Source organism: Podarcis erhardii (genome assembly GCF_964252035.2).
Source record: "Podarcis erhardii genome assembly, chromosome: 8".
Classification (NCBI taxonomy): Eukaryota; Metazoa; Chordata; class Lepidosauria; order Squamata; family Lacertidae; genus Podarcis; species Podarcis erhardii.
Window position 1 is genome coordinate 6613037 of NC_138499.1, and position 72089 is coordinate 6685125.

The following is a 72089-nucleotide window of genomic DNA, read 5'->3' on the forward strand; positions in this document are numbered from 1 at the left end:
TCCCTATGGGCTTGCTTCGCAAGACGAAAACGTCTTGCGAGTCTTGCAATTTTTTTTGCTCCCCCCCCTTTTCTAAGCCGCTAAGCCGCTAATAGCCTCTTAGCCGCTAAGCCTTTAATAGCCGCTAAGCCGCTAAGCTGCTAATAGCGCTAATCCGCTAAGCCGCTAATAGGGTTGCTTCGCAAGACGAAAAAACCGCTAGACGAAGAGACTCGTGGAACGGATTCTTTTCGTCTTGCGAGGCACCACTGTATAGTCTTAAGGGCAATAGTCATCATTCACCCTTCTAAGCTTAACGGATTAATTACACTGCAACGGTTTGTCATTCAGGAAGCACAGAACCCAATTACGCTGTCTGAACAAGGTACCACTGATCCTACAACGCAGGAAATAATAAACTTCAGGTGGAATCTACAATTTGATATTAAAGACTCATTCAATGATTTCCTAGTGCATTTTCAAGTTTCTTACTCAGTGTATTCATGGTCATAATATAAATTTACTTCTGCTATTCTAGAACAGAAATTCTAGAACAATTACCCTGAAAAGTGATCTGATAAGTTAAAACATTGAAGGAAGAACAAGATACATACAAGACTGAAGCCAACGGACTCTCTGTGCCCAGCCTTAAAAACTGAATTAAACAAAACTGAAACACTGAACTTTATTCAACCTTCCAGATTGCTATCTTCCCTTCTTCCTTTCCAGAGCCGCTAAGAACGTATCTGTCCTCTGCTGAGCAAAGAGCTTTCACCGTGTCGATGTGCCCAACCAATTCTTTCTCCACCGTTTTCTTTTCCACATCAACCACATAGATCTTTCCTTTGGTTTTGCCTTGAGAAAGACCTCTGCCGCCAACCCATATCTGAAAGGCAAACACGTCCTTTTAAAACAAAATACTGTATTTCCATTGTGCATGTAAATATGCATTATTTTAATCATTTATTCCAGCAGTAACAGGAGCAGCTGCAAGAAAGTAGGGGGGGGGGGAGACCTCAAACTGGTGACTAATAGCTAATTTATTAATGTAAATACTAATGCCCAACTTATTTTGGCATATGTGATCACCTTCAGGAGACACAAATATATAGCTCATCTTTAATGCCTCAGCATACATTTCTGAGGTGTTTTGTTGAAACAGGAAAACAGAGAACTGCATAGTAATATGGATCAACTCAACATGTTAGCTGCATAGCCAAGTGAATTTTAACATTTAGTAACCATGTAAGCTAGCATCACCATCTGCTTATATTACCGTACTTTTCCATGTATAAGACACCCCCTATTTTGGGGGACTCTAATTTAAGAAAATGGGGGAGATGGCACAGAGTTGTTGAGCTTGGGGGATTACCCAGGGTTGTTGACCTTTTTGGGGGGAGCTGCCAAAAATCGCTCAACACGCATCACAAAATCTACCTCTTGACTGTCCTCTCACCGGCAGAAGCTGCCAATCACCCACCCTATTACCACAGCGTCAGCCAAACAACGCCATTGAGGCAAAAACCATAAAACGCCCAAAAGCCGCTGACAGCCGTGGCAGCAACCAATCAAATGTTCACCCTATGCACTATCCATGTATAAGATGACCCCAACTTTTAAACATACATTTTACAGAAAAAAACCTGGTCTTATACACAGAGTAGTACGGTAATTGGTATTTAAATTAAAATAAGGTATTTGAGACTGCCCACTTCATTGTAAGTAAATTATAAATAGTTGGTAGTTATAACTAGGAAGGGGAGAGTATGGTTATCCACAGGCTGTCAGATACAAGCAAACTGATAAATGACAGAACACACCATTTTACCTTCACTAATTCTGGATGCGTCATGAAAAAGCTACGCAATGCCATTCTGGAGTCCTTGAAGGAAAAATGCAAAAAAATACTTTCCAAGTGTGGGCTGGTTCATTAAACAACGAGAGGATTATAGCTAAAGAACCCTGAAACCAAATCCATGAGCCAAACAGAACTTTAGATTTGTGATGTGGCAAATCTGAGAGGAGCTTCAAAAGCAGCTTGTAATTATAGAGAGGGGAGAAGTTAATTCAATGAACCACAATTCAATGGAGTTAGCAAGCAGCTCTTGCATAAACCTAGGCGGACTTCTGTATTATAGCTAAGACCACTGAATAAGCCACAAGCAAACAGAGTTCCTTTGCATCCGATTTACCTGGTTTTTAACTTTCATCATACAAGTGATCTCTGAGCAGTCATGCAAGCTGATCTTTTGAGAGGGTGTCGAGAGATCAGTCATGTTCCAGAAATACAACTCAGTGCTCGTTGAACATGATGCCAACACTTGCTCACTCTAAGGCAATAGCAAAGAGAAAGGCAGGAGAATACTCTTATTAATGCAAACGACTGTCTAACATTTCAATCTCCCAGGACAGTAGGGGAATGTTCCAGTAGGGGAACATTTCAATCTCCCAGGACATTCTATACAAGATCTCAAAGTAGCTGTTTTACTACAAAGGAATTTCAGAAATAGACTGGAAAGAGAAGCTGCTGAATTACAACTTATCACCAAACTCAAAACAGTGGAGAAACCTGGTCTGAACAAAGACCTTGGATTCTTATCTCATTATACATGACAAAGCCATCTTTCACCTTTTCACCCCTTGCTTTTTCCTGTAAGACCTATTGCAGTCGTTAAGAGTCGTCAACAGGCTCATCACAGCTATCTGCCAATCACCCATTCCCACCACCCTTCTGAGTAATACCCCTCCCCACCTTCTCACTATATAGAAGGGTCTGGAAACTTCTGTTTCAGTGTATCTGAAGAAGTGTGCATGCACACGAAAGCTCATACCAAGAACTGACTTAGTTGGTCTTTAAGGTGCTACTGGAAGGAATTTGTTTTGTTTTGACTATGGCAGACCAACACGGCTACCTATCTGTAACTGGGACTGTCTAACATGTTTAGGTTAAGGTGCTAGTAAGAAATCGACGGCCGCAATCTACTGTTACATACCTCGGGGAACAACTGGAAACAGAGGAAGGGCATAGCTCTCACGTTGTCGTCCATTTGTACCCTTTGCTGAATAATGCCATTTGTTGAGAGGACCAGAATACAGGTCCCTATACCTTAAAACAAACATTCATAAAGCGCTTAGTGACAAAGATATTATTGTCTCATTAAAGCAGAAGTGAAGGTGGTGGTGCATGGATCCTTTACACTAAATGATACAAGGCATGACCGAAAAGTAGGGTGAATCACCCCTGTATGTGATAATAGGAACTGATGGATTCACAGAGACATGTGGGAGGTGTCTGTCCATATCTCAGCTAACATATGCCCAGGTGTCTCAGCATTTGTTGACAGCCTACGTTCATGTCGCAGCTGTTTTGTTGTTGTTTAGTCATCTTAGTCGTGTTCAACTCTCCGTGACCCCATGAACCAGAGCATGCCTTGGAAACTCTCACTTTCTTCTCAAAGCTTCTCCTTTTTTATGTCCTTGGAGTTTTCTTGGCAAAATACTGGAGTGGTTCGCCAGTTCCTTCTCCAGGTGGATCACATTTAGTCTAAACTCTTGGCCATGACCTGTCCATCTTGGGGCTGTTTAGTAGTAGTAATAATAATAATAATAATAATAATAATACCTTTATTGTCATTGTACAACCTGTGTACAATGAAATTAAACGAGCCTCCCTCCCCCACCCCCAAAACACTCAATCTCTTATCGAACAACACACCACCTCGCAAGTCAATTTCGCTACGTTATTTTCCGTTCAACAGCCTAACATCCCACGGATAGAAGCTATTTTTTAGCCTGTTGGTACGGCTGATTATACTTCTATATCTCCTGCCTGGTGGTAGAAGATTAAAGGGGTGATGGCCGGGGTGTGAGTCATCCCGGAGAATTTTCTCACTCTCCTAAGGCAACGATCCCTTGCGATGTTAATAGTGCAGTGCGTTGTGATTGAAAATGGAGCAGAGAGTCAATATGAAATTCTGTTTCAAATGGGGTAAATCGACATCGGAAACCCACGAAATGCTCACAATTGTGTTCGGAAATGAAGCTATAACCCGAAAGACAGCGTATGAGTGGTTTAAGCATTTCCATGAAGGACAGTGCCAGGACACTGCCATCAGCTCAGTGGCGAGAGGTGGAAAGGCAGCTGGATTACAGAGAGCCCCCAAAGATCGTGGGAAGCAGCACTTCCTCAGCGGAGGAGGAAGTCCCGCCTCAAGTGGGGAAAAGCTGCAGGGCTTGGAGGATGAAAGGAAGAGCCAAGGCACCGTACCTGAGCAAAGCGGGGAGGAGGGAGGTCCCCCTTTACCCAAGCCTTCCCTGTGCAGTAGGTTTTCATGCAGAGAAGGGAGGAGTCGGCTAGAGTCAAGAAACTACTCTGCTGGGGAAAGTTTAAGGACGGCCCACTCTCAGATTCTGCTAGTGACTGAGGAAGACATGGAGTTTAGGCGTTCTGCACTGTAAATGCTTTGCACCAATAATAAAGCTTTTGAAAAGACCAGTGAGGGATCTTGCCTGTTCGCTCTCGAGCAACCACCCAATAGGCATAACAGGTGGCAAACCATTGAAGATGACCCTCAGTCTGGCAGACCGTCAACAAGCAGAACGGCGGCAAATGGTGACAGAGTTCAAGAGTTATTGATGGGGGATCAGCGTTTGCCCGTCCGAAGGATGGCAAAAGGATTTCATATTCCAAGTGAAATCGTTCCTGAGGTTACTGAGTTGTCCCACCCTCCATATTCTCCCGATCCAGCCCCACCGAATTTCTTTCTTTTTCCAAAACTGAAATCTGCACTGAAAGGGCACAGATTTCCCAACACAGTGGTGCCCCGCAAGACGAATGCCTCTCAAGACAAAAAACCCGCTAGATGAAAGGGTTTTCCGTTTTTCGAGGCGCTTCGCAAGACGAATTTCCCTATGGGCTTGCTTCGCAAGACGAAAACGTCTTGCGAGTCTTGCGAGTCTTTTCCCTCCCCCCCCTTTTCCTAAGCCGCTAAGCCACTAATAGCCGCTTAGCCGCTAAGCCGCTAATAGCGCTAATGTGCTAATCCGCTAATAGGGGTGCTTCGCAAGACGAAAAAACCACTAGACGAAGAGACTCACGGAACGGATTAATTTCGTCTTGCGAGGCACCACTGCATTTCACATGTCCAAGCTGCTGTGACGAGGGAACTGAAAGCAGTATGAAAAGAGGACTTCTCCAGAAGTTTCCAAAAGTTCTACGAGCATTGTCAATGGTGCGTTGTATCAGATTTCTGTCCGATTTCTGTGACCATTCACCCAACTTTCCGGTCACACCTTGTATTTTTTTTTCTAACCTTAACACTAATATTCTTAACTATGGAATAGTTTAGCAAAAGGATATACAGTGGCGCCTCGAGTTACAAATGCCTCAGGTTACAAACGCTTCAGGTTACAAACTCCGCTAAGCTGGAAGAGTTACACTTTTGAGTTGAGAACTTTGTCCCTGGATGAGAACGGAAATCGTATGCCGGCAGCGCAGCGGAAGCAAGAGGCCCCAATAGTGAAAGCACACCTCTAGTTAAGAACAGTTTCAGGTTAAGAACGGACCTCCGGAACAAATTAAGTTCGTAACTAGAGGTACCACTGTAAATGGTTCACAGGAAAGAAAAGAGAACGTGTTTGGGACCCTAATCTGGTTCACTGCACCTTTTGGGGGCTCCCCCTATTTTCTGGTGCTGCCTTCTTCTTATTAAGCATTGAAGGGAAATACCAATGCTGTTAGGAAAACTTCTGTTTCTGATAGGAGTTTGTCAGGTTCATGAGCACCAGGTGAGCTCTCTTCCTAATGCAGATAAATGCTTCTGACAAAGCATTGAAACAACACGCCTACATTTGCAGCAAGGAAGAGTCTTCCCAGAAATGAAATTTAAATTAATCAGTCCCACGGTTTCAGCTGTAGTCCGCTAAAGTTATTATAAGCATTTGGGTGACGGTCTCCAAGAAAGAGCAGGGGAAGGCTGACGGTGGCCGATTTCTTATGAATCAAAGTCAGATATGGCTTCCCCACCCTCTTCCTTTTAAATTACATTCTTTTCAGCTAGATGAAGACACAGGAAACTTACAGCACCAAAGCCTGTTACTGTGGAATTTGATAGCAGTCAGAGTTTCACAGGGCAGCTGGAATCTGTGGTTGACTTTCAAGGTGCTGATGTCCCACATAATCACTGTTCCGTCCATGCTGCAAGAACAGGCCTCACTGCGCATGTGCAAGGAAAGTACGTGATGTTAGGACATGTGTTACAAAATTTTTTTAAAAGTCGACATAAAAAGTAATACAGTGGTATCTGGGTTTTCGAACATAATCCATTCCGGAAGACCACTCGAGTTCCAAAACGTCTGAAAACCGAAGCATTTACTTACGCAAGACTCAATACGGAAGCCGTGTGGCACATTCAACTTCCGAAAAGCATTCAAAAACTGAAGCATTTTCTGCTCTTTTGTTTTGTTTTGTTTTGTTTTTCTGTACTCCGTTCTTTGTCTGTTCCTGGCTCGGTATTTTACTTGTATGTATGTAGGTCTTATTTTAATGTCTTTTTAAAGCATGTTTAATAAAGTTATGTAAAAAAAAACAAAAAAACTGAAGCATTTACTTTCAGGTTTTTGATGTTCAAAAACCGAAACGTTCGACTTCCGAGACGTTCAAAAAACGAGGTACCACTGTACTGTGGTTGAGGTAACAACGTGTAATTCTATTCATGAGTCACTATTTGCCCGAGAAGTCTGTGTGTGTGTGTGTGTGTGTGTGTGTGTGTGTGTGTGGTGTGTATTGTTCAATCTTCAAACATTACCTTTACCCCCTCCTGCTTTTAAGCTAAAAAAAATCGCATTCCAAGTTTTGTGATATCTAGATTCTAGCCTCCCTTCAATGCAATCTTTTAGCTCATACTTTCCAGACAAATGAGTAGTAACCACAGTGGGAGTGAACTAAAACTTGTCCAATAACATTTCTCCTGCTTTAGGGCTGCGCTACTGTTTATATCCGTAAAATAGCCTACTATATCCGATCTCATGAATTAGATATTGAGAGAGACACACACACTACTGAGGAACCAGATTTTGGACCTAAGACCTCAGCTCAAACCTGGTGTCATCCAAACTGGTCTGCTCTTATTTCAAATATGCTCATACCTCCCCAACATCCACCTGGACAAAAGGCGAAAATGTGACTGGAAGACAAATTACGTACATTTTCTAGTTTCTAAGCTCATCTCTTCGCAAGGAGTTTTCTTGCTATTTTGACGCATCTCATGGATTAGAAAGTTCTGCCGGCAACAGGAGAGAATCAGCCACTACCTCGCGGCAAGGGAACCTTTGAACCTCCAGAAATTATTGGACTTCACCTCCCAATCAGCCACAACCAGCTTGACCAGGAGTCAGAGATTTTGTAGTGCAGGATGACAAGAGGACTGCAGGTTCCCCATCTCTGTTTTTCACTTAAAATTTATAGGTGAAATATTTCAAGTGGATACCCAGACATGCACAAGAGAACAGAAATGTTTTACAAACTGGTGCATCATCCAGCTTCTCTTGCAAAGACCATGAATGGTTGTAGTTCCCACAGCTCTCGTGTGCAACCCTTTTACTGTGCTTCCTTTTCCTTCCCCATGAAATTCCTCATACTTGGACATTTGGCTTCATTGGGTTTAAAAAACTTCTCACTAAACTTTCCCCCACATGCTAAGACTGCACAGTTGCAAAGCTACCCCCTTGTTCAAATATATAAAAGGATGTCACATAGAGGAGGGAGAAAGGTTGTTTTCTGCTGCTCCAGAGAAGCAGGCACGGAGCAATGGTTCCAAACTACAAGAAAAAAGATTCCACTTAAACATTAGGAAGAACTTCCTGACAGTGAGAGCTGTTCGACAGTGGAATTTGCTGCCAAGGAGTGTGGTGGAGTCTCCTTCTTTGGAGGTCTTTAAGCAGAGGCTTGACAACCATATGTCAGGAGTGCTCTGATGGTGTTTCCTGCTTGGCAGGGGGTTGGACTCGATGGCCCTTGTGGTCTCTTCCAACTCTATGATTCTATGATTCTATGTATTCCAACAATAGTTTCCACTAAGCATTGTTAATAAGTTCTGTGTCCTCTAGGTTTGGGGAGAAATAAATTCAAAGCTTCTCTCCATTTTTCACCTAGAGGTGGGCTGAAAGGAAGAGGTCCTAAGAAACAGGGGCTCAGAAATTCCTCAAGCAGCTGCCTATGAGGAGGTTCACAGTCTGGTTTTTGGCAGTACATCATAGTTCCATTTTGAGGGAAACGCTTTGAGGAAAAAGGGGGTCCACCAATAGAAGTCTGTCTCTCTCTGTCTCTGTCTGTCTCTGTCTGTGTCTGTGTCTGTGTCTCTGTCTCTGTCTGTCTCTGTCTGTCTGTCTGTCTGTCTGTCTGTCTGTCTCTCTCTCTCTCCCCTGGTCCCTTACACCCAGGATACAATCCCAGTTGGTCTTTGAACAAGAGAACCTGCCATACTATATATTCAGCTGACCTGGAGCTGCTATCTCCATTTTTCACAATGATGTCCACAACTTCGGAGCGATGGTCGTTCAGCTGCTTATTGCAAGACATGCTGTGGGTATTGATCAAATAAATAATGGAGTCCTGAGAACCGATCCAGACTTGGCTTTGTTCCACCATTACCATACAATTCTGCATTTGTAAGAAGAAGAAGAAATACTCAGCAAGACTATATCACTGCAACATGGAAGCTCTCAATATCATACCAAAACCTTAAATCCCTGAAAAGCCTTGATGATTCTGAAAGACACACAAATGTTTTCCAGAGATGAAATTCCACTTAACTGTCTGTAACCTTGAGTCTCTTTGATGGGCAGTTCCCTATCCCAAACACTGTTCTCTGAGGGAGGAGAAGCATCTGTCTCTACTGAACTTAAGGAAACACCTGTACCCCTTTCTGATACTGCTTAGAAACCTGAGCCTCTCAGGTCCTCCCGGCAGTATCTCTCTGCCCCCATCTCTCAGTGAAGCCTTGAAGAATTCCAAACAGTGTGCGTCAATTTCATTACCAGCTAGCCACTATTTACCGCCCAAGAAGAAAACACAGGTGGTTTTCCTTCTGCACCATTCCCTGGATTTCCTGGTACAGTATATCTGGACAGAATATATTGCCACATAAACAACAATGAAACAGAAAAAAACCCCAACACAGCTCACTTCTACCAAAACAAAAACTAATAAGGATGGAAAAGTTTAAAAAGTCAAAACGCCCATGCACGCTTCAGTACTTTTTGCTAGCAAATTAAAAATTATGCAGTATTTGCACAGTGTTGCTTACCAGTTTAGAGTTTCCTACTTTAAGATAGTGCTGTATGGACCATGTAGATGCATCGAACACGACCACCTTCCCCTCATTTAAGGCACACCATAATTTTGGGTGGGCATCCCCATGCTTTTCTGCTGGATCAAGTTGCCCTAAGCGTTGGAAGGAGAAAAACAGTGACACACTTGATATAAAATACGTTTGAACCAAATACATTATCGAGCAATGTACTATCTAAGAGTATTCATCTGGCTATGCCATCTTACAGATTGGGATACTGGGGAACACTGTGAAGAGCAGCTGTATTTCTGATGCCTATTAACGTCTCCCTCAGCTGTTACCTTTTTCACTGTGTTTTTGTTCAAGACAGTCCCTGTATTTTACAAAGCTTAACAGAGCCAAGAATGAAGAGGATGCAGGTTTCAATCCATCAGCTTTACACGGAAGACCTGCTCCTGAACAATTTCCAACACAGGTGGCGATTGTAAGAACCACGCTTCAGCTTAAAGTACCGGCACTTTCTAGACTGGCAGGAGCACAAAGAGAAAAAACACTTTTTCTGGTTGCATAGCCAAAATAAATTATTTTGATACTATGCTATACTACACTGAAATACTTATATGTTCCTTTGATTGTCCTTGAATGTCATCCTTTTCTGCCACAGCCTCTGAGAACCACTGCAGTACGGTATTCACTCCTGAACTACTCTGTCATGTGTCATTTAGCTCAGGGTTTTCCAAACTTGTGTCTTCAGCTTTTTCTTCTTTGGACTACAAACCCCATCATCCCTAGCTAGCAGGACCAGTGGTAAAGGGTGATGGGAATTGTAGTCCAAAACAATTGGAGACCCAATTATGGGAAACCCTGATTTAGCCTACACAGAATAGTGAGATAAATAAAGGTAAAAAGTAAAGGATCCCTGGACGGTTAAGTCCAGTCAAAGGCGACTATGGGGTTGCGGCGCTCATCTCGCTTTCAGGCCGAGGGAGCTGGTGTTTATCCACAGACAGCTTTCCAGGTCATGTGGCCAGCATGATTAAACCGCTTCTGGCACAACAGAATACTTCGATGGAAACCAGAGCGCACGGAAACACTGTTTACCTTCCCGCCAGAGCGGTACCTATTTATCTACTTGCACTGGCATGCTTTTGAACTGCTAGGTTGGCAGGAGCTGGGACCGAGCAACGGGAGCTCACCCCATTGCGGGATTCGAACCGCCGACCTTCCAATCGGCAAGTCCAAGAGGCTCAGTGGTTTAGACCACAGCGCCACCCGCGTCCCTTTTTAGTGAGATAAATATTTGGCCTTGGAATGAGGATACCAGAGTTCTTACTGCCTCCTCTCCTCGGCCATATATCTCACCAGGAGGCCTCTTTCTGTTATCTACCCCAACTTGTTGAGAAGCCAGCATACCCCATCCCAACACACTGGGGTGCTGTAATGTCACCAAGTGCCACCAACTCCAATTGTTCCCTGACACGCACACCTTCCAGGAATACAGTATTCCATACCTGGTGTATCCAGTGGTGATGTATGGAAGTGAGAGCTGGACCATAAAGAAGGCTGATTGCCGAAAAATTGATGCTTTTGAATTCTGGTGCTGGAGGAGACTCTTGAGAGTCCCATGGACTGCAAGAAGATCAAAAGCATCCATTCTTAAGGAAATCAGCCCTGAGTGCTCACTGGAAGGACAGATCCTGAAGCTGAGGTTCCAGTACTTTGGCCACCTCATGAGAAGAGAAGACTCCCAGGAAAAGACCCTGATGTTGGGAAAGATGGAGGGCACAAGGAGAAGGGGACGACAGAGGACGAGACGGTTGGACAGTGTTCTCGAAGCTACCAGCATGAGTCTGACCAAACTGCGGGAGGCAGTGGAACACAGGAGTGCCTGGCGTGCTCTGGTTCATGGCGCACGAAGAGTCGGACACGACTAAACGACTAAACAACAACAATACCTGGTGTATAAAGTAAGACTTCTACTGCTTGTGGAAAAGTTTCCCCAGCTGACGGATTAATCTTGTGCTTGAGTGTTTCTCTTGTTGTTTTGGGGACCATCATGGGCACTGAAGAAGAACAGACAAATACATGATGTTGTTTTTCAAAGTTACTGTCAGGCCCAGGAGCATAAACACATGCAAATGCCTGAAGAAATAAAGGCCAGTCACAGAACGAAAACAGAAGTCCGTTTGGAAGGCAGTCAGAATAGTCACACAACAGGTCCTAGCATTCTGCTCCTCCTACTATTAGCCCTGGGCCTTTGGGTGCAGTCAAACTCTGACACACTGTACTCTGGCCCCTAAGTATTCCTGGGCTTGGTGCATGATTGGAGATGCCTTGAACCAACAGAGTTCTGGACGATGCTCTTAGATCCAGAACAATGGTTCTAGCAGGAGCATTTAAGCCACAAACCAGCTCACCTTCGTTCTTCATCTTATCAAAGTAAGATAGCTTGGAAGCAGCATAAATGATCTTAGAGGACTGCAGCACACCGACGACTGCATCCATCAGGAGAACGTTTGTAAGTGCTTGTTGAATATACTGAGGGTCCTAGGGGACAAAATGAAAAGAAGCCATTATGTTCTGTGAAGCGCCCTGAGACCCCCGGGGATAGGGCAGTATATACCGTATTTTTCGCTCTATAAGATGCACCAGACCACAAGACGCACCTAGTTTTTGGAGGAGGAAAACAAGAAAAAATATATTCTGAATCTCAGAAGCCAGAACAGCAAGAGGGATCGCTGCGCAGTGAAAGCGGAAAAGTGAGTCTTATAGAGCAAAAAATACGGTAAATTCAATAAATAATAATAATACTTGCTTTTTGCCTTCTGTTCCTTTTGTTTTAAGAAAAAGCCCATGTTTATCTCCCAATGTGTATGTCCATGATCATCCCATTCGGCTTTGCATGTGTGCATAATGCAATATTCTATATAATCACATTACCAAATTCAATCAAACAATATGAAACCTTTGTTTATTTACTTATTAACTTCCCAATTTAGGGAAGGAAATACTTTCCATCATGACCTTTAACTACCATCCAATGAACAGTAAAAACGGACTGCACCAATCCATCCAGAATCAGGTTGAAATGTGCGCCAAGGAAGCCATACAATAAAACGGTTGTTTAAAATACGGCTACAGAAGATGTCAGGTGCATTAATCAACAGTATCGTGGTTTTTGTAATGACGGCTGCAGTCTTGGCAAAAATGGTCACTTCACTTCTCTAATTATTAATCTCCTCTTACAACTGAAGGCGAGCAAAACATGGGAATTTGAAAGGTCAACGGGATAGTAAAAGCGTATAAAACTTTTCTTTTGACAATACAAAACATGTTTCAACTGCCAATTCAAAGTGCCAGACCTTGTGATCATCCGCCATTTTCTTCCCGGCCCACATCTCCTTCACCATCAAGTGCCACAGATCACATTCAGATTTAAGATTTGCTTCGAAAACCTCCTTTTTGGACACGGCTTTTATCTTTAGGGTGGGAATCCGGAGAAGCAGGAAAGCAACTGTCGTACTCTTCACTTCCTGGGTTTGGGGGCAGTGGGAGAAGACGGAGAAATTAGAACTGAAAACTGAAGCGAGGCAAAGTACAGCTACACAGCCATCTCCTCCAAATCCCTTCCCCGTAACTTTTTCAGTTCCTCGGATGCTAAGCTCTTTCCGGAGACTTGCTTTTCTCTAAACCAGGCATGGCCAAACTTGGCCCTCCAACTCATTTTTGGGACTACAACTCCCATGATCCCTAGCTAACAGGATCAGTGGTCAGGGATGATGGGAATTGTAGTCCCAAAACAGCTGGAGGGCCCAGTTTGGCCATGGCTGCTCTAAACAAACAATGGTCACAGTAGCGTAAGTGTGGAGAAAGCACCAGCCTTCCAGATGTTGCGGAACTACAAATTCCATCATGCCTGGCCTTTGGCTATGCTTGCTGGGGCTGATGGGAACTGAAATTCAGCAACACCCAGATGGCCAAAGGTTCTCCAAACCTGCACAGATGCAACAGAGCCCCCGGATTGTATTGTATCCGATATTATTAAAATGCTGGGGGGTGGGAGAGTTTGCATGCAAGTTCCATTAAGAGATGGCAAGAATTTCCAGCACTGAATAGGTTGCCAAACATGCCCCAGACACAATTTGACCCGAAAAATTAAACTTTGGTATGGCAAAACTAATGTTAAAAGCCAAACATGTACACAAGATGACTGTTTCAGATATAGGGTTGCCTCAACTATTTCTTGTGCATACCACCATCAGCCCTAAAGCACATAAATATATAAAAAGCCTCTATAAAGGCCACTAACTGGGATATAAGGCAGCCCCAAATCTGCAGCTGTATAATAAATATCTTCAAAATTAGGGAATTTGGGTATTGGGTCTATGTCGCACTCACCTCTATGTCCCTGAAAGTTGCAATCTCTTGGTAGCCGGGCCGAACTCCTTCAGTCAGAAGGAACAAGCGCTTCTGAGTCATGGCTATTTTCCCAACTCCTTTGTTTGTTTTAACAGAGGACGACAACTTGTAGACACATTCGTTTTTGTCTAAGCGTTCTATCACGCTGGGGGGCAGGTTTACTTCTTGCGCCTCTGCTTCCGTTTCCTTCCAGTAGGTGTAAAAGTCCTTAAATGTTTCTGGGTCTATTTGTTTCTGATGTCCTTAAATGAAAGGAACCATTATTTCCTGTTAACATTTCTACACAACCTGAGACACCCTGAGAAAAGTCAGGCTAACCTGGTTTGACCTGACACAGGAAGCCAAACTAGTTCTTCCTTTTACCCAAGCAGTGGGAAAAGGTTTTAACTTCTGTGGCAAATGTGTTTTGAGATTATAAACCACGTCTTACAACATTTAGAATTTATTGGACTCTGTTTCATTCATATAGAAAGGGATTATCTATGACAACATGTCGCTGGAGATGTAATAGGGAAAATGATTCTTTGAAACATATTATGCAATGTCCAACGCTTACAAATTTTTGGAGGAAAGTATTAGGATGCATAGGGACGCAGGTGGCGCTGTGGGTTAAACCACAGAGCCTAGGACTTGCCAATCAGAAGGTTGGCAGTTCGAATCCCCGTGACGGGGTGAGCTCCCGTTGCTCGGTCCCTGCTCCTGCCAACCTAGCAGTTCAAAAGCACATCAAAGTGCAAGTAGATAAATAGGTACCGCTCCGGCGGGAAGGTAAATGGCATTTCTGAGTGCGGCTCTGGTTTGCCAGAAGCGGCTTAGTCATGCTGGCCACATGACCCGGAAGCTGTAAGCCGGCTCCCTCAGCCAATAAAGTGAGATGAGCGCCGCAACTCCAGAGTCGGGCACGACTGGACCTAATGGTCAGGGGTCCCTTTACCTTTACCTAATAGGATGCATAAATACTACTGGGGGGGGATAAAAATTGTCAGATGATAATATTAGCCTAAACCATATGCCAACAATATGGGGTTTGACAGCGGGTCAACTTAGATGGACTCTTTGCACCTTTACTGCAGCCAAAAGACTGATATTGGTTCATTGGAAAGAGAATACCTTTGATCAATGGATACAAGATATGATAACTCAACATATGAACGGATTGCTTCAAGTATGGTTCAAGTAACTCTGCAATTGCTGCTGGTATCATTGCCGCAGTCTCCCACTGAGCCTAGGCAGTGCAAGCCAATATACACAGAGACAGATTCCAGACCTGGCCAAGGAAAGCATGCCAGCTCTCAGTAGCAAACATGCACAGGTTATTAGAAGTGTAAAATGAGACATCAACTGAACCACATGAAGCTGGCAGTTTTGCCTGCACCAGGTAGGTGCCGTTTTAAAAATCCATCTCACTTTGGATGATAGCGCTGCAGAGAAGCAACAGAATCGGCCAAAGTATCCTGTGTTTTTCACTCATAGACCTTTCCTCTGCAACAAGACTGTCCTCATTTCATTCCTACCGTTATTAAGCTACGGATGCAGGACTAGGGCAAACACAGTACAGTGGTACCTCGGGTTACATACGCTTCAGGTTACAGACGCTTCAGGTTACAGACACCGCTAACCCAGAAATAGTACCTCAGGTTAAGAACTTTGCTTCAGGATGAGAACAGAAATCGTGCTCCGGCGGCATGGCAGCAGCAGGAGGCCCCATTAGCTAAAGTAGTGCTTCAGGTTAAGTACAGTTTCAGGTTAAGTACAGACCTCCGGAACAAATTAAGTACTTAACCCGAGGCACCACTGTACAGTGGTACCTTGTGTTACGGATGGGATCTGTTCCGGAGGCCCGCCCGTAATGCGAAAAGCCTGCAATTCGAAGCACCACGTCTGCGCAGTGCAATTTGGTGCTTCTGCGCATGTGCGAAGTGTGATTTCGCACTTCTGCGCATGCGCGAGCGGCGAAACCCGGAAGTAACCCATTCCAGTACTTCCGGGTTGCTGCGGGACACAAGACGAAAACATGCAACCTTAAGCGGACATGAGGTATAACTGTAAAAGTCATTAAGGGATAATAAGAACACCAAAATATGGAGAGAAGGAGAGATAGCTCAGTCAGTAGAGCATGGGAATCTCAGGGTTGTGGGTTTGAGCCCCGCATGGAGCAAAAGATCCCTGCATTGCAGGGGGTTAGACTAGATGACTCTCGTGGTCCCTTCCAACTTTTATGATTCTATGGAAGCAAAATTACAACTGAATATGAATCCAAACAGTCATCAGTGATTATTACTAATGTTGCTGTCTGCACTGCAGTAATCATCTCAGACACTATGCAACAAGCTAGCAATGGAGCACTAAGAACAGGTGGCTGCAGATCAGTATTTGCTTAGTGGCTATTGGTTGCAGGATGTGTGCAATCACTTGGTAGCCAATAGGCTTCTACATCACGAGGAGACTCTAACCCTGCTTGTGGAGCCTTGGCACACCCTAAAACCTGCATATCACCCTGGATCTGTATGATCAAGCAAGAGATTTCAGTTCAGGCTCTAGTCCAGTGCAGAGTGTTGTGTTTATAGCAGATAAGGGTAAAGGTAAAGGAGCCCTGTTGGGTTAAGTCCAGTCAAAGGCGACTATGGGGTTGCGGCACTCATCTCGCTTCAGACCAAGGGAGTCAGCATTTGTCCTCAGACAGCTTTTCCGGGTCATGTGGCCAGCATGTCTAAACTGTTCTGGCACAATGGCACACTGTGATGGAAACCAGAGTGCATGGAAACACTGTTTACCTTCCTGCTGCAGCGGTACCTAATTATCTACTTGCGCTGGTGTGCTTTCGAACTGCTAGGTTGGCAGGAGCTGGGACCGAGCAACGCGATCTCACCCCGTTGTGGGGATTCGAACCGGTGACCATCCGATCGGGAAGCCCAAGAGGCTCAGTGGTTTAGACCACAGAGCCACCCGCATCCCATGTTTAGGATACAGTAACTTGCAGATTTGGTTAGGTTTGCCAGCATCTCCTTTGCAGCAACAAACGTATCGGGGAATGAACATGTTTTACATCAACAGTAAGAGCAATCTTCGAGGAAGAAAAAAAAGGTAGGCATGAAAAATGCTGAGGAAAACAACTGCTTTTGAGCATATTTTTCTCCCCTTACCTACAGTCAGTGCATCAAACAGCCGATGAATTGTGTCTGTGTCTCTGACAATCCCAGATTCTTGAACAAACTTCACAAAGTCATCAAGCTGCATGTGTGTTTTCGGCAACTGGAATTTTTTCACACGGTCGTCTACTTTGCTTGTTTCCCTTTGGTTATCCATCACTTGACTGATCAGCCTCTTCAGCTCTGGCTTCTGATCCGCTTGGGAACGTTCGGAAGGAGGAAGGTTTTCCACCACTTTCCTCACAAGGTCCGTGGGAAATATCCGTATGTCTGTCTTATAAAGGTTCTGGAAGTCCGAAAGCGCGTTCAGAAGCTTTCCTTGCATCAAACCAATAAGTCCCCGGAGGTAGAAATACCTTGCCAGAAGCACAGAGTTATCAGGAGACAAAATATCTATAGCTCTGCTGAGATAAATATTAAATTCAAGGTAGTAAGAAAAGACACACTGGCTCAGAAGAGGAAAGTGGATTTCTGGGATCTTGAAAGTAGTCGCTGACATAGAGGTTGATCTCGTATCTAGAAAAGGTAACAAACAATTGCTTACAACTAAAACAAATCCAACTAAATAAAAATAATTACCCGTATTTTTCGCTCTGTAACACGCACCCGACCATAACACGCACGTAGTTTTTAGAGGAGGAAAATCCGTAGGCATGCCACCCGTAGGCATTCCCTCCATAACACGCACAGACATTTCCCCTTACTTTCTAGGAGGAAAAAAGTGAGTGTTATGGTGCAAAAAATACGGTATACAACTTTTAGAAGGCATCTGAAGGCAGCCCTATATGGGGAAGTTTCCTTTTAATGTTTGATGTTTTATTATGCTTTTATATTTGTTGAATGCTGCCTCGAGGGGCTGGGGCAACCCAGTCAGAAGGGGAGCGTGCAAATAATAAAAATAAGATTACGATAATGAAAGTAAGATTAGGAAGCAATAGGCCAGGCATAGCCAAACTCGGCCCTCCAGATGTTTTGAGACTACAATTCCCATCATCCCTGACCACTGGTCCTTTTAGCTAGGGATCATGGGAGTTGTAGTCCCAAAACATCTGGAGGGCCAAGTTTGCCTATGCCTGCAATAGGCCACTGACTATTGTTTTGCCTGTGCTACACTGGTTTCAACGCCCCTACTAGGAAGGCCTGCTTATGTTTAGTCTTCTGAAAAGAATTGCATGGAGACTGGTGAAACTAATGGCACAGCGCTTTGCAGTCGGACGAAACTGGATTCTGAGACCTGACAACCTTTCCCTAACAGCCGTGGATTGGTCTTCAGAATGTAGTTCAAGAGAGGGGCGCTGTATTTGAAATTTATTTTATCTTTTTCATTTACACTGGAATGAGAAGAGAAACAACCACAGCAGACTTAAGAGCCTCGGATTTAAGATCTCCGGGTTGATGGTTTTCTGAGATTTATGGAACTATTGCTAGGGACCGAAACCGGGGAGGGGATCTGGAAGATGAAAAATGGGGAATTTAAAATGTATTCAATATAATTTGTTTTGTTTTTCTTTTAAAGAGAGATGGGGAAATCGTGGAATTGAATCTTCCTTTGACCCTAGGGGAAATGTTTTAAGAATAAGTACAGTTATAAGTTTTAATGAGAAACAAGATTAAATAAAGTAAAAGGGATGGTTATTTGGTGAAAGAAAGAATGGAAAATTACAGTATATTAAGATAAGATATAAGGACAAAATCAAGATGAAGAATTTGTTGAAATATTTATATGAATTAGAATATAAAAAGGGGAATTATAGTATGTTAAGATAAATTAATAGGATAAAAACAAAGTTGGAAGGATTTGCTGAAATACGCAAATTGAATTAGAATACAAAAATGGGAGGTGTGAGGAAGTCAAGGAAATAAGTGATTATATGCAAGTGAGTTCAAGGTTGTGTCAGGGAACTGCCATCGGAAAGGCAGGTGGTGGAGGGACTCTCGGAAGCTAGGAGAGACTCAGCAGCGGAGGAAGGTACCAGCAGGGGGAGAGAGGGAGATCAGAGAGAAAGTGAGTCGAAGGGATGGCTCAGGGAGTCTTCCAGCGAGAACAGTGAAGAAGTCTCAGGACCTCCTATAGGTACACCCACTCCTCGCCGGAAACTGTCGCGCCGAGAATCCAGAAGACGCGTTTCCGTTAAGGAGCTTTTATGCTGGAGTAGATTCCGTAAACGCCCACTGTCGGATTCTGCCAGCGATTAAGGGAGTCATGTTTAAGGGCTCCGCTAAGGACAGAGTTTGAGAACCATGCCCAAACTCTGAGGGACTAAGCTTTTACGCACAAGCAGCTCATCATCCCATCACAGGTTGGAATTGATTTTTATTTTTCTTCCTATTTTTTTCTTTTTCTGTTTTTTGATGATGTTCTTTTTATATGCATTGTCTTTTCTTTTCTTTTTCTTTCTTTGATTGTCTTTTTTATTCTTTTTTGTAACCTTTAAAATCTCAATAAAAATTTACTTAAAAAAAAAAGAGAGAAACAACCACAGCAGCCCAGTTAAGTTCTCCTCTTACCTTGCTTCACGTCTAAACGCCGAAGAGACGAATTCCTCGTCGGGCCATCCTTTGGCCCAATCTCTTGCAGATTAGGCAAACTGAGTCCCATTCGCCTGCTCATCATGTACTGAGGATTAAACCTTCTCGAAATTACTTTTTCCATGGTTGGCCTCCTTGGGCTGAGCAGTGAAGTTAACCTACAGATAACAACATATATATATATATATATATACAGTGGTGCCTCGCAAGACGAAATTAATCCGTTCCGCGAGTCTCTTCATCTAGCGGTTTTTTCGCCTTGCGAAGCAAGCCCATTGACGGCTTAGCGGATTAGCGCTATTAGCGGCTTTTAGCGACTTTTAGCGGCTTAAGCCAATAAGCGGCTTAGAAAAAGGGGGGGAGGGAAAAAACCCCCGCAGGAACTCGCAAGACATTTTCGTCTTGCGAAGCAAGCCCATAGGAAATTCGTTTTGCGAAGCGCCTCCAAAACGGAAAACCCTTTCGTCTAGCGGGTTTTCCGTCTTGCGAGGCATTCGTCTTGCGGGGCACCACTGTATCAAACCTACTTGCAGGATCCAACAAACTCTCTGCCCTTGTGGCCATCAGGAAACCCAGGCTAGGGCATAGCCCAGGCTGCGTTTCACAAACCCAAAGACATTTACCAACCCATATAATTATTTGATGAAGTGGGACAAGGGATTTCAAAGATTATTTTAAACCATGCTTCTGTAGCAAAACATCCTGAAAAGAAAAGAAAAATAGCCATGTGCTCAGCAGAGTAGAAAAGGGTATTTTGCCATGAAGCCACTGTATAAATAGTGAGAAGGCTTCTTCACCTGTCTTTCTCAGCTTCGGTGCTCAGCTCGAGGCGGGCAAAAGCATCCATCCTTCTGTTAAGGCGAGCTTTAAGGAAAAAGTGAAATATATAGGTATCCAGCACCTGCAAAGCATAACAGGAAAGCGACGTTAGTATCTTGACATATTTGAAGGGCTAGCTATTCACTGACATGAAACGTCCCCTTAAAGCTGGACTTGTATGTCTGCACACTTACGATTAGGGCACGCTTCCTCAACCTTGGCCCTCCAGATGTTTTGAGACTACAATTCCCATCATCCTTGACCAGTGGTCCTGTTAGCTAGGGATCATGGGAGTTGTAGGCCAAAATATCTGGAGGGCCATAGGTTGGGGATGCCTGGATTAGTGCTTCACACCAGAAGTTCACCTGTTTTGGTTTTTTGTGAGGGGAAGGGGAGACGCATTTATCTAAGAAACTTCCCAATTCTCTGACCAAAAGACCAGAGGTAGCATTATTATCCATTTACAATGGGGTGGAAGGTTCACAGGCTAGGAAGAACTCGCTCACAAATTTATTGACAAGCTGCACAAATTATTATAGCCAGGAAGTGGAAGGGGCAAGCAGAATGTAAAATGGAGGAATGGTACAAAGAGGTTTGGGATATAGCTATTAATGATAAATTAACACGTGCCGTTAAGGTAAGACGGGGAATATGCAGGAAAAATGATTTTGAGGAGATATGGAGAGTGTTTGTAGAATTCGTACTGTTAAAACGGAAAAGGGTCAAGAGGTGTTGAAATTTTGTGAGGCTGGATAGTTACAACGGAATGGTATCGGTGGTGGGGTGCACATTTTTATTCTTATTTATTTATGGTTATTAGTTTGTCAAAATACAAATAAAAACAAATAAGAAAAGAAAAGAAACTTCCTAATGCTGCGTTTGTTTTTCTTTTTGCTGTTTTTTTTTCCCCTTTCCCTTTTTGCTCTTAATCACACACATTGCTTCTCCAAGCTGCTGCTGCTACTTTTTAAAAACAAAAACAACAGGATCTTCTCCCTGGGAGCAGTCATGTGCTCAAACTCAGGGAACGGGACCACAGAGTGAATCGCATAATGGTGCTCAATGATAAACTTGGCCAGAGCTTGCTAAGTGTGGACATTGCTGAGGGATGGCCAAACAAAGCAATATGGCCCTCTGTCTCAAGGGGGGGAAGAAGAAGAAGCAGAGTTTGGATTTGATACCCCGCCTTTCACTCCCTTTTAAGGAGTCTCAAAGCGGCTAACATTCTCCTTTCCCTTCCTCCCCCACAACAAACACTCTGTGAGGTGAGTGGGGCTGAGAGACTTCAAAGAAGTGTGACTGACCCAAGGTCACCCAGCAGCTGCATGTGGAGGAGCGGAGATGCGAACCCGGTTCCCCAGATTACGAGACTACCGCTCCTAACCACTACACCACACTGGGAAAACACACACACACACACACACATATATATATATGTATGTATGTATGTATGTATATGTGTGTATATATATGTGTGGTGTGTGTGTATAGGTAAAGGGACCCCTGCCCATTAGGTCCAGTCGCGGACTCTGGGGTTGCGGCGCTCATCTCGCTTTATTGGCCGAGGGAGCCGGCGTACAGCTTCCGGGTCATGTGGCCAGCATGACTAAGCCACTTCTGGCGGACCAGAGCAGCACACGGAAACGCCGTTTACCTTCCCGCTGGAGCGGTACCTATTTATCTACTTGCACTTTGACGTGCTTTCGAACTGCTAGGTTGGAAGGAGCAGGGACTGAGCAATGGGAGCTCACCCCGTCACGGGGATTTGAACCGCCAACCTTCTGATCGGCAAGTCCTAGGCTCCGTGGTTTAACCCACAGCGCCACCCACATCCCATATATATATATATATATATATATATATATATATATATGCAGCTTTCAAATCTCCTTCCTGGGGAGAGCATTCCACAAGCCACTGCAGAAAGGGCCTGGTTCTCATGTTGCCACCCTCCAGACCTCTCACAGAGGAGGCACACAAAGAAGGGCCTCAGTTGATGATCACAGGGTCCGGGTGGATTCATGTGAGGAGAAGCCGCCTGTGAGCTATTGCGGTCACATAGAGCAAATTGCAAGAGTTCAACCAGGACGTGACAGCAGCCAGATTTGCCTTTTCCAAGAAGAGGCAAAGCTGGTACACTGGCCAAAATTGTGGAAAAGGAACACAGGCACGTGATCGTAAAGAGACAGAGCTGTTACGCTTTTTCGATGCAAGGGCTGAAAAACTGAAAGGAGGGGGGTGGGAGTTCCTTCTTTTCTAATTCTCTCTTTATTCTCTATGTGCCTTTTTAGCTGCGTTCATCCACTAGGTGGCATGTTATCGACATGGGATATTGGTTTCTCAAGGGTTGCAGTCATCACTGACAGCCTCACCAGAATTTCATCACGCGAACAACAATTTGTTGATGAGACACCCTGCAAACTCTTGTTATCCATTTCCAAAACAACGCTGGTGGCTTATGTTCAATGGATGACCAGGACCTATAGCGTTGAGGGTTGGGGAAGAGGTGGGGGGCATTTGGATCTGACACTCAAGCTCCAAGGGTCCTCAAATTCGGACCCTTGTTAAAATTATTGGCATTGGGTAAGTTTCGCAACTTGTCCTCAGGCACTTGAGACCAAAGTGTGACAATCTCACAGCTTAGAAGGGCATGTTTAAACAAATAACTGGTACAGATTTAGTCATGTTAAAAGAGATTTAACTGATATAGATTTAAAAAAATTCCTTCCAGTAGCACCTTAAAGACCAACTAAGCTCATACCTAGAACTAACTTAGTTGGTCTTTAAGGTGCTACTGGAAGGAATTTTTTTATTTTGTTTTGACTATGGCAGACCAACACGGCTACCTATCTATAACTGATATAGATTTAGTTATGCTTGAGTTTTTGTTCTCGTGTTATTCCAAACCTAGAATCAGGGGCAGAAAGACTGGAGATCTCCCCTCTTGTTTTATATTTATGGTCTTTCGTTTCCCCACATTCTCCTCAAAACAACCCTGTGGGGTAGGTATTTGGGGCCAATCCCAGTGTTTGGCCCAAGATCTTGCAGTGAACTTCATGGCTGCGTGGTCTCCCAGATCCTAGACCAAGTAATATCCCACCACTTTATTTCATAATCTGGGAAGTAGGCCTAAAAGTGAATATACGGGCTGAAGGAAATGATCTTTTCCCATAGGTCTGGAAGGCTGAGGAAGCCCCTGTTATAGATTGTGTGTGGCAACTTTTAACAGTCCACTAACGCTGGCTAATTCATCCTTCTGGGCCCCACAAATTCACCCTACCAGGTCCAGGGTCCACCAGCTACCACTGAGGTATTCATGGCGGTTTCCTGGACCGTGCCAACAGATGTCATAGTCCAGGCTCTTCCACTCAGAGGAGAGGGCAGAAGAAGGACTCAGAGAACTGGCCTTTCCAGCGGTTTTAGTCAACGTTCTCCCACTACATAATGCTATGCCAAAAGGTGAAATCCTTCTTACAACTGAGCTGCACAGGTATGAATAAACAGCTAGAAGCTAAATGGCTTAAAAAAATAAATAATTGAATTCATGTACTTCCCATCAAAGAACACTTGTGAAGGAAAGCTACAGGCCACATCCAAAATACCCGGATTCTTTAAAACTTAATAATATTGAGTGACAAAATGATACAAATCAGTTCTGGAGATTTACCTTTTTGTAAAACTGCTGGTCGCACACTGCTCTCGTTTTCATAAATTCTTCACTATTAAATACTCTGTGCTCATAATTCAGATGATCTTTCACCTCCCTATTGGTAAAACAAAATTATCAAAATCAATCATGAATAAAAGTCCTTATTAATTGTGCTCAGTTCTTTAGGTGGAATCATTAAACCCACGCCCCCCCCCTTAATTCTATTGTAACCTGCAAGCTTTCAGCAACACATCTAATACAGCACAGAGCACCCACCGCATATAAATGACACGGGGGAAAGGCTTGTGTCATGGAAGTGTACGAGTTAGGGGTGGAGAAGGAATTTGTCTGGGCCACTTTTCACAGAATCATAGAAGTGTAGAGCTGGGAGCCCAACCCCCTGTGAGTTGGGGCCTGAACCCACAGTCCTGAGATTAAAAGTCTCCTGCTGTACTGACTGAGCTATCTCAGGGACCAAACTGGCCTGACACTCCCTAACTTGCTTGTGGATAAGAACACAGCTCCCAATTGAACAGCACACTTCGGCATATTTTGAAATGCATTTCAGGGGGCAGAACATGCACACACAAATAGGTTTAGGAAACTGATACACATGAAGGATCATTCTTGTGTATAATAGCTGAAGCCAGTGACTGATGTTCTGCAAATCAGTCTAACCCCTTTTTAAAGCCATCTGCCTTAGTGGCTATTAGAATCATACAATCATAGAATCATAGAGTTGGAAGAGACCACAAGGGCCATCGAGTCCAACCCCCTGCCAAGCAGGAAACACCATCAGAGCACTCCTGACATACGGTTGTCAAGCCTCTGCTTAAAGACCTCCAAAGAAGGAGACTCCACCACACTCCTTGGCAGCAAATTCCACTGTCGAACAGCTCTTACTGTCAGGAAGTTCTTCCTAATGTTTAGGTGGAATCTTCTTTCTTGTAGTTTGAATCCATTGCTCCGTGTCCGCTTCTCTGGAGCAGCAGAAAACAACCTTTCTCCCTCCTCTATGTGACATCCTTTTATATATTTGAACATGGCTATCATATCACCCCTTAACCTCCTCTTCTCCAGGCTAAACACGCCCAGCTCCCTTAGCCGTTCCTCATATTACAGCAAGATGGTCTGCAAGCAATACCTTATTGTTAATTATTGCAAACACACACATCCCCGATTCGCAAGCAACAAACGCTTCGCATTTGTATTTTTCTTGGTCCTGGATTCTGGCGCATAAAGCAGTAGAAGAAAGGAAAGACACTACTGGAAAAGAAGAACAAAGGGAAAGTTGGAAGAAAAGGACGAAACAAAAATCTCAAGCCCATTGACAGAACATTGTTTGGCTTTAGAACTGTAAAACTTTACCTTTTCAAAGAAAGCATTGGCTCAAATATTTATGAAGGCAGCAATAATTTCCCCTGAGTGTTGGTACGCCTGACTATGGTGCTAGGGGTACCAATTCTGTGCAGTGAATTAATATTGCAGTTTTGAAAAAGACATCCCTAGCATTCCCCCCCCCCCCCCGATTCCAAATTCTAATTATTTTCTCTCGCTCGCTCTTTTTTAAAAAAGCAACCACAATGATGCTCAGCTGGTGTTATGACCTTGGGTAGATGCAACATTTACTGACCTCTATCCACACCGACTCATCTTCTTCCACCGAAACTCCACTAACTTTTCAGCAGTGACCAGAGGGCAGAATCGTGTCTGCACTGAATTGACCATTAAAAACAACTCAAGCACATTTCTAGCTCTCATTGGAAGCAAACTATGGTCAGCAGCCTTTGCAATCCCATAGTTAACACTGGAAAGGGAAGGGAAGGAATTGAGCAGGAGAAGAGAGAACACAAACTTGTAGGATGCTCTCAGTTATTTTAACCACAGTTAAGATCAGCAAGGCATCAGGAAATGTCACAGCTGCATGGATACAAAGGCAAACGTCAAATGAGTGCCAAAATTCAGGTGGACCGTTAACCTTAATTTAGGCACAGTTAACCCCCCCAGAGTAGATGGGGGGAGGACAGAGGGGAGGGAGTCCTGCTACATGAATGCACCTCGTTCCATGCACACGTCAACTTAGTTGAAGCCCATCCAATAGGTCTATTCAAAGTAAAACGTATTTGAATTCCACCCTCAGTCGCCACATTACAATGAATTCACACAGAGTCAACTGGCAACAGCCAAAAACCCACTTGAAAGCTCAGCATAAAAAGGTCCTTTGCTACAAGCATGTAATCCCTTTCTCTTAACAAGGATTCTGTCCTCAAGACTAAGTCCTGGAAGCCTGGGGAGATTCATAACATTACTCACTGAATTGTTTGCAGTGCCCCCCCCTCCAACCAGCCGCAAGTCTGATGAGTAATGCGATGCACTTTCCAGCCGGGCAGCTTAAAAGTACATCAAACGTAAATTAGGGTAATTAACATTCACTATGAAGTTAAAAGGGATGTGGGTGGTGCTGTGGGTTAAACTACAGAGCCTAGGACTTGCCGATCAGAAGGTTGGCAGTTCAAATCCCCACGACGGGGTGAGCTCCCGTTGTTCGGTCCCAGCTCCTGCCCACCTAGCAGTTCAAAAGCATGTCAAGTGCAAGTAGATAAATAGGTACCGCTCCAGCGGGAAGGTGAACAGCGTTTCCGTACGCTGTTCTGGTTTGCCAGAAGCGGCTTAGTCATGCTGGCCACATGACCCGGAAGCTGTACGCCGGCTCCCTCAGCCAATAAAGCGAGATGAGCGCCGCAACCCCAGAGTCGGTCACGACTGGACCTAATGGTCAGAGGTCCCTTTACCTTTACCTCTATGAAGTTAAAAGGAGCCCTGACACATCAGAATGGAAGCCCATTTAATGCAGCATCTTGCTCTCACAACAGCCACCCATCTTCTTTCTTCTTTGGCAATCACTTGTAGCTGAGCAAGACTGTCTTCCATAAACACGGTTTTAACCATGAGTCCATAAGTGACTGTGGAGGCCAGTTCTGGATCCACACGTCCTTCCACAGTGGGGACATTGGTTTCCAGGCCAGAGTTGATCACGGTGAGGGTTTACCACATTTCTCCCTTGCGTCCTGAGTTCGAATGTCTTCAAAGCCCATGACAACTTTGGTAAAGGCTGTTCTCCAATTGGAGCGCTCACAGGCAAGTGTTTCCCAATTTTTGGTGTTTATACTACATTTTTAAGATTTGCCTTGAGACAGTCTTTAAACCTGTTTTGTTGACCACCAGCATAACGCTTTCCATTTTTAAGTTGGGAATAGAGTAGTTGCTTTGGAAGACGATCATCAGGCATCGGCACAACATGACCAGTCCAACGAAGTTGATGTTGAAGAATCATTGCTTCAACACTGGTGATCTTTGCTTCTTCCAGTACACTGACCTTAGTTCACCTGTCTTCCCAAGTGATGTGTAAGATTTTTCGGAGACAAAATGGAATCTTTCCAGGAGTTGGAGTATATAAGTGGTCCATGTTTCACAGGCATACAGCAAGCTTGGTAGTACAATAGCTTTGTAAACAAGCATTTCGGTTTCCCTGCAAATGTCCTGGTCCTCAAACACTCTGCATTTCAATCAGGAGAAAGCCGCACTCACAGAGCTCAGGCGATGCTGGATTTCAGCATCAATGTCGGCCCTTGCGGAAAGATAACTGCTGGAGCCAACCCTATGCCCAGGAGAAACACTGCCATAACTGAGTGTCAGAGTCAATGCCTCATTTATTCCTTCACTGAATCAAGGGACTCTGCTTTAGCACAGAACAGAGCAGCAGAAGCTCAGAGAGAGAGAGAGAGAGAGAGAGAGAGAGCGCAAATGCTTTGAGTTCCAGAATCATGCACTGTGCAAGCGTTATTTCAGCACCTACCTAAAGATATTGACTATTAACTGCAGAGTAATCTGTTGAATTTCAGAATTCAGCCTCTGCTGCCAAATCCTCCTTCGCAGCTGAACTTCACCAAGGTCTGTGCAGGAAGCGAGGTGGGAGAGCTCCAGGTCATAGTGCAGCTGAAGATTTTCAACCCTGCAGGGGGGGAAAGAGCACATTACTCCCTAAAAGTTAAATCAAATTCACCCTGGGGTGGGGGGAGCCTGGGGATTCCACTCCCCATCCAAGAGAGATGTGGGGAGATGCCAGGACAGGTATTTTCTCAAGAGTCAAAAAATCACCCAGCCTCAACGGTAACCCCAGGGATGTAGGAAGGGGAGAAGCAGAGTGGAATGGCTTCAAGGCATCCTTTGAAACCAAAGGCCTTAAGCTATGCCTGTCTCGACAAGCAATCAGACTTAAGAGAGAATTTGGAGTATATATGGGGGAATTTGCTCAACCAGTCAGGTGTCAGTACACAAGAGAAAATGGGATTAGGTGTATTATAGAAGACAAAGGGTGGCGCTCTGGGTTAAACCACAGAGCCTAGGACTTGCCGATCAGAAGGTTGGCGGTTCAAATCCCCGCGACGGGGTGAGCTCCCGTTGCTCGGTCCCTGCTCCTGCCAACCTAGCAGTTTGAAAGCACGTCAAAGTAGATAAATAGGTACCACTCCGGCAGGAAGGTAAACGGCGTTGCCGTGTGCTGCTCTGGTTCACCAGAAACAGCTTAGTCATGTGGCCACATGACCCAGAAGCTGTACGCCGGCTCCCTCGGCCAATAAAGTGAGATGAGCACCACAACCCCAGAGTCGGCCACGACTGGACCTAATGGTCAGGGGTCCCTTTACCTTTACCTAGAAGACAAACTCTTTATCCTACTGGATCATGCGCCATTATCAGAATTTTGCAGTTCAAAGTTTTTGGGTGTTTATTTCAGAAAACCCATCAACAATCCCTGTGCGTGTATTTGGGTGAATGGAATAACTTAATTAACGCACACCACTTGCCCCCATTCAGGCGCCCTGTTGCCCCCCACCCCAGGTCCCTCAATCCACCGAAGGAATCCATCTTTCTAATCTCACTGGATGAAGATAACTTCAGCCCCCGCGCAACTCACTACCTCACACTCCTTCGCCAAGCAGGAGAATGAGCAGGTGCACAAAATCGCAGTGTGTCTTTGCCAAACAATTTCATTTTTTCATCCTTAGCATTTATCTCTACCTTGCTATGAAGATTTTTGCCGCCTCCAGTGGGATGTCTGGAATTTCAGTCTCCTCTTCTGATGACTGGGATTGCGCGATATCGCCATTGTCGATGTTAATTAGAATTAAGTCGTCGGCTTCCTTTTTATTTGAGATACAGACAGGTTCATCATTTAAAACAATATGGATTAAGCAGGATGAAGCAATGCAAAATGCAAGCTATGACACTATTAACAAGGGAATAACTGAATACCACCCATAAAATGCAATTAAAATTAAGTTTTACTCAGGAGTAGAACTATTGAAATTAATGAAACTGATTTGGTGAATCTCAGTGGATCTACCCTGAGCAATGCTTAGCTGAATACCACACGAGGTATCTCACTTAACGTGGGCAGAATTCAATGCAGCACTTAGGAGATTGTTTTGTGAAATCATTTTTACTTGGCCAAAGGGGTGCTCTCCCCTTTCCTCCTTCTGTACACTGTTCCGGGGGTTCTTCTCAACCCCCCAGAATGGATTAGCGGGCAATACAGTAAGGAAGGGGAGGGAATAAGCCCTGCTGTGCTGGGATGCTCTGGCTTCTGCAAATGAAGCCAGGTACCATAGTTTAATCCAGCCCCATATGAATAAAAATACGTAGGTTTCAAATTTTTGGTCATAGAGCAGGGTAGATAAAAATCAATAATAATTTTTAATAATCAGATTTTTAAAAATTTAAATTGGATTTTTAAAATAAAATGCTTTTGGAGTAAAAATCTTTCTAAATATAGTTTTCGATTTAAGTTACATTATACTCCAAAGGCTATTCATCAGGGAAAAAGGATTTGTTTTAAGTTTTTCATGTGTGCTAAAACTCAGTCTAAGTTTTTTTTTAATGTTTAACCACATCAGTTAACAAACATGGATATATATGCTATAATGTTATTGTTTTAGTTAAATAAATTGTTAAGGAAATGATTATTTTTCTCCTTCCAATAAAGTACAGCAGAAAAATTGTCCAGATATAAACAGTTAACTTATTAAACCTCACAATAATTTCATAATTACCTGCCTATGTATTTCTAATAGTATAACCAAATCAGTAATTTTTGAAATAACTGTAAAAACTGCTCTGAAAATTTATTATTCCAAAAATGAAACCTTCATCTGGTTGTAAATATTAAGATTATACCTGCAAGAATGAGTTTCTGTAAAAAAAGGGGGGGATTTAAATCATGATTTAAATCGATTTGATTTAAATCAAATCCACCCTGTCACAGAGCAATAATCTATGAACAAAAGCATTGATCTTATCTGTGGATAAAATATTAGAACACAGTTCAAACTGAGGGGAGGAGATCAGTGGTGGAGACTATACTTTGCATGCAAAAAGTCTTGGTTTAATGTCCAGCAACTACAGGAGACGCCTATCTGAAACCCCAAAAACCACTGTCAGTCCGTGTAGACAGCACTGAGATAGATGGGGCAAATGTCTCACTCAGAACAAGGCAACCTCCTGTGTTTCCATCCAGTCTATCTCAGCCTCGCTGGGGAGTCGCTTGGACTCGTGTGAAAATATCCTACACATATCTTCCCATTCCGAAAAGACTGAAGAGTCCTTTCAGATGTGAAGGCTGACAACGTGAGCCAATTCTTTAGAGCACGGCCATAACCCTATAAAACAGGAAATGAGCTAACTCTCAGGGTTCCCTGGAAGATGAACCAGCATTTATAATCCCCTGTGAAAGGGTCTGACCTTTCACTGCACTGGTGGTGGCAGCAATTATGAGAAATGTCAGGGGATTTACAGAGCAACCATGGCAATAGCAGTGCGAGCGAGAGCCAGAATTCAGGAGGTAGGTGCAGTGGCAGAGAAGTTCGTCCTTTGCCACTCGGTTGGTTATCTGGGGTTGCAGCCACAGCACAGCTAAGAAGCAGATTAAATGGGTGCACTACATACATGACGAATATTATTAAATGCGTAATCTCTTCAAAAGGGCCCAGTTATCTATAATACCATGTGTTCGTATAAACCATTTTCCATTTTTAATTCGTATTAGATAAGCATTAGATAATCCCCAAGGCTAGCTGGCTGAATTAGTCCTACTTGGGCCAGCGAGGAGGCCAGGGGAGAATTAGCTGTGGGATCTTCATAAAAGGGGTAGGTGGAGGGAAGAGAAGGGAAATAAAAGATCAGACTGAATTCAGATTAAAGGCCAGGCAGAATAGCTCTGTCTTACAGGCCCGGCGGAAGGAGGTTAATTCCTGAAGGGCCCTAGTCTCATGGCACAGAGCATTCCACCAGGTCGGAGCCATCACTGAGAAGGCCCTGGCCCTGGTGGAGGATAGTCTGACTTCCTTAGGGCCCGGGACCTCTAAACTATGGTTATTCATGGACCTTAAGGTCCTCTGTGGGGCAGACCAGGAGAGGCAGTCCCGTAAATACATACCTGGAAGTGACCTGGATAAGTCATAAGGACATTACTGGAACGTCACTAAAAGGGTGGAATGGAGGTAGAAAAAGGGGTTCACAGGCTTTTTCAATGGGCTTCTGATCCCATGCAACTGGGCAGTAACCCAGAACGCAACTCCAGCACAAATGTGGAGTTACCTGTACCTCTGAATGCATTTTATAGGTGAGAGAAGCAGAGAAGCAGAACTGGAAATGACCCACAGCAGACCTTGCAAACCTCTCCAAAATGATCAATGTGGCAACCCATGAGGAAGGATGTAGGAGCCATGACAAAATCCAACATCTGACGAGACAGAATGGGTACGAAAGTGTGCTGCCACTGAATAGGGTGGATGTACATCATGAAGCACTCGGATATGAGGGTCAGCAATGCCCAGTCAGAGGAAAATAAAACAATCTTCCGCTCTGTTAAAATGCAGGTTATGATCTGGAAAGGGAGGGAAAACAGGCCACCATAAATTCCATATAGGGAGAGCTTCAGCGTAACAGCACCTTATCATTTATTTAACAAATTTTAAGTGTTTAGCATACTTTACAAAAGTCATAATAACAATAATTTATACCCCGCCCATCTGGCTGGGTTTCCCCAGCCACTCTGGGCGGCTTCCAACAGAACACTAAAATACAATAACCTATTAAACATTAAAAGCTTCCCTAGGCAGGGCTGCCTTCAGATGTCTTCTAAAAGTTTGGTAGTTGTTTTTCTCTTTGACATCTGGTGGGAGGGCGTTCCACAGGGCGGGTGCCACTACCGAGAAGGCCCTCATCTCAGTAACTCTTATTACATCCCGTCTAGCAGAAAGATGGAAGGAGAATTGAACTGGCAACATCCCTCTGACTTCTTACTCTCCCTGCCACTACAAGCATTCAGGATTTACGGCGACCCTGTCAAAGCCCTGGTCTCGCTATGGAGAGGCGGGCGAGACTTTGCCTGGTTATGGGGATCCGCTGTGTTCCCGTTGTTAAAAGTATGGTATGTCTTCTCGCATGCTCCCTGCCAGAGGCCCATTTCACTCATTCAGAACAAGGGCATTAGGCTGAAATTATTTACAAATGGGATCCTCCTTAATGAGGGTCCTGGTTGCGCGCAGGCCCCTAAGGCACCCCCACTGGGAGAGTTGTTGCCAGGCATGGCCCAAGCCTTAACCGTTGGGCCCCGGGATCATGCCAGGCTGTTTGGGCCAATCAGGGCAGTTGGCGCGATTCCTGGGGCCTATAAAAGCGGCAGCGTGGCGTAACTGGGGTTACTTGCATTCGCACTGCCCAACACCTGCCCTCCCTCCCTAATTTTATGTGCTGCTGCTTTGGCCTTGCTTTGGTTTGGGTCGCCTGCTTTGGAGCAGGAGCTGGGTAGGAATTTTTCCATTTGGCAAATTGGATGTAACCACTTGGTTTTCGCCTACCCCCTTAGCAATCGTCACAACTTTGTAAGGTTTGGCGGTGAGGCATTGGCTTATTAAAGTGTGTGGGAGGGGAGGTGCGGCCATCACCTGCCCCTCCATGAATAAGGGTATTCCGGTAAAGGAATCTGGGGGTCTGGATCTCGTCTGAAGTCTGCTTGAGGGGCTAGGGCCATGCCAGGACCACAGGAACCCCGGGGTGAGCTTCGTTGGTCTTCATCGGTGTTGCTCTCTTGTTTGGTGTTTACCCTTTCAGACTTCCAGCCAGAGAGGCAGGAGTCAGTTATAGTCTGTTGCCAATGCCTAAGCCAACACGGCTCACTTTGCTGTAATCAATAAAGTTGTGGCCTAAATTTTGCCCAATAACTTAAACTAAAATTACATGTCAGTGTGAAGTTATTTTCAGGGGAAGGGCTTGGGGGCATTGGAGCGCAAAGTAATTCTGTGCAATTCCCACAAACTATACACGGATCCAGTTTCCACCTGCTTAAAACAAGACAGCCGTGCTATACCTGTAACACCTGTTCCGGTTTGAAGCATAGGAAGGGAAGGTGTAGATCCAGATCGATAAGTGGGCTGTCAGGATCCTCCTGAGATGGAAATATTACCTGGAGAGGCTTCGTATTAAATATCTAGGAGGAACAACAGAGGTGGGTGGTCAGCTATTTTTTGTGTCATAACCACAAACTGCAACTACAATATATTTTACAAACAAAAACAGTGAAAACAGGCCTAAGAATCGGGAACAAGAAGACTGCTTTTGCATGCAGAACACTCACAGATCTGCAATATTATAGCACATTTCTTTGTCCAAATGAACAAGCTTTTTTTATTTTTTATTTTGCTCAACTACAGGAAGGGACTAAACAAAGCAACCGGAGAATTTGACAATAGATTAAACTTATCTGGCATCTACTGTGATAATGAGCTGTCTAGTCTAATCCCTTTCTGAGCAAGGAAATGTTAATTCATGTGAGAGGGGGCGGGAAGAGAAAATAACAGTTGCATTACTGAGCAGATGAACCGTGAAAACAAATGCAAATTCTGGTGTTAAGTAAGATAATATTTAGTTAATAACTCCTGTAGAACTTATATTTATTATTTATTATTATTATTTCAAGCACAATCATGAGCAGTTGCAATACAGGCTCGGATACTATAACACAAACAGAAAACTTACATTAAATTGCATCACTCAGTGACAGGTTCTCACACAGACTAAAGGTCCTAGGGGAGACTACAGAACTGTTCTGCATTCTCATGATTGCCAAATACAGTGGTACCTCGAGTTAAGTACTTAATTTGTTCCAGAGGTCCTTTCTTAACCTGTAACTGTTCTTAACCTGAAGCACCACTGTCAGGGAACTGCCATCGGAGAGTCAGGTGGTGGAGGGGCTCAAGGAGGCTAGGAGACCCTCGGATGCGGAGGAAGGAACCAGCAGGGGAAGAGAGAGAGTTCATGGAGAAACTCAGGCGGAGGGATGGCTCCAAGAGACTTCCAGTGAAAACAGCGGGGAGGTCTCAGGACCTCCTCTGGGTACACCTACTCCTCGCAGGAAACTGTCACGCCGAGAATCCCGAAGGAGAGTTTCCGTTAAGGAATGGCGCAAATTCCGTTATGTTGGCGCAAATTCCAGAAACGCCCACTGACAGATTCTGCCAGCGATTGAGGGAGTCATGCTTTGAGGGCTCCCGTAAAGGCAGAGCTTTGAGACCTATGCCAAAGCTCTGAGGGATTCAGCTTTTACGCACAAGCAGCTCATTATCCCATCACAACCACTTTAGCTAATGGGGCCTCCTGCTGCTGCTGCGCCGCCACCACGCAATTTCTGTTCTCATCCTGAAGCAAAGTTCTTAACCCGAGGTACTATTTCTGGGTTAACGGAGTCTGTAACCTGAAGCATATGTAACCTGAAGCATATGTAACCCGAGGTACCACTGTACTGGAATAAACCCTGAAAACTGTTGTGATCAGATACCTATTGACAAAGGCTCGACCCAGACCCTAGACAGGCTCTGGACAAAGAGAGAGAATGAAGATTGAATGCAAACTCCTACAGTCTGCACTGAAAACAAAAAGCCCAGAAACGCACAATCTTCGATGAATTATGTCATGTCCTGCAAAATAAGGATAACCTCCATTATTCCTCTTTAATGGTAAAGGGACCCCTGACCATTAGATCCAGTCGTGACCGCCTCTGGGGTTGCGGCGCTCATGTCGCTTTATTGGCCGAGGGAACCAGCATACAGCTTCCGGGTCATGTGGCCGAACCAGAGCAGCGCACGGAAACGCCGTTTACCTTCCTGCCAGAGTGGTACCTATTTATCTACTTGCACTTTGACATGCTTTCCAACTGCTAGGTTGGCAGGAGCAGGGACCAAGCAACGGGAGCTCACCCCATCGCTGGGATTCAAACCGCCGACCTTCTGATCGGCAAGCCCTAGGCTCTGTGGTTTAACCCACAGCGCCACTACCTAAAAATCCCAGCGTGAGCAGAAAAACGTTGCAGTCCTAAAAGCAGAGTAGAAATAGAGGTCCTAAAAGACAGGGAACACCCAAGGCAGAAATGTGTAGGACAAGAACAGAACTTGAATCTTCAAACATGGATTACTGCCAAATAGCAATAAAAAAGTAGGAAAGGCGATTTCCAGCAGGAAAAGCAAAAGATAGGGAGAGCTAAAACATTCCCTCTCACACACCCCCATTTCCCCCCTGCAACCCCTCCCTCCCCTACAGTCAAAATAACATGGGAGGGAGAGAGGGAATACAGAGACAAGATGTTCCCAACCATCGTCTCTCCACTGAAACTCCACTGTCCTATATTACAGTGGTGCCCCGCAAGACGAACGCCTCGCAAGACGGAAAACCCGCTAGATGAAAGGGTTTTCCGTTTTGGAGGCGCTTCGCAAAACGAATTTCCCTAGGGGCTTGATTCGCAAGACGAAAATGTCTTGCGAGTTCCTGCGGGGTTTTTCCCCTCCCCCCCCCCTTTTCCTAAGCCGCTTATCAGCTGATCCGCCGATAAGCCGCTTATCAGCTGATCCGCTAAAAGCCGCTAAACCGCTAATAGCGCTAATCCGCTAAGCCGTCAATGGGCTTGCTTCGCAAGACGAAAAAACCGCTAGACGAAGAGCCTCATGGAACGGATTAATTTCGTCTTGCGAGGCACCACTGTATTGCGAATGGGAGGGGTGACCTGAATTTGCAGACACAAGCCTGCTGCTGTCTGGTGTCAAGGCACCTTCATTGTGTAGTTTTCTTGATACACTGAAAGTGCACCTCTCTTTGACAACTGAGATATGCATTCTAGGACACGCCCCCCCCCCATTCTGTTGACTGTAATCTGTTTTAACTGATTCCGAAAGTGTGTTTTTAAAATTGTTGTAAGCCACTTTCCCTTCCTCTCTTATTTTTCCCTGGGCCTGCATAATTTTTTTGCTTTTTATACATATTTTGACTGCGTCAGACCAACACGGCTACCTACCTGAATCTAGAGTAGTGTTCCGGTTTGCAGACTTTTTCTGGAAGTCGAACGTGCTCCGTTTTGAGTGTTACGCTTCCAATTTGAGTGCCACACTTCCGTTTTAAGTGTTACACTGAGGTCTGTCTGTTTTTGTTATTTATTTTGCATTTTTGCTTCTATGGTTCTTTTTCGTTTTGTTTTTGTGACTGTGTGGAACCCAGATCAGCTATTGATTGATTGATTGATTGATTATGTGACCGTAATACATTGTTTACTACTTTCATTTTATGGATCAATGGTCTCATTAGATAGTAAAATTGATGTTAAACTGCTGTTTTAGGGGTTGTTTTTAAAAGTCTGGAACAGATTGATCCATTTTGCATTACTTTCTATGGGAAAGCGCACCTTGGTTTAGAAACGCTTTGGTTTTGGAATGGACTTCCGGAACAGATTAAGTTTGAGAACCAAGGTACCACTGTAGACAACAAATTGAAGGATAAGTTTGGTCTGGAGGGAAAAATGAAGAATGAAGAAGAAGAGTTTGGATTTGATATCCCGCTTTATCACTACCCTAAGGAGTCTCAAAGCGGCTAACATTCTCCTTCCCCTTCCTCTCCTACAGCAAACACTCTGTGAGTTGAGTGAGGCTGAGAGACTTCAGAGAAGTGTGACTAGCCCAAGGTCACCCAGCAGCTGCATGTGAAGATGCCACGAATCGAACCCGGTTCACCAGATTACGAGTCCACCACTCTTAACCACTACACCACACTGGCCTAGGGAAAAATAAGAGAGGAAGGGAAAGTGGCCATGAGCCTTTGCTCTTCTGAGCACCAGTCATGAACCAAGTTCTTCAGAACAGGGTTATTTTAAGTTCCTTCATTTCCAGACAAAAACTAAGGAAGCTAATATACAGCAGAATAAAATGTAGTATCTTGCAGAATTACCAAGTGCAAAGGTCCTGGAGGAGGAGTGGGGATTAAACACAGTCTGGCGGCGAATTCTTTTATATAGTTATCAACATCTAAATCCTTGTAAGACTTCAATTGTGCCAATAAGCTGAAATAATAAAAAAAGCAAATAGAAGTGAAGCGTATGTCAGTAGAAGGCAAAATTACTTTTAGTAAAATTCTCATTCCTTCAAAGTATGTTTTTTTCTGTAGAGTATATATCCACCAACTTACTGCAGTCCTCCTTTGTGTTGTTTTTGATGCCTGCTAAAAACTGCTTTGCTCCAACGAAATATACTTAGATATATTTTAAAAATATGTGTTTAGATATATATTTTTAAAATGTATCTAAATACGTGCCTTGCTTTCATAAGTTTTTGATGAATATTTTAGTTTGTCTTTAGCTTGAGTAAGCGGTATATAAATTTTGTTAAATAAATCAAAATGCATCACAATATACGTAACTGGAACAGACTAAATCCATGCTTAACAACCATCACTAACCTCTGAATAACCGTTGAAAGAAATACATTTTAAGTGCAGTTCTGAACACAGGGAACCCAATTCATTTTGACACTGATTGTGAAGACAAAGACCGTTCAAGCAAAATGCTGCAGCGCTGCCTACAAATAGGTGAATCTGCTGCCTTAATTTGGCCTCCCAACAGTTGTAATTGGTCACTAAAAGCTCTCTTACTGTGATATAGCATATTTTGACAGCTTCTGTAACAAATAAAATCAAAGCTATGGGTGCAAGTTACTGCCATTGAAGTAGCTTAGATCATAATCCTTACCAGGACAGACAGTCTTTGAGGGCATTGAAGTAGGGATACCTAGATATGATGCACACTGCAAATGGCACAAAATAAGAAGCAGATCTGGAGCTCTTTGCCGTTTCCCAAGAAGCTTGTCCATTATAGAAGATGTGGGCATCCTGCAAGAAAAATGCATGTTACTTTAGGCACTTGTCAAACATTTTCAGTTTTGGAAAACAAAGAAGCACATTTACAAAATACAGGACATAATGTTGACTTTAAGAACATGTTGCAGTACATATTAGGCACTCAAGACCCATTCTAATTCTATAATAACAATAATAATAATAATAAGAAGAAGAAGAAGAAGAAGTAATTTATTATTTATACCATGCCCATCTGGTTGGGTTTCCCCAGCCAGCTCCCAACCGTATATTATCATCATCATCATCATCATCATTAAAAGCAATAATCATCAAACATTAAAAACTTCCCTATACAGGGCTGCCTTCAGATGTCTTCTAAAAGTCAGGTATTTGTTTATTTCCTTGACATCTGATGGGAGGGTGCCACCACCAAGAAGGCCCTCTGCCTGATTCCCTGTAACCACACTTCTCGCAGGGAGGGAACCGCCAGAAGGCCCTCGGAGCTGGACCTCAGTGTCCCGGCTGAACGATGGGGGTGGAGACGCTCCTTCAGATATACTGGACCAAGGCCATTTAGGGCTTTAAAGGTCAGCACCAACACTTTGAATTGTGTTCGGAAATGTACTGGAAGCCAACGTAGGTCTTTCAGGGCCAGTATTATACGGTGTTCTATTCTTTTGGGAATTCCCATGTTCTGCTTACAAAAACCACCCTACAGCTTTATGGTCACATGTTAAGAACAAGTTACCTGAGTTGACAAAGTCAAAAGCATTCGCCCTAGTTATATCTGTGACTAGAACTCACAATCAAGAACTCTGCTAGGTCTTCTTCTTCAGAGAGGTATGCCCTGTACTGTAAAAACTTAGCAGTAGCTAAAGATACAGGCACTAGATGACTAATTTTGAGAATGGTCAGCATTTGCAAATGATCAGCTCAGCATTTTGGTTTGTCGGATTAGGAGCACAGCAGCAGGCTAAACAACCTACCTGCATAGGCCGGTAATACTGTGCGACAACACCATACGTTCTGTTACCACAGACGTCGGTGAAAACAAGGAAATGGATGCGGTCTTCCGTGGATTCCAACGCTATATTAAATCCTCCTGCAAATGAGATCAATGTATTGTAAGGCACAATGCCAATAAAAGTTAGCAGTAGTGAACACAGTTACGAATTGCCATCTTCAGATGAAGGGCAGCATAGGTAAAGGTAAAGGGACCCCTGACCATTAGGTCCAGTCGTGACCGACTCTAGGGTTGCAGCACTCATCTCGCTTTATTGGCCAAGGGAGGCAGCGTACAGCTTCCGGGTCATGTGGCCAGCATGACTAAGCCACTTCTGGCGAACCAGAGCAGCACACGGAAACGCCGTTTACCTTCCCGCCAGAGTACTACCTATTGATCTACTTGCACTTTGACATGCTTTCAAACTGCTAGGTTGGCAGGAGCAGGGACCAAGAGACAGGAGCTCACCCCGTCGCGGGGATTCGAACCGCCAACCTTCTGATCGGCAAGTCCTAGGCTCTGTGGTTTAACCCACAGCGCCACCTGCGTCCCTCTTGTGAATCTTTGTACTTTTGTCCATTTACTGAATTTATTTTTCCCGATTTAAACTATAAAATGGTGATTCTATTGAGTGAAAATGAGAGTACCCCTGAACATTTTTTTAAGAAAAAAAGCACTGTATCTAACTATCATCAATAAAATGATTCCCACTTTCCAGAAGCACTACAAGTCCCCTGCTTTTATGCATCAATATTGATCCTATCTGTTAACAGACATGAAACTGATTATTAAAATGACAGGGGCTCACATTACCTGGAAAGCAAAGCTGTGGCAATCCGTTAAGGTCAATGTCTATGGGGATGGTAATATCTTCAGTCTCGGGAATTTTATGGGCTCCATTCAGAGCTTTTGCAGTGTCAGTCTTGGATTTCTCTTTCTTTTTCCGAAAGGAACGCCGTTTCCCTTTATTGAACGCATTCCTATTTATATTTGTGGTTTGCAACTCCTCCTTGCTGAAGAACGGAGGTACAAAAACAGAAAGCACTTCTGGTTCAAAGGGAGGGGCGCTTCTTATGTCATGTCTTTGAGCAACCTAAAAACAATAAAATAATAACAATTCTTATTTTGTCCCCAAATGATGGTTCACATATAGAAATTTACTTCTGTTACTACTTAGCAGCAATTTATTTTTGTTATGAAACAATCCACCCCACCTAAAACAATATTTTTAAAAGAATGTTACTAATATTATTTGGCAATAATTACTTCTTCTTTTTTTTATAAATAATATTTATTAGCAGTTTAAAGATTACAAAAGAAAAGAAAAAGAACTAAACAATACAATACAATACAATACAAAAACAAAAACACCACACAACCCAAACCCTAAAACATTGAATCAACCAAACAAAACAAAATTCAGACGCAAGGAGAAAAAATTTTGATATTAGGAATATATGCTCCAAATGAAGGAAAATCGGAATTCTTCAGGAAGCTGCACGAGACTATGCTGGACTACTTAGACTACAACAACATTATTATGTTGGGCAATATGAATGGGGTCGTATCTGTAAACATGGATAAGTCGCAAAGTGCCAACATAACGAAAGATGGCAGACTACCTAAAACTTTCTTTGAAATGACTGACAATATGGACTTAATTGACATATGGAGGGTTAAGAACCCCTTAGGAAAAGAAGGAACTTTCTTTTCTGAAGCTCATCTGACATGGACACGAATCGACCAAATATGGACAACTAGAGGACTGGTACCTAAGACTAGAAAAGTGGAAATCTGCCCAAAAACTTGCTCCGACCATAATGCTATGAAAGTGGAATTGAGACTTAACACAACCGGATCCTTTAGATGGAAAATGAATGACACCTTATTAAGGGACCAGGAGATTGTTAAGAAGGCCCAAAAAACTTTAAAGGACTATTTTGAAATAAATCTAAACACCAATGTGGAAAAAAGAACAATCTGGGACGCAAGTAAAGCAGTTATGAGAGGGTTTCTAATACAACAAAATACGATTAAGAAAAAGTTCTGGAATGAAAAGAAGGAGAAGATATTGGAGAAAATAAGAGAAGGAGAGAAAAAATTAAGATCTAGGCCCAAGTCGAAGGAAGTGCTGAGAGAGGTGAAATTTTTCCAGGCACAATACTCGAAATTGATAAATCAAGAAGTGGAATGGAAAATTAAACAAATGAAACAAAGGTCCTTCGAATCAGCTAACAAGTGTGGGAAACTGCTAGCATGGCAGTTGAAAAAGAGACAAAAACTTAATACAGTTACAAATCTAGAGATTGAAGGGAGAATGGTTCAGAAACCCGAGGAAATTAGAAAGTGTTTCCAGAGATATTTTAAAGAACTTTATTCACAAGGGCCACAGAAAGACTTTGAGATGGATCAATTCCTTAAAATTAATGGATTACAAAAAATAACCCAGGAAATGAGAACTACCCTGTATAGCAATATCACTCAGCAAGAAATTGAAAGTGCCATTCAGAACCTTCGACTAGGCAAATCTCCAGGCCCTGATGGACTTACCTCCAAATATTATAAGGTTTTGAAGGACTACTTGATACAACCTCTGTTGGAGGTCTGCAATCAGATTATGGAGGGGAGGAAGGCACCGGAGACGTGGAAAGAAGCTTTCATCACATTGATACCTAAACAAGAAACTGAAAAGACCCAGCTTAAGAACTACCGCCCCATCTCACTCCTAAACGTGGATTACAAAATTTTTGCGGATATTTTAGCAAGTAGATTTAAAAAAGTTCTTAATGGAGTGATCCATAAGGACCAGGCTGGCTTTCTCCCCGGTAGGCATTTGTTTGATAATACAAGAAACATTATTGACATTTTGGAACTTCTACAAACAAATCTTAATACTAGAGCGGTTCTAATTTTTATTGATGCGGAGAAAGCCTTTGATAACATTTCTTGGATGTTTATGAAGAAAAATTTGGAAGGGATGGGAGTCGGGCGGGGGTTTGAAAATGGAATAGAAGCAATTTACTCAGAGCAAAAAGCTAAATTGATTGTTAACAATGTGGTGACAGAGGAATTCAAAATAGAAAAAGGGACACGACAGGGGTGCCCCCTATTGTTCATTTCAGTTCTGGAGGTGCTATTGAACATGATTAGAAAGGACCGGTCTGTACAGGGGATTGAGGTCGGAGTGAAACAATATAAATTGAAAGCTTTTGCAGATGACTTGGTATTAACATTACAGGAGCCAGTCTCTAGCACTAAAAGAGTGCTAGAATTAATTTCTGATTTTGGTCGGGTGGCGGGATTTAAGCTGAACAAGCAAAAAACTAAGGTTTTAGCAAAAAATTTGACAACTACAGAAACAGATGAGTTCCTGAAAGAAACAGAATTAAATGTGGTTAAAAAAGTAAAATATCTAGGGGTGTACTTGACCTCCAAAAATTTGAATTTGTTTAAAGATAACTATGAGAAATGTTGGTCAGAAATTAAAAGAGACTTGGAAATATGGTCAAGATTGAAACTTTCCTTGTTGGGCCGGATAGCAGCTATAAAGATGAATGTATTGCCGAAAATGTTATTTTTGTTTCAGGCCCTACAGATCGTGGACAAAGTGGAATGTTTTGGAAAGTGGCAGAAGGATATTTCCAAGTTTGTTTGGCAGGGCAAAAAGCCCCGAATAAAGTTTAAAATACTAACTGATGCGAAAGAAAGAGGGGGATTTGCCCTGCCAGACTTGAGGTTATATTATGAATCTGCAGCCTTCTGCTGGTTGAAAGATTGGATTTTATTGGAAAACACTGATGTCCTAGATCTGGAAGGGTTTGACAATGCTTTTGGGTGGCATGCATATTTGTGGTATGACAAGGTTAAAGTTCACAAATTGTTTAAAAACCATATTGTCAGAAGAGCAATTGTGATGGTCTGGACAAAATATAAGGACTTATTGGAGAGTAAGACTCCGAGGTGGCTCTCACCGGTGGAGGCCAAGGCACGTAAGAGACTTAACATGGAAGCCTACTGGCCTAAATATTGGGAAATAATTGAAAAAATTGGAGACAATTGGAGGTTGCTGAGCTTGGAAAAATTGAAAAACAAGGTGCGAGATTGGTTGCACTATGCTCAAGTCCAGGAGGTTTTTAAAGTGGATAAAAAGGTTGGATTCCAGGTGGAAAAATCGAAATTAGAGACAGAATTGTTAGAGCCAAAAAATAAACTACTTTCGAGAATGTATAACTTGCTGCTTAAATGGAATACACAGGACGAGACAGTCAAATCCGCCATGATAAAATGGGCACAGGACTTGGGGCACAACATTATGTTTGAAGACTGGGAAAGGTTATGGAACACCGGAATGAAATTTACGGCATGCAGTGCCTTGAAGGAAAATATTATGAAAATGATATACCGGTGGTACATGACCCCAGTTAAACTTGCTAAGATATATCACCTGTCTGATAACAAATGTTGGAAATGTAAAGAGGCGGAAGGGACATTCTTTCACCTCTGGTGGACTTGCCCGAAAGTGAAGGCCTTTTGGGAGATGATTCATAATGAACTAAAAAAGGTACTTAGATATACCTTACCTAAGAAACCGGAGGCCTTTCTTCTGGGCATTGTGGACCAGAGAGTACTTAAGAAAGATAGAACTTTTTTTATGTATGCTACCACAGCAGCAAGGATCCTGATTGCTAAGCATTGGAAGACACAAGATTTACCCACGCTGGAGGAATGGCAGACGCAGTTGATGGACTATATGGAACTGGCTGAAATGACTGGCAGAATCCGAGACTTGGGAGAAGAAACAATCGAGGAGGATTGGAAAAAATTCAAAGACTATTTGAAAAAACATTACAAGTTGTATGAATGTTAAAAAATGCTCTTTTTAGAAATTTTTGCTTCAGCATTGGTAAACTAATGAAATGGAAATTAAGGTACAAGAAGTTAAAGGTGGAATAATGAAATAACTTTATTATGTTTAAGTCAAAACATATAAGATTTGAATTATAACAGCTTGGAAATTAGGAAACATGATAAAATGAAAGATACAATAAGTTTGGAAATAAGTTAACAAATTGCTGATATTCTGTATTACAGAGAATGCAGGGTTTGGAGGATGTGGGGAAGTCCAATAGATGGAAAAAAGGATTATGGAAATTTGTAATCTCTCTATTGTATTTTTCTCTCTATGTCTTTATTTCTTTTTTCTGTACTTTATAAACTTAATAAAAATATTATAAAAAAAACCAAACAAAACAAAAACAATTAAAAACACATCCATTAATTTCAATATCATAACTTTCGTTCACTTGTTTCAGCGACCTCCTCACACCTCCCTTTTTTATATTCCACTTCAATTAACTGTTTCAGCAATTCCTTTCCATCTTCCTCTGTTTTCTGTCCTGTAATTTATCTTAACATATTCTAACCTTGTTTTTTTTCCCTTTAATACATTTACAATCTGTCTATATCTAATTCCTTATAACATTTCTGCTAAAGCCATATAACTTCATTCCATCATTTTTCTAACATTCATTAATTTTACAATATTTCTGTAAATAATCTTTAAACTTTTTCCAATCTTCCTCCACCGACTCTTCTCCCTGGTCTCGGATTCTGCCAGTCATTTCCGCCAGTTCCATATAGTCCATCAACTTCATCTGCCATTCTTCCCGGGTGGGTAAATCTTGTGTCTTCCAATACTTCGTGATGAGTATTCTTGCTGCTGTTGTTGCATACATAAATAAAGTTCTGTCCTTCTTTGGCACCAATTGGCCGACCGGCAATAACTACTTCTTCAGTCTTCATCCTCTTACGTATTATCTTCATTTTGTACGTGGTGCTCTCTGCACACATATCCGATACTAAATTCTACTGTACCTGTTGAATTGTACTTCCAAGTAAACAAACTCTAAGTCTACTAGTTCAAAATTAAAGCCAAGAGCATTTAACTAGGTGCAAAAGTCCATCGGGCAGTTTTTCAGTCAGTTCTTTCTTCAATAATTAATAATACACATTAACTGAAACATTAGCAACATTATTATTTCAATTTGTTACCTACCTTTCAACCTAAGATCCCGGGGCAGGTTACAGCAATTAAATCGCAATGTTAAAAGAAGTTCAAAACAATTTACCGTAACAAAAATATGGTGGGCCCTAAAACTAGACACCCCGGGTGTCAAAAAGCAAAGGTAAAGAGGTATGTCTTTAGCATTCGATGAAGATGCCAAACACACCTCTATGGGGAGAGAGCTCCACAGCTTTGTGGCTGTCACAGAGAATAGGTAAAGGTAAAAGGTAAAGGAACCCTGGACGGTTAAGTCCAGTTAAAGGCGACTACGGGGTTGCGGTACTCATCTCGCTTCAGGCCGAGGGAGCCGGCGTTTGTCCACAGACAGCTTTCCAGGTCATGTAGCCAGCATGACTAAACTGCTTCTGGCGCAACAGAACACCATGACGGAAGCCAGAGCGCACGGAAACGCCATTAACTACTCATCACAGTGGTAACTATTTATCTACTTGTGCTGGTGTGCACAACTGCTAGGTTGGCAGAAGCTGGGACAGAGCAACGGGCGCTCACCCTGTCACAGGGATTCGAACCGCTGACCTTCCGATCAGCAAGCCCAAGACCACAGCGCCACCCGCATCACAAAGAATGTCCTCCTCCAGGCCACCAGCATCCCAAGCTTACAGAAGTGATGGAACAACCAACAGGGACTGCTCTGCTAATCTTAACACCCAAGGGGATCTGTAGGAAAGGAGGCAAGCCTTCAGATGCTTGGAGCCTGAGTCATTTGAGGCTTTAAACACTAACACGAGCACCTTGAATTGGGCCCAGAAATAGAACTGGCGATGAAATAATGTGGTTTTAGCAGAAATGATATAAAGGATTAGGTAAAAATTGATTTTTTAATTGGTGAAAGACGAGAATGTAAAATTACAGTATATTAAGATAAATTATTAGGATAAAAACAAAGCTGGAAAGGATTTGCTGAAATGTCTAATTGAACTAGAATACAAAAAAGGGAGGTGTGAGGAGGTCAAGGAAATAAGCAAAGGAAAGAAAGTTATGTAAAGGTTTGAGCTGTTTTTTCTTTTTTTTAACTGTTTGTATTTTTGTATTGTATTTTCTGTATTTTTTATTTTTATTTTTTTCTTTTTCTAATTTTATTTCTGTAATCTTTAAAACTTGAATAAATATTGTTTTTTTTTAAAAAAAAAATAGAACTGGCAATCAGCGCTGCTGTTTTGCAAGATCTAAATGGAACCCAAACAGTAATCCGGCTGCTGCATTTTGAACCTACCGAAGTTTCTCGTTCATCTTCAAGAGCATCCCCAAGCACAGTGCAGTCATCCAAATGGGATGCTACCAGAGCCATGTCACTTCCTGTCCAGAAGGGGCCACAGCTGTTGAACCAGCCATGGCTGGAAAAAGACACTCCAAGCCATCGAGGTCATCTAGCTTCCAGGTCCAGGAGGAGCTCCAAGCTGTGAACCTCCTTTTTCCAAAAGACTGCAACCCCGTCCAAACCCCTACCCACCTCCTGGACATGAGTAGGTCAGTCTACAGTAAAAGTCACAAATAATGGGTTGCGTCCATGTTAGTCCTACTCAAACTGGACATGAGGAACTTAGGTTCGTTTATGTCAAGGGGCCTGCTCATCAGCATCTGTCTGTCTCGAGAGACAATGGAGTGCACCCCCGGGGTGAAGTCAAACCACTGCATTAGCAAGACCAAAGTGAACTCTTCAGTGTGTATGGAGGTCCTGGGCTGCCCAGAAGACAATCCCCACCTCCTGGCCTCACTGGCGTGGTCCAAAGGAAGCAGAGCAAGATGTCTGGCACGAGCTTGGCTGCAGGAGTTGCTGGTAGGGAGTGTAGTTTATACTCCAGGCTTCCTCAACATCGGCCCTCCAGATGTTTTGAGATTACAATTCCCAACATCCCTGACCACTAGTCCTGCTAGCTAGGGATCATGGGAGTTGTAGGCCAAAAACATCTGGAGGGCCGAGGTTGACAAAGCCTGTTATACTCCCTAGACCAGAGGTCGGCAACGTGTGGCCCATGGGCTGGATGTGGCCCACGAAGGCCAGTTTAGCGGCCCACGAGCTGCCCGCAAACCGAGCCACCCGCATGGCAAGTCCCCCGTGCACTGTGCTAAACCAGCACAGCATGGCGCGGGGACTCACCAAGTGGCGCCGGAAATGGCATCTGCGCACGTGCAGATACCAGAAATCACGTCTGCGCATGTCCAGATGCCGAAAATTGTTTTGGGACTACAACTCCCATCACCCCTAGCTAACAGGACCAGTGGTCAGGGAAGATGGGAATTGTAGTCCCAAAACATCTGGATGGCAGAGTTTGCCTATGCATGGTCTAGTAGTTAACAATATTGGAAGCAAAGTCAAGAAATCCTAAGCTAATACAGATTCTATGCCTGTTTCTCAGGAACTTGCGACACCCTTAAATCTATCTTGCTTCAAGACATTTTTCTTTTCAATTTTATGCAAAGCATGACCATTATCAACCAATAAAACCAAATAAAATCAAGTAAGCACGTTGATCTTCATCTAGTTCATTCTACTGAAGTCAGTTTGTAAGACGTCGGTGGCGAAACAAACTAAGCATGCTATTTTGCAACCAGTTCATTCTGCTGAAACTGACTCATAGGAATAAGTCTTCTATAGGAAGTGCCCAAGCCACTCCATCATACAGTGGTGCCTCGCAAGACGAAAAGAAGCCGTTCCGCGAGTCTCTTCGTCTTGCGGTTTTTTCGTCTTGTGAAGCAAGCCCATTAGCGGATCAGCGGATCAGCTGATAAGCGGCTTATCGGATCAGCTGATAAGCGGCTTATCGGATCAGCTGATAAGCGGCTTATCGGATCAGCTGTTAAGCGGCTTAGCGGATCAGCTGTTAAGCAGCTTAGCGGCTTAGCGGATCAGCTAAGGGGGGAAACCTGCAGGAACTCGCAAGACATAGGAAATTCGTTTTGCGAAGCACCTCCAAAACGGAAAACCCTTTCGTCTAGCGGGTTTTCCGTCTTGCGAGGCATTCATCTTGCGGGGCACCACTGTACTCTATTTCAGATGGTCCCCCCCTCCCAATGTTGCTGAACTCCAACTCCCATTAGCCTCAGCCAGAGATTGTGGGAACCCAATTGGCTTACCCCTGCTCTAGGCAAATCATTAAACCACCTTCAGGATCAAGAAGCCCTTCCCTGGGGTAAGGGGGCAGACCTACCAATGGCTATCAGAATGCCTGTGAGCTTTTTCCCATTCCCAGTCTAGCCATGAGATGAACAGCTGCCAATGGGGGTAGCTTTCAGTCAATGAAAAAAGAAAGATTTAAATGGCAAGGATGTTTCATATAACTGCCTAAGCATGCAAGCAGTGGTGGTGCCCGGGAAAGGGGATCTGGGAACCAAAAGAGTACTTATCAAAATCATATTGCCGTTTTCAGCGGATAATAAATCAGTTTGACACCCTACTTTAGATTCAGGTAGGTAGACATGTTGGTCTGATGCAGTCAAAATAAATATTAAAAAATTGTTATACCCAGAACAAACCTAAAAGGTAAAGGATCCCTGACAGTTAAGAAGTCCAGTTGCAAACGATTCTGGGGTTGCGGTGCTCATCTCACTTTACTGGCCGAGGGAGCCGGCGTTTGTCCGCAGACAGTTTTTCCGGGTCATGTGGCCAGCATGACTAAGTCGCTTCTAGCGAAACCAGAGCAGTGCACGGAAACGCCGTTTACCTCCCCGCTGGAGCGGTACCTATTTATCTACTTGCACTTTCACATGCTTTCGAACTGCTAGGTTGGCAGGAGCTGGGACCGAACAATGGGAGCTCACCCCGTCGCAGGGATTCGAACCGCAGACCTTCCGATCGGCAAGCCCAAGGCTTAGTGGTTTACACCACAGTGCCATCTGCATCCCTAGAACAAACTTAGTTGGTCTCTAAGGTGCTACTGGACTTTATTTATTTATTTATTTAACCCTACTTTAGAGGCCACACAAACGTCACAATGCCAAATAGTCGTTGTCATTCCTCACACAAACTCTTCCCACCAACAAAGGAGCTGTGGATCCACTTTTAGAACAACCTGTAACCAATTCAGATGGAAGATAGTTGTTCAACAAACATGCTGTTCTGCTTAAATAGCCCTCATCAGAAAAGAAAACAGCAAGATACTAGGCAATTTGGAGGGAGTATACTTCTGATGAAGTAGAGAAGTCTATAAAAGCTTATGACATAAGCTTATTGGACGAAAGAAGAATGGCAGACAAAATTAATGGACTACGCAGAATTAGATAAAATGACAGGAAGGATTCGAAACCTGCAGGACCAGAGATCCACAGAAGATTGGAAGAAATATACAAACTATTTGAAAAGCAACTGTAATCAACAAATTACGCTAGTAGGACTACAAGACGTTTTGTAAGGAGAAATATATGAAACATTGAAAAGTAGAAAAAGAATAGAGATATTAGTTATGAGATTTAAATGTAATAGTGAAAGTAAGAAATGTACTGTATTAAGTGATTAGATTGGAAAATTTTCAAAGGTGATTGATGGAAGTCAAAAAAATTGTATAAGATGTAAAACTATGTTTAATTACTGTTGAAAATGATATGTTAAAAACTTATATATATATATACATATATATATACATATATATATATATATATATATATATATAGTGGTACCTCGGGTTAAGTACTTAATTCATTACAGAGGTCTGTTCTTAACCTGAAACTGTTCTTAACCTGAAGCACCACTTTAGCTAATGGGGCCTCCTGCTGCCGTCGTGCCACCGGAGCACGATTTCTGTTCTTATCCTGAAGCAAAGTTCTTAACCCGAGGTACTATTTCTGGGTTAGCGGAGTCTGTAACCTGAAGCATCTGTAACCTGAAGCATATGTAACCCAAGGTACTACTCTATATAAGAAAAATAAGCTTATTGGTCTTTAAAATCCCACAAGACTCTTGGTGTGTGTTTTCCCTGCAAGCAAGCAACACAGCTAACCCTCTGGAAACCGTAAGGGCTTGGTGATTAAGACTTAAGTGTTGCAGCATGCTAATGAAACGTCACAGGTTGGTGACATGCCCACTTTAAAGCAAAGTGGCACATCTCCATTTCACAACATCTCAACTCTTAGGAAGTGGCGGAGGTTGTTTCTTTTTCTTCTTTTTTTAATCTGCAAAAACCACACACTCACCTTGCAAAAGGAAATAATTTTTTTAAAAAAAAAATGTCTTCCCCCTGCCCCCAAGCTCCTAACATGTAAATAAAGGCCAAAGAAGGAAGTTGACAAATTAGCGAGACAGGCGAGATAATCTTAAACTCCTGCGATCTATTATGTATTTACAAGGGGATCTGTGGGAAAGAAGCTGTGTTGTCGTTGTTTTTTCCTTCTCAGCCTCAGGGTGGATTTACCAGTTTGTCAGCGCATCAGGAACAGGCTAACAGCTTTGCACAGTTACATAGCACAGAAATGCAGCCGCGCTGGTTTTAAACGGATCTCAAGGGTGAATAGAAAGCGATTTGTTCCACCTTTCTCCTGCAGTCACCAACCCTGCAAAAGCGCAGCAGCTTAGTCCCTTTTCCCTTTTTACCTGGTACATTTCCTTCTCCCTTTCTCTAGGGACACCGACCAACACGCAGATCTCCAGCACTGAAGAAGGGAGCACATCTTCCATAGCAAGGGCGCGGAGCCCACAAGAAGCCGAGGAACCCGGGCTGCTTCCTGCCCCTTCCAGACAGAGCCCACAGACCCTGAACAGCCAAGTTCAGTTCCTCCAGCCCTGTAGAAAGAAGGGAAGGGGAGAATGGAGGTGAAGGCAGCAGCCTGCTGGCTTCCGAGAAGGAAAGAAACAAACGAGGTCTGTGTCATCTGCTATGGGAGGAGCCTCTGAAAACTCTCCTCACTCAGAGGGCTGGATAAAAGTTAAAAACCAACAGGGATAGAGGGATCAAAAGGAAAGTTGACACCTGCAAGGAGTAGCAAATCTCACCCCATGGCACTTCTGTCTCCAAGCACCCTTTGCAACGAAACTGGGGGGGGGGGGGTTGGTCCCAAAATAAGGAATAAAAGCAGCCTTCAGTCTCTGCTCGCCCTGGGATGGAGGGGAAAGGAAGGGGTTGCCTGATCGCCTCTTCACTTATTTTGGGTGCATTTTTTCACTTTCTTTTTTCTCAAAATTGACAGCAAAGGGGGGTGAGATGGGGGGCTCCCTCATCCCGATTTCTTCACCCGACCCCAAAATTTGGGGAGGGGGAATTTGTTGGCCAGCTCACCGCATTCAAACAAAATAATAATAATAATAATAATAATAATAATAATAATAATAAAATTTATACCCCGCCCATCTGGCTGGGTTTCCCCAGCCACTCTGGGCGGCTTCCAACAAAACACTAAAATACGAAATAACCTATTAAACATTAAAAGCTTCCCTAAACAGGGCTGCCTTCAGATGTCTTCTAAAAGTTTGGTAGTTGTTTTTCTTTTCTCTTTGACCTCTGGTGGGAGGGGGTTCCACAGGGCGGGTGCCGCTACCGAGAAGGCCCAATAAACAACACCCCAATGAAGGGGGTTTCATTGGGAAACTGGGGGTGGCATATAGCCCTAACTTCAAGCTCGGCTCCCAAACACCCGCAAAATAATGTGGGGGGGAGGGGGAGCAGCCCTCTCTTAAGTTGGCTCTCCTGACATCCATCTGCCCATTTGCAGAGGCTTTGAATCACAGGATCAGAGACTCTACGAGTTGGAAGGGATCCCCAAAGTCATCTAGTCTAACCCCCTGCAATGCAGGAATCTCAACATATGGTCATGTTGGCCCCCCCAACATCCAACTGAAACCGTACAGGACCTCGGTTAGCTTTGCAAATGTGCCAGCGGTTTTATTTTAATCTTGTTCATTCAACTTGTTTTTATTATTGGTTATTATCCGCCCTGAGCCCGGCCTTGGCTGGGGAGGGCGGGGTATAAATAAAATTTATTATTATTATTATTATTATTATTATTATTATTATTATTATTATTATTATTGCGCGCACACACACACCCCCAAAATGAAGACAAGAAAGCAAAAGCAGACGCCCCGATGGTTTTGAAAATGAGGCAAAACACACCTTCTTTACCCAATATTTCCTTAACGGTTTAGAGAGCTCCTGCCCACCCCCCTCAAAAAAGGGGGAAGGCAAAAAAGACCCCCACCCCCAAAAAAGTGGGGAGCAAAAAGACACCCCCCCCAAAAAAGAGGGAGGCAGAAAAGACACACCCAAAATGGGGAAGGCAAAAAAAAACCCAAAAGGGGGGGAGCAAAAAGACACCCCCAAAAAGAGGGAGGCAAAAAAGACACCCCCAAAATGGGGAAGGCCAACCCCCCCCCCAAATAATTTGGGGAAAACCTCTAAAGAGCTGCCTCTGAAGGGCTTCTCCTCACTTCTCAGTGCCAAGTGGGGTGGCAAAAAAATGGGGAAGGCGGCCGCCCCCCAACTGAATCTCCCCTCCAGGAAGAAGGGCCGGCTCCCCTCACCCCAGCTCGGCCAAGGAAAAGGGGGCGCCCTCAGGCCCACCCCCAGTCCCAAAGGCCAGCCTCCCCCCCCCCCAGCTGGGACACCCGCACGCCCCACCGCGCCGCCCCTGCCCGGGCTTCGGGGAGGCCTCGGGGTGCGGGAGAGGCGGGGTCCCGGGCGGCTTCCCTCGATCGAGCAGGGGAGGAGCCGGAGAGGCTGCCCGCGGCGCGGAGGCAGGAAGTCGGGGAGGAGGAGGAGGAGGAGGAGGAGGCGCGGGCGGCAGAAGAAGGAGGAGGATTTCTGACGGCTATGATGGGGCAATCGATTTATTTATGGATTTCATCAAGTTTAATGCACCGCTAGTGTATGCATATAAACTTTGTTTGTTTGTTTGTTTCATAAAGTTTAATGCGCTACTGGATTTTTATTTTTTTGTGTACATATATACAAATATGTATATGTATACATATATGTATATGTGTGTATATATATATATATATATACATACATACACACACACATATAGATATATGCATACACATACATATACATATATATACATACATATATATATATATATATATACACACACACACACACACACACATATATATACACATACATATACATACATACAGCATAGCTGACAACTTTTTCCCTTTTCTTGCGAGGAATCCTATTTGGAATAAGGGAAATTCTCTTAAAAAAGGGAAACGTTGACAGCGATGACACACACACATCCACACATATATAATCCCTCTTTAATTATTTCATACAATTTAACACACCGTTGCATTATGTGTGTCTAATTTTTTACTTTGGAAAAAAACCCACCACGTTATTTATTTATTTATTTATTTATTTATTTCATGAATGCACCACTTGATCGTTTTGGGGGTTTTCAATAATAATAATAATAATAATAATAATAATAATCCACTCAAAGTGGTTTCTGAAAAGGCAAGGCAATACTGCAAAATGGAGAGAAAACCACAGCCCTGCTTTCACGGCATAGGAAAGCTAAAATGGCAAAAGCAGATCAGAGTTTTACCTGAACTTTCTAAGCTTGCCTAAACAGGTGCCAAAAAGAGAAAAACGAAGGCGCCTGCTTGATCTTAATCGGCAGCAAGTTCCAAAGTGCCACACTAAACGACCAAATGCAGAACAGCTATTAGGTAGCACCTGTGTAAAGGTAAAGGTAAAGGGACCCCTGACAGTTAAGTCCAGTCGTGAACGACTCTGGAGTTGTGGCGCTCATCTCACTTTATTGGCCGAGGGAGCCGCCGTTTGTCCACTTCCGCAGACAGTTTTCCGGGTCATGTGGCCAGCAATGGAACACCAAAAGCAGAGCAGTGCGAGGAAACGCCGTTTACCTTCCCGCCAGAGCGGTACCTATTTATCTACTTGTGCTGGTGTGCTTTTGAATTGCCTGGTTGGTTGGCGGAAAAGTCTGGCAGAATTCGAGACCTGGGAGAAGAGCTGGTGGAAGAGGACTGGAATAAATTTAAAGATTATTTACAGAAACAGTGTAAAATTTATGAATGTTGAAATGATGTTGGATTAAAAATAAGTGGCATTAGTGATAAAGTTAGAAAGAGTATGCAAAAACGAATTGATGGATGAAACTATTTGAGTTGGGATATGTTAAGATACAAAGTTAAAGATGATAAATTGAAAGAGGGTAAGGATTTGCTGATTTGATTTTGTAAATGGGAATACAAAAAGGGGAGGTGTGAGGAGGTCAAGGAAATAAGGTAATGAGTTTTAAAGTTAGAAAAAGAATAATGGATTTTTTCTTTTTTCTTTTTATTTTTATCTATTTTCTGTTTTTTGTATCTTATATTTTTCGGTTTTGTGTTTTTTTTGTTGTTGTTGTATCTTGTTATGATTTTGTAAAATTTCAATAAATATTTATATTTTTAAAAAATGAATTGCCTGGTTGGCAGGAGCTGGGAGCTCACCCCATTGCGGGGCCTCAAACCGCTGACCTTCCGATCGGCAAGTCCAACCAGCACAGTGGTTTAAACCACAGCACCACCTGCATCCAGGTAGCACCAGTAGTAGTGCCAATTAAAACTGTACACAATATATAAATCAATTTGATTTTCTTTATGGTTCTATTTGTTTCTTCACTGGATTTCTATTTCTTGTTATATATACAGTGGTACCTCGGGTTAAGAACTTAATTCGTTCCGGAGGTCTGTTCTTAACCTGAAACTGTTCTTAACCTGAAGCACCACTTTAACTAAAGGCGCCTCCTGCTGCTGCCGCGCCGCCGAAGCACGATTTCTGTTCTCATCCTGGCGCAAAGTTCTTAAAACAGATACAGTGCTGCCCACCTCGGCAGAAATAAAATAGTTATCCATTATAAGATAGTTCTCTAAAAATACTGCTAGCAATAGTTTGCAGATGAGTACTGTAGCTGCTTTTACAGAATGTCCCAGGAACATGAAATGTTCCATTCAACTGGCTTTTTTTTAATGTTAACCATTTCCTTGTCTTCCTTTTCTTGTAAAGTTAATATTATTATTTCATTTATAATGTATATAAAACAGAAGGAACAATTATGACAAACAGGCAAAAACTGAAAGATGAAAAACAAGGCATCACAATTGCTCTATTAGCAGTAGCTATTGTTCCTACAATGGATCATGGGACACCGGTTCCATGATTAGAGAAGTTCATGTATTGGTGGAAAGAGCAATAATAGTGTTCCTCTTCCCTTGGTTGGCTACATCTGGACTGTATTTCTATTATTCTGTTCCGAATTAACTGTAGAAATGGATGACGGGCCTCCTCAAGGCATAAGAAGGCTATTAAATTAGGGTTACCAGACATCCCCGTTTCCCAGGGACAGTCCCCAGATTTGCGAATAATTCCCCGGACAAATTCCATCCCCGGAATGTCCCTGGATTTCATCTAATGTCCCTGGGAAATGCAGCAGCGGCAGTCTCTCAGCAGTCCGGAGCAGTTGGCTCTGGCTGGCTTCTGGAGCTGCTCAGAAGTTCCCATGTGATGGTGGTGCAGGGGCTCTAAGAGGCAGCTTCTGGGCTGCCTCCACCTTCCCTGACCCCAGCAACTAAGCTGCGAAGCGAAGCTTCATGCTGCCTATCGGAGTAGCCTCCCAACTCTTACTTGCGTACAAGCAAGCAGGAGAGAGCAGGGGGTCTCTCAATTAGGCAACGGGAAGCCTCTCTTCCCAGCTGAGGGATCCTGCCCCCTCCTGCTTGCACGCCACTAGGAATGGGATTGGGGCTGCTCTGATGGGAAGGGAGGCATCGCGCTGCTCAAGTCTCGCCACTGCCGCTCTCGGCCCTCCTTCTCCTCCTTCCATGCCTGACCCACTACGCACCGCTTCCCCACCACCACCAACGAAGAACCAACAACTCAGGGGCTGCCCAGGCTCAGGGAGAAAGGATATAGAAGCCTCAGAGGAAGTGGTGGTTGAGGTCAAGGCAGCGGCCGCCCCCTGCTACCGCCATCACTGCAGCATCAACATCCCAAACGTGTATTTATTTATTTATTTATTTAAAGTGTCCCCGGGTTCATTGAAAAAAAATCTGGTAACCTTATACAGTGGTACCTCGGGTTACATATGCTTCAGGTTACATACGCTTCAGGTTACAGACTCCGCTAACCCAGAAATAGTCCCTCAGGTTAAGAACTTTGCTTCAGGATGAGAACAGAAATCGCGCTCCGGCGGTGCAGCAGCAGGAGGCCCCATTAGCTAAAGTGGTCCCTCAGGTTAAGAACAGTTTCAGGTTAAGTACAGACCTCCGGAACGAATTAAGTACTTAACCCAAGGTACCACTGTATTAAATGGCAAAGAAAACAATTTCCCCAGTCGCTGTGGAAAGAAGCAGTCGCAGATTTGAAACAGTAAGAAAAGGTTCCTTTTGGGGGGGAAAGGGCAGTATTATTCATAATGTATCCATAGCTCAGTGCAAGTTCTGTTGAGGGCTTACACCCAGGAAAGTGGGTAGGGGGTTTCCAGTGTTTATTTGCTGCAGGGAAGAGAAGAGGAAACTGTTGCCCTCCGAATTTTGTCGCACTACAGCTCCCCCCATCCCTGAACATTGATTATGCTGCCTGAGCATAGCTGTCAAGCGTCCCTTATTTGGCGGGACAGTCCCTTATCCCAGCGCCATGTCCCGCTGCTGTCCCTTATTGATGATGTCCCTTAAATTTCCCGGGTTTCAAAGGAAGCATCTCCTCTCCCTCCCTCCTTGCCAGCCAGGGAGGAGGGAGGCTCCAACTGTGTTGCTTGGCTGCGTTGCTCACCCAATAAGAAGTCTAAGAACGACTGGGGGGTAGAGCTTGCATTCCTTGTGCTGATCAAATCAGCTGCGTTGCCTGGGGACTCGCCTTTGCTCAGCGCTTCCCAGCGGAGAGGTGACAGTGGTTTTCCTTGAGGCTTGAGGCTTCGTTTGGTTGCTGGCTGGGCTTTCTGCCTTTGGCTCGGAGGAGCTCAGAAGTTGAACATACCTGTGCTTGGAAAATCCCTTATTTTGGCTGCTGATCCCTTATTTTCGAGGCTGCTAGTCCCTTAGTTTCAAATCTGTAAGTTGACAGCTATGTGTCTGAGGCTGATGGGAATTGGAGTTCAACAACAACTGGAAAGCCACAAGTTCTCCATGCCCGCTTTGCTAAATTAATGCAGCCGCTCATAACAGAAGTTCTTGGGGCAGTGTGCAAAGGGGGGGGGGGGGACCACACACAACTTTAAAACAGGCCTCTGTGCGTGTTCTTGCAAAGGTTGCATAATAAGAGAGCTAGATTATTTGCTCAAGTTCACATCTCATTCAAATAATCAACATGCAACTCAAACCTATCCTTTCTGGAAGTTATTATGGAGTACACCTTATGCATATAACATCAGCTGAACTGTACAGACTTACTTGTGTAATCTGTCAAGGCAAATACTTGTATAAATTGTGATAAGCCTGAATGACAAGGTTATTTATTGGAGGAGGTTATTGCAAGCTGCAGCCGCCAAGCCAATTGGCATATTTAAAACACTGCATTTGGGTGTTCAGATTCACACATTATACCATACAATGCCTTTTGTCTTTCCTGCATCTGTTTTTCTCTGCGTAAGAAATGATATTAGGAAAAGGAAGAGAGCTGTGTTTAAATCAAAGTACAGCATCACATGTGAATTATGGGTGCAAGAGACAGTAAAAATACATTCCTTGTGAAAACAGATTCAAAGTAAATTCAGACCTTGAGCCGGAAGGAAATAAAGATAGAGAGATGTCTCCAAAGGGAAACACAGAAAGTACATTTGCACTGACGGTCTGCATCATCAGATACAAACCAACACTCCATGTCCAGGGTCCAAATGACAAAGGTTCAAATCACGTAAGGTGCTCTCTCCTTCACAAAGGTTGCCATATTCCCTTCAGTGGAGGGGGCGCACAATTTTGGTGCACAATGGAGCATTCATGGAGGACTGGACTGGGCCACAGACCCTTGATAGGAAAGTAGAACTCTGCCTTGTTGTTGTTGTTGCTTAATCGTTTAGTCATGTCCGACTCTTCGTGACCCCCTGGACCAGTGCACGCCAGGCACTCCTGTCTTCCACTGCCTCCCGCAGTTTGGTCAAACTCATGCTGGTAGCCTCGAGAACACTGTCCAACCATCTCGTTCTCTGTCGTCCCCTTCTCCTGGTGCCCTCCATCTTTCCCAACATCAGGGTCTTTTCCAGGGAGTCTTCTCTTCTCATGAGGTGGCCAGAGTATTGGAGCCTCAGCTTCAGGATCTGTCCTTTCAGTCAGCACTCAGGGCTGATTTCCTTCAGAATGGATAGGTTTGATCTTCTTGCAGTCCATGGGACTCTCAAGGGTCTCCTCCAGCACCAGAATTCAAAAGCAACCATTCTTCGGCGATCAGCCTTCTTTATGGCCCAGCTCTCACTTCCATACATCACTACTGGGAAAACCATAGCTTGAACTATACAGACCTTTGTTGGCAAGGTGATGTCTCTACTTTTTAAGATGCTGTCTAGGTTTGTCACTACTTTTCTCCCAAGGAGCAGGCGTCTTTTAATTTCGTGACTGCTGTCACCATCTGCAGTGATCATGGAGCCCAAGAAAGTAAAATCTCTCACTGCTTCCATTTCTTCCCCTTCTATTTGCCAGGAGGTGATGGGCCCAGTGGCCATGATCTTCGTTTTTTTGATGTTGAGCTTCAGACCATATTTTGCGCTCTCCTCTTTCACCCTCATTAAAAGGTTCTTTAATTCCTCCTCACTTTCTGCCATCAAGGTTGTATCATCTGCGTATCTGAGGTTCTTGATATTTCTTCTGGCAATCTTAATTCCGGCTAGGGATTCATCCAGCCCAGCCTTTCGCATGATGAATTCTGCATATAAGTTAAATAAGCAGAGAGAGAGCATAACTCTGCCTTATTTGTTGGCAATTTGTCTTGAGAGATAATGGAAGCGTACAGCTTTTGGGGTGAAGTCAAACCATTGGAAGGTTGCAGCACCTGCTGCGTCTGTAGAGGCTGATACGGGAGAGACATGTTTTGTTGCAGATGGGGCAGATGAAGGCGTCTGGTTGTGCTGTTCTCTCTGCGCTCCTCCCAGTAGTCATTCCTCCTCTGGTCACTGCTACGGATGCACAACCTGGCTGTCTCCAGGTACTGAAGTCTTATGCAAGGGCAGTTGTTGGCAAAGTTTTTGTGGCTTGGGCCGGTTCACGGTCCCGCAGATGCCGCAGTGGGCCGGAGTGTGTGCTATTTCCGGTGCTCCTTCTGGTGCGAAGGAGGCATGCACAGCTTCCCATTGGCTGCAGGAGCTTCCCCGGGCAAGGGTCCCAGAGCTGGCCGCAGGGGTCTATGGGCCAGTTAAACAACCCCCATGGTCCAGGCAATGGTATTTATAAAGTTTCAAACAAAGGATTTCAGTTTTCACCAGTTTTCACAGCGCCACCCACGTCCCTTTTATGCCGACTTACTTGGAAGTAAGTCCCATCGATCTCAACGATGCTTACTTCTGAGTACACACACCTAGGTTTGCACCGTTAGTGAGGGAATTATATGTCCTGGTAGTGGTTTATAATGCTGTTTGTTTGGAATTGTTTGTTTTTAATGTTGTGTTTTCAGATCAGTAATATTTTATTATTTTAATGCGTTTTTATGATTACGCACTTTTTTACTTCTGAACAGAAAAGCGGGATGTGAGGGTATTAAAATATTTCTTTACAAAACAGGGGCTACCCATAGACTCCCTTACAAAAAGCTGAGTCTCTGATTCCCATTCGCTCGTTTCTCTTCTGTAAAGAACATTCACACTGAATAATCAAATTCAAAAGCTCTTTGAAATTCACAATATTTTTCCCATGGCTCTTTCCTCTTCTTGGTTTCATGCATCGTTTTCCTGCAGTTATTTTTTTCCAGTTCATCAAAGAGCAAGGTGAATTTCTTTGTCTATCCATATAAAGTGAATTATTCATCACGAACTTCATTGTTCATCTTCCTTTTCCTGCTTAGCCTTTTCCCTTCATCCATTCTACTGCATTTAATGAATTCATTTTGATTTAGGGGGGTCCTTTTTTCTGATACCTGGGAAACTTTCCCAAACTTCACTTGCTTCAGCCTTGAGGTCTCGGCCTTATTGCCTCTGCAACCTCGAGATGTTCCTTGTTATCAGCATTATTACTGCTCCTCCAATGCTATCTCAAGGATTATGCGTAATCTTCAATGCACCTTGATCCAGGTTATTGCCATACAGAGCAGACTTCAAAAGGTAGGCTGGTGGGTATTATTATTATTATTATTATTATTATTATTATTATTAATTTGCAGCACTGAAATGTTCAGCCTCCTGCCAGGAAAGGAAGTCTCACTCTGATTGCAGAAAGACCTGAGGATTGGTGAACCATATCTAATTTGCATTTACAGATGATGGTGATGATTTCAAATTTATTTACATTTATTTATTACATCCTATGCCCTTTTCAAGGGACACAGGTGGCGCTGTGGGTTAAACCACAGAGCCTAGGACTTGCCCATCAGAAGGTCAGCAGTTCAAATCCCCGCAACGGGGTGAGCTCCCGTTGCTCGGTCCCTGCTCCTGCCAACCTAGCAGTTCGAAAGCACGTCAAAGTGCAAGTAGATAAATAGGTACCGCTCCAGCGGGAAGGTAAACGGTGTTTCCGTGCGCTACTCTGGTTAGCCAGAAGCGGCTTAGTCATGCTGAGGCATCTAATCATAAGCCTGCATTTTTTATCAAAGCTTATATCTTTGATCAGGGCCTGTATTTTAAAATGAGCTTAAAGATTTTCAAATGTTTCATGCCAGGCAGAAGACCAGCTGCCTAAGAACCTTGGCAATGTTTTTCCTCCTAGACAAAGGGGCCCCCTGATTTATAGCAGAAAACAATTCTCAAAGTCAAAAAGGGAATTACAGGCTGAGTCCGAGGACACTGACCTTGCATGTTACAGAATATAAAAAGGCTGAGAAAACATAAATTAAGAGTTGATAAATAGTAAAATGAAACCATGTGCCTCCCATTAAACTTGAGCCATATTTTCCTAAGGTTGAAAGGTCAAGAGCAAATGGAAGAAAGCATCTGGCTGGCAGAAAGGGAGAGAGTATTTTGGGAAATCTTTTTCTAAAGTTGTTTCTTTCTTAAACTGAGATCCTTTTAAGATTTCTTTTCCTTTTAAAAGGTTATTTATGTTATGTATTAAATATATTGGCTTAAATGTAATTATGCAAAGGATTTAAGAAATGCTAGATTCTTATTTCATATAGTTGTAAGAGTTGTAACTATCCTGAAATTAAGTCAGCCACCAGCCCAGCCCCCCTGCCATCATTAGAGCACACATATGGTTGTCAGGCCTTTGTTTAGAAACCTCCAAAAGAAGGAGATCTTTCAGTGTTGATGTGAACTCAAGATCCTTGACATCTGTTTAAGATAAAAGTTTAAGATAAAAATTTAAGATTAACTATCTGTTTTGGAAGGCAATAGGGCAAGGAGGGCAAGAGGTGAGCTGGTAATTAAGGTTCCTTGTTGAGACAAGTGTAAGATATATTACTACTTATTTGTCATTTATAGATAGAAGAATATATAGCTTTTTGTTTCCCATAAAAGGGCAAAAGGAAATGGGTGTATCTTTTGTGATTGGTTCTAGCAAACAGCCAATAGGAATTTCAACCAGGCTGATTGGACAGAGGCAGCCACAGGAGGAGCAAGGGGGCTGGGTTGAGGAAATATAAGTGCTGGCCAGAATGGCAGGAGGCTAGGCCAGAGCTTGGTAACCATATACCACTGTGCCTCATATTTATTTGTCCGACAAATAAATTATTATTTTAATTTCTCTATTGCTGCGTTGAATATTTCATTCCAGCTAAGCGTTAACCACAAGCAGGGTGCTACAATGCTGGCCACTTGACCCGGAAGCTGTACACCGGCTCCCTCGGTCAACAAAGCGAGATGAGCGTCGCAACCCCAGAGTCAGCCACAACTGGACCTGATGGTCAGGGGTCCCTTTACCCTTTACCTTTATGCCCTTTTGAAATGTGTTTTTTTGGGGGGGGTTATTGGGTTGTCGTTTTTATTTTTATTATGTATTTTTATTACGTATTATGTATTGTGTGGTTTTATATCTTGATTTTATTATCTGAACTACCCTGAGGCCCCTGGGTATAGGGTGGTATATAAATTCAAATAATAATAATAATAATAATAATAATAATAATAATAATAATAATATTTAAAATGCAGTAAAGCAGCTACATATAAATTCAATAAAACAGGGAATACAGTCCAAAAACAATATATCGTGTAACAATAGCAGTTCCAAAGCAGCTCATCAAACCAGCTGCAATGTGTTGAATAAAACCTGAGAAAATAAAATAGCTTTTTAGCTACCTGCCTATATTATGTGAAGCAGGTGCCAGGCAAATGACATTTTACACGGTCTTAAAACATTGGTGGTCCAACTTTGGCAAAAAAAACCCAGCCAAACAAAAAACTTATGTGTTCAGATTTTCACTTTTTGAAAGATGGCAACCCTATCACTGTCTGTGTTCACAGGTACACAGACTCTGAATACACAGGTTCAATTTAGTCAGGCCTAGCACACCCATGAGGCAAGGTGAAGTCACTGCCTCAGGCGGCACGATCCACAAGGGCAGCAGATCTGGCCTTCAATGAATGTATTGCCTGCTGGTGCTACCGCCATCACTGCTGCAGAGGTAGCAAGAACTGCAGTGTGCTGAATGGAGACTAGATCTGCCGTCTCCTCAGGAGTCCCCCTAAAATGCAGATCTGTGCAATGTATCGACTATTAGCCATGCTGACTGGGGCTTGATGGGTGCTGGAGTCCAGATCTGACCATCCCTGTATTCAACCAATTGGCACTAAACCATATGTTAATTCTTAGTTCTTTGGGGTAGTCACAGTCCCCTCCTGCTAAGGAGAAAGATGTTCACAAGTCGCTAGCTCCAAGCTCACTATCTCTCGCATGTGCACTGTTATGTACTGAGTTGAATAAGATCCAAATTGCAGCAGTCTGATTGGTCCTAGAACAATAGGATTCAGAATGCAGCAGTCTGGTTGATCCTAGAACAATAGGATTCAGAATGCAGCACTCTGGTTGGTCCTAGAACAATAGGATTCAGAATGCAGCAGTCTGGTTGGTCCTAGAACAATAGGATTCAGAATGCAGCACTCTGGTTGGTCCTAGAACAATAGGATTCAGAATGCAGCAGTCTGATTGGTCCTAGAACAATAGGATTCAGAATGCAGCACTCTGGTTGGTCCTAGAACAATAGGATTCAGAATGCAGCACTCTGGTTGGTCCTAGAACAATAGGATTCAGAATGCAGCAGTCTGATTGGTCCTAGAACAATAGGATTCAGAATGCAGCAGTCTGATTGGTCCGCAGGAGCCACCCAATCCAACTCCAGGTGGAGGTGAATCTGCAACCTGATTGGCCTACAGGAGAAACCCGGAATTAGCCAATCACATGGGGCCCATTGTGTAAATAATGTATATAAAGCAGGCATTTCGGAGGAACTTCCATTCCTCTTCATTACTATGAGCAGAATAAAGAGCATGAAATCCACACTTAACTCCGAGTATATTTCACGCACCCTCTTTTCTCTGAAAAGTCTGCAACCACATCGCTCAGCCGAGCGCAGACAAGACAATGCGGTCATCAGCCCGTGATCACAGCACGGCACGTTCCCCATCGCTTATTTAGTCGGGGGCTTGCTTCGATGCACACATGCAAATGAGGCTGTAACAAGCGTGACACAGATTTCTCGTTTCCGCTCAAGCGGAATGCGGCGGTCTAGACAAAACCGGATAAACCTGGTTCACAGCCACGCTGGACAACCGCAAAACAGCCGAGTCATTTGCCCCAAAGCAGAAAAAGCCACAATCGTGTTTCACGCTTCAAGGTGCTGAGGCCAGCTTTCCTTCTGCACTTTGAGAACCACCAGTCGTTTTAACTAACAGAACTGCTCAGACTGCTGAGAGGTTTGGATATGCTGTTGGCGCTAGGATTTGGATGCTTGGCCTCCTTAACTGGTGCAACCAGAATTTTCTCATCCTGCCTATGACTTGGCTTGTTTTCTCTGTGCAAAATAAGACTGCCCATGTCAGAGATCCCAGGCCCTACCTGGAAACATTGCTTAGCTCTGGCGATGATCCTAGTGAGGTAAAAAAACTTTAAGACGGTGTCATTATTTAAATCTTACCATTTCCTCCTTCCTCCTTGGTTTTGCTCTATTTGCCACCAGAAGGTCAGGCCAAGAATAGGATCAAGGAAGTTATGTGTACCAACACACTGCAAATTATTTCCCCCCCAAATTGGCTCAAATATTGACTTCCTTTGCAGAATAGTTTAGTCTGCTTTCAAGTTACTTAGATGCCACAATGCTCTGCAAATATGGTGGTATCTGAAGCAAGACAGGTGTTATGTACTGAGTTGAATAGGATCCAGAATGCAGCAGTCTGATTGGTCCTAGAACAATAGGCTCCAGAATGCAGCAGTCTGATTGGTCCGCAGGAGCCACTCAATCCAGCTCCAGATGGAAGTGAATCCACAACCTGATTGGCTTACAGGTGAATCCCAGAATTAGCCAATCACGTGGGGCCCATTGTGTAAATAATGTATATAAAGCATATAAAGTATATAAAGTGTATCTGAAGAAGTGTGCATGCACACAAAAGCTCATACCAAGAACTGACTTAGTTGGTCTTTAAGGTGCTACTGGAAGGAATTTGTTTTGTTTTGACTATGGCAGACCAACACGGCTACCTATCTGTATATAAAGCAGACATTCTGGGGGAACTTCCATTCCTCCTCACCACTATGAGCTGAATAAAGAGCATGAAATCCACTCTCGACTCCAAGTAGATTTCAACAGGCTTGAGCAATGTTATCCTCTTAAGTCAAGGATGGGGAACCTGGTGTCTTCTAGCTGTTGTTGAACTCCAGCTCCCATCAGTCTCAGACAGCATGGCCCAGGAGGGCAAGAGCAACATCTGGAGGGCTAGAAATTCCCCATTACTTAGCAGACAAGTTACCAAGTGTTGCTTAAGATCTTTCTCAACTGAAGAAGGCTCTAGACCAGTGGTTCTCAACCTTTGGTCCCCAGATGTTTTTGACCTACAACTCCTATGATCCCTAGCTCACAGGACCAGTGGTCAGGGATGATGGGAGTTGTAGGCCAAAAACATCTGGGGGGCAGAGGTTGAGAAAGCCTGGATTAGTGCTTCACACCAGAAGTTCACCTGTTTTGGTTTTTTGTGAGGGGAAGGGGAGATGCATTTATCTAAGAAACTTCCCAATGCTCTGACCAAAAGACCAGAGGTAGCATTATTTTTGACCTACAACTCCCATGATCCCTAGCTCACAGGACCAGTGGTCAGGGATGATGGGAGTTGTAGGCCAAAAACATCTGGGGACCCAAGGTTGAGAAAGGCTGCTCTAGACTATTCAGTATCAGTCTATTGTGTGGACAGCATTGTGTGGACATAGTAGTAGCAGGATGGGAAAATATCACCTTAGCCTTTTTATACAATCATAGAATTGTAGAGTTTGAAGGAACCACAAGGATCATCTAGTCCAACCCCCTGCCATGCAGGAATCAAAACTAAAGAATTGCTGGCAAATAACCATCCAATCACTGTTTAAAAACTTCCAATGAATAAGAGTCCACTGCCTTCTGAACCAGCTGCTCATTGCAGTTTGCAGGAAAGCTGTTCCTTCAAAGATCTCAGAAGCCCATTGCATAGTAATTGGGAGCAGGGCTTTTAGTGTGGCTGCCCCATTCTGTGGAACAACATTCCTGTTGAGATGCAACAGGTGACCCCATCTGTGTTTTCCGGAAACAATTTAAGACACTTCTATTCTGACCGCCAAGACCATATAACACTGGTCCTGAAAGACCTACATTGGCTCCCAGTACATTTCTGACCACAATTCAAAGCCTTGGTGCTGACCTTCAAAGCCCTAAACAGCCTCGGCCCAGTATACCTGAAGGAGCATCTCCACCCCCATCGTTCAGCGAGGACACTGAGGTCCAGCACCGAGGGCCTTCTGACGGTTCCCTCATTGAGAGAAGTGAGGTTACAGGGAACCAGGCAGAGGGCCTTCTTGGTGGTGGCACCCACCCATCAGATGTCAAGGAAATAAACAACTATCTGACTTTTAGAAGACATCTGAAGGCAGCCCTGTTTACCTCTCCTGAATCTTCCAGCATTCAGCTTCATGGGACGTCCACAAGTTCTAGAGAGAGGCAGAAAAAACTTCTACTCTCCCCATGCCTTGCAGAATTTTATAACCTATCATGTTCCCTCTTACTCAGCTTTCTCTAGGCGAAAAATCCCCAAATGATGTAACCCTTCCTCCCAGGGGATTTGCTCCATCCCCTTGATTGTTTTGGTTTCTGAACCTTTTCTGACTCTGGAATATTTGAGTCAGACTTGTTCTTAATCTTTGTTGGAAGCCACCCAGAGTGGTTGGGGAAACCGAGTCAGACGGGTGGGGTACAAATTATTATTATTATTATTATTATTATTAGTATTAGTATTAGTATTATGGAATCAGACCATTTCCCTACCTACCTGAGTACTATCTACTCTAGCTTTGCCCCAAATGCTACCTCCAGCTGTTTTGGACTACAGGCTGATCGGAATCGTACTCTACATATCCAAATTATAGTCCATCTCCATATAGGCCAGACCGGAAAGTGACATTTATTTTGAGTCCACTCATTTTTCATTTTAAAAAGGAGGAAGGGATTCAAGCCGACAACGCAGCCGTAGAGCTTATTCCCTTTCCCCCAGAAGAATATTGGATTCTGCATCCGTTGATTTACCCTGCTCCTGTTTTCAAAGGGTCTGGAGGGTCAATCGACTGCCTTAGTCTTTCTGAGTTAAATACATAGGCTTGCAGTATTTGACGTGTTTTGTATGTGCTGCCTTAGTCAGGCAAGTGCAAATAGCTGTCTTCATTAAGCAGGAGCCAAGCCAAGGAAGTTCTCAAGCAAACAGTGAACACCCAAAGCATTTTCCTGCTTTTCTAAGCCATTGTTATGTTCTGAGTTGAATAGGATCCAAAATGCAACAGTTTGATTGGTCCTAGAACAATAGGCTCCAGAATGCAGCAGTCTGATTGGTCCACAAGAGCCACCCAATCCAGCTCCAGGTGGAAGTGAATCTGATTGGCCGACCTGATTGGCCTACAGGAGAATCACGGAATTAGCCAATCACGTGGGGCCCATTGTGTAAATAATGTATATAAAGCAGACATTCTGGGGGAACTTCCATTCCTCCTCACCACTCTGAGCTGAATAAAGAGCATGAAACCCACACTTGACTCTGAGTATATTTCATACATACTGCCCTAACCATTTTCAGCAGAGAGCATATTTGTATCTACCATCTGAATCTGCTTTCCCAAGGCGCTTTCTTCATTGGTATTCATAAATAAAAACACATGGAAATCAGTGAGGCATATCATGTATTTAATTGACTTGCCAGGTGAGATTCCAGAAGAGCAGGCATTTTAGCCTTTGCACAGCAAAGTCAAGGGGTGCTGGGCTGACTTAGAACTTTTCTGCAAGGAAAGCTCAGGTTGTTTGCCGGGCAAAAGTGTAGGGAGTGTTACCTGGAATGTGGTTTTAGCATGAAAATTGTGGCTGTTCTCTCTTGAACCTCATCAGCATACGTTAAAGCTACATGTTGTAGAGAGATAATTTATTACGGTCAGAGACCAGCTTATAAAACACACTTGGGGTACAGTCACAGAAGGAAAACAAACAATTATAAATTTGCAGATGACACCAAACTGGGAGGGGTGGCTAACACCCCAGAGGACAGGATCACACTTCAAAACGACCTTGACAGATTAGAGAACTGGGCCAAAACAAACAAGATGAATTTTAACAGGGAGAAATGTAAAGTATTGCACTTGGGCAAAAAAAATGAGAGGCACAAATACAAGATGGGTGACACCTGGCTTGAGAGCAGTACATGTGAAAAGGATCTAGGAGTCTTGGTTGACCACAAACTTGACATGAGCCAACAGTGTGACGCGGCAGCTAAAAAAGCCAATGCAATTCTGGGCTGCATCAATAGGAGTATAGCATCTAGATCAAGGGAAGTAATAGTGCCACTGTATTCTGCTCTGGTCAGACCTCACCTGGAGTACTGTGTCCAGTTCTGGGCACCACAGTTCAAGAAGGACACTGACAAACTGGAACGTGTCCAGAGGAGGGCAACCAAAATGGTCAAAGGCCTGGAAACGATGCCTTATGAGGAACGGCTAAGGGAGCTGGGCATGTTTAGCCTGGAGAAGAGGAGGTTAAGGGGTGATATGATAGCCATGTTCAAATATATAAAAGGATGTCACATAGAGGAGGGAGAAAGGTTGTTTTCTGCTGCTCCAGAGAAGCGGACACGGAGCAATGGTTCCAAACTACAAGAAAGAAGATTCCACCTAAACATTAGGAAGAACTTCCTGACAGTAAGAGCTGTTTGACAGTGGAATTTGCTGCCAAGGAGTGTGGTGGAGTCTCCTTCTTTGGAGGTCTTTAAGCAGAGGCTTGACAACCATATGTCAGGAGTGCTCTGATGGTGTTTCCTGCTTGGCAGGGGGTTGGACTCGATGGCCCTTGCGGTCTCTTCCAACTCTAGGATTCTATGATTCTATGAATTAAAACAATGTACAACAATAAACTACCGCAGGGAGTTGACCCAGAGTCACCCAACCGAGTTTGGGGATTTTCTTAACAAACTAGTTTGAGTTGGGAGATGGTCTGCGCCTTGTTGTAAATAAAAATTGCCCTTTTCCCTATTGGTAGGAGAAAATAACAGAGGCCAACCAGAGACTATTGAGAAGCAAAGCAGCTAGTAAGCCTGATCTTTATTGAACTGTGGCAACAGGGTGCTCCCCTCACCTGCAGGAGAGAGGAGGAACCCCGAAAAATGGCATGCAAGGCCTTATAAAGACTTTTGAAATTTCCACCCTGTAGATCAAGACCACCCCCAGAAACATCATACATCACAAAAAAGGCGGTCTTAAAACAGAAATTTGAATGTTGCTTTTCTCCTGTCATTGTTTATCTCCTGTCTTGCAGGTTACTTGATTGGATTGCCTGGGTAGCCTGGCCAGTCTTTTGTAATGATAAATACCTTAGTTCCTGGGCCAGGTCACAGGCTCACACCCTATTCATATATTAAATGTGCCCTTAAGACAGGATTTGTGAGGAAAGAGACAATGCGAGGTTTCCCACTTTGACCTTGCAGAGAAATATTTGCTCAGTTTAGGAATCAAAATGGTTCCAGGTTGGTCTTCCTGTGCTGATCTATGTACGTGCTTGGTTGGTACACTTATGAACATTACCATATATCTAAGACCATAAAATTCCTATCACAGCCTACAGATCTGTACACAGAATCTGGCAACCATCCAGGTCATCTTCTGATCTTTGCCTAAAAGGAAAAGGTCAAATTTTTGCTTTTCCGGGAGATCAGCAAGCCTCACCAGTAGGGGATCAATGGTCTTACTACGTGCCTCTTTATAAAAGGGACATCTAAAGAACAAGTGCTCTGGGATTCCTATCTCCCCCAATGAACAGGCGCAAAGTCTCTGAGCGTATGGGACTTTTTAAAAGGCTCCTTCCAGGACCGACGAGGGCAGAGCCAAGCTTCTGGCGAGTGTAAAGGCCCTTCTTGCATATTTCGATATGGCTACATGTTGTACATTTAAAGCATATGACTTTCGCCCATTGATCTTGTAGTTTGTAAAGAGTGCTATGCATTGTACAGTACCTGCTAAATTCAGTGAGACTGGTCGCTGGCTGCAGAGAATCTGGGAGGGCTGTTTCTCCCCGCTCTTTTCCATCAAATCATCAAGCATGAATAAATGTTTCTGTAATAGGGAGATCCCCTTTGCTAATGTAGGACCAGAAGCATAGAGTGAATTGTGGCCACTTCCAATGGGTTGCTTAGCAACCCGATTGCTGCCAGCTCATGTAATATGTCCAGGAGCAGAAGTAGGTCAATTCTGATGAGACAAATGGGGGAAAGTCTCTGGGAGCTGGAATGCCGGTTTGTTGTGCATGCCTTCGCAATGCAGGCCCCTTCGTGCCCTCGGGCAATGGCTTTCAGGGCGGCAGGTGGGTCAACCTTCAGAACACCTACTTCCTTGGTGCAGACGATAAAGGATTGAACTGAGGCAGAAAGGCCCCAATCGCTGCTATGGTGGACTGCGGAGTTTTCTTCTGCCTTGGGGGTATAGTTAAACCAGAATCGGGTGCTAGACTGTGGTGTGTCCTAGAATACTCGGACAGATCCATCTTTTGCATTCAAGGAGCATATATCTGCCTACAGGTGGAGTTGTGTAGACTTAGTCTTAGATGGTTTAAGCAAGTAGGGCTACGATACGATAATCTTTATTGTCATTGTCCCATTACAGAACAACGAAAAAATCTACACCAGACATTCAAAAACCCACAAGCCTGCTATCCCAGCCTGGTTAGCCCCTGAAAACTCTGATGCCCCATAATTGAATACAATATACTCCCATAGAGACTCCTTACACTGCGTTTAAAACTAAAATCATATTTGGATAGAAACTGTTTCTCAGGTGGCTAGTCCTAGTCTTTATAACCCTGTACCTTCTTCCAGAAGGCAGAAGCTGAAAGAGATCATTTCCGGGGTGCGTACTATCCTCTGCTATCTCTGCCGCTTTCGTGTGACACCTGGAAGCATAGATTTGATCCAAGGTGGGAAGAGTGCACCCAATTATTCTCTCCGCAGTCTTTACAACCCTGGACAGCATTGTTTTTTCCCTGGCCGTGCAGCTCCCAAACCACACACACAGGACATAAGTTAAAACACTCTCCACAGTACAATGGTAAAATGCCATCAACAGGTCCTTTGAGAGATTGTTTTTCCGGAGGATTCTCAGAAAATATAACCTTTGCTGTGCTCTCTTCCTCTTTTTTTTATGATATTTATTAAGTTTTACAGAAGGTAAAAAGACAACAAACAACAGACATCAAAAATACAAACAACATCAAAAATCATAAAGAGAAAAAAAGAAAACATAAAAAAGATTCAACCTAGTAATAAAGAATTTTTAAAAAAAACTCTGGTTCATTTTAATAGTCTTCAAAACCTTATTTTCCTTACTTCCTCCCACCTTCCCTTCTTGTATTCCACTTTAAAAGTTTTTTCAGCAAGCTCATTCATATTCATTTTCATCCTTTATCTTCCCCTTTGTACTCTTACTTATCTTAGTCGCTAGAACCCCATCATTTCATTTACACTGCCCTTAGCACTCATAGATTTTACAATAATTTTGTAGATAAACTTTAAACTTCTTGTTACAGATAGGTAGCCGTGTTGGTCTGCCATAGTCAAAACAAAACAAATTCCTTCCAGTAGCACCTTAAAGACCAACTAAGTCAGTTCTTGGTATGAGCTTTCGTGTGCATGCACACTTCTTCAGATACCAAAAAACTTAAAACTTTAAACTTTAAACTTCTTCCAATCTTCTTCCACCAACTCTTCTCCTTGATCTCGGATTCTGCCGGTCATTTCTGCCAGTTCCATATAGTCTATTACTTGTATCTGCCACTCTTCCAGGGTGGGCAGATCTTGTGTCTTCCAGTGTTTTGCGTGCTGTGCTCTCTTCATCAGGTCTTTGCTGTTTTCTCCCCAGGTTAGGTCATCTCCCAACTCCATTCCCAGAAATCGGAACACGAGACCTGTTCCACACACTTCCCCTCAATAATAAGTGGCTAAATATTCAATTTATATTTCCTAAAGTCCACAATAATCTCTTTTGTTTTCTTTAAATTAAGGAGTAAGTTGTTTTTCCTGCACCACTCCCCCAACTGCTCAACTTCCTTCCTATAGGCCGCCTCCCCCTCTCCAGCCGTGATTAAACCAACCACTGTTGTATGATCTGCAAACTTAATGATCTTAATTGGAAATACGAGGTTGCCTTATACTGAGGCTTCCTCTGATCCATGTAGCT

At 43.6% G+C, this 72089-nt stretch overlaps 1 protein-coding gene across 3 annotated transcripts; it reads right to left on the reverse strand.

Moving 5' to 3' along the window:
* Positions 1-650: 650 nt before the first annotated feature.
* DENND3 (DENN domain containing 3) lies at positions 651-52702 on the reverse strand. 3 transcript variants are annotated; one of them, XM_081874001.1, is made up of 24 exons: positions 52684-52702; positions 50673-50861; positions 39877-40156; positions 39047-39162; positions 37954-38093; positions 37158-37269; positions 33262-33381; positions 31558-31776; positions 28914-29035; positions 27691-27846; positions 23853-23949; positions 20164-20267; positions 19346-19524; positions 16832-17353; positions 13668-13930; positions 12632-12802; positions 11687-11816; positions 11225-11332; positions 9285-9421; positions 8478-8638; positions 6060-6193; positions 2973-3085; positions 2172-2309; positions 651-865 (listed from the first exon to the last, which is right to left on the reverse strand). In XM_081874001.1, exons 2-24 carry the CDS (start codon positions 50754-50756, stop codon positions 665-667), a joined length of 3807 nt encoding a protein of 1268 aa, XP_081730127.1. In that variant the 5' UTR covers positions 50757-50861; positions 52684-52702; the 3' UTR covers positions 651-664. The 3 variants fall into 3 exon arrangements, with proteins under 3 accessions (XP_081730127.1, XP_081730126.1, XP_081730125.1); XM_081874000.1 differs by lacking the exon at positions 52684-52702 and adding an exon at positions 52189-52336; XM_081873999.1 differs by lacking the exon at positions 52684-52702 and adding an exon at positions 51072-51286.
* Between the last annotated feature and the right edge of the window lie 19387 nt (positions 52703-72089).

What these genes read in the sequence shown, in the direction of transcription:
- DENND3 (XM_081874001.1), bottom strand. Translation starts at nt 50,756, where the DNA reads ATGGAAGATGTGCTCCCTTCTTCAGTGCTGGAGATCTGCGTGTTGGTC. An exon ending in CTCAAAGACTGTCTGTCCTG is followed by an intron (nt 37,270 to 37,953) that starts GTAAGGATTATG and finishes TTATTATTTCAG; the next exon opens with CTTATTGGCACAATTGAAGT. An exon ending in AACCGGAACAGGTGTTACAG is followed by an intron (nt 31,777 to 33,261) that starts GTATAGCACGGC and finishes CTCCCTTTCCAG; the next exon opens with ATCATAACCTGCATTTTAAC.